At 47.4% G+C, this 70,919-nt stretch overlaps 2 protein-coding genes across 3 annotated transcripts; both read left to right on the top strand.

Annotated features, from left to right (window-relative positions):
• Positions 1–40,525: 40,525 nt before the first annotated feature.
• LOC120366879 (ras-related protein Rab-9A-like) lies at positions 40,526–41,053 on the top strand. Its single transcript, XM_039476736.2, has one exon. The coding sequence runs from the start codon at positions 40,526–40,528 to the stop codon at positions 41,051–41,053; it is 528 nt and encodes a 175-aa protein (XP_039332670.2).
• Positions 41,054–46,778: 5,725 nt separating this feature from the next.
• Positions 46,779–69,542, top strand: SLC13A2 (solute carrier family 13 member 2). Of its 2 annotated transcripts, none has more exons than XM_010342037.3 (12): positions 46,779–46,947; positions 60,678–60,806; positions 61,896–62,032; positions 62,140–62,345; positions 63,041–63,221; positions 63,333–63,455; positions 65,164–65,382; positions 65,596–65,684; positions 65,970–66,091; positions 67,256–67,417; positions 68,048–68,185; positions 68,813–69,542. In XM_010342037.3, exons 1-12 carry the CDS (start codon positions 46,846–46,848, stop codon positions 68,984–68,986), a joined length of 1,782 nt encoding a protein of 593 aa, XP_010340339.1. In that variant the 5' UTR covers positions 46,779–46,845; the 3' UTR covers positions 68,987–69,542. The 2 variants fall into 2 exon arrangements, with proteins under 2 accessions (XP_010340339.1, XP_039332839.1); XM_039476905.2 differs by lacking the exon at positions 46,779–46,947 and adding an exon at positions 49,509–54,977.
• The last annotated feature ends 1,377 nt before the right edge of the window (positions 69,543–70,919 follow it).

Here is a 70,919-nt window from a genome sequence, read left to right as displayed (position 1 = left end):
TACTGCTGGTGAGAGCTAGAACACAGATGAGTGAACACCAATACAGGATTCTTCCAGGAGCCCTAATTCTCCACTTTGTTTGCAGTGGTAGTTTGCTGCTGCCAGTGCCTGGTCTTCCTTTCCCAGCCTTGTACCTTGTCCCTCTCCCTCCAAGTCTCTCTCTCTCTCTCTCTCTTTTTCTGTTTTCATTTTTTGAGATGGAGTCTTGCTCTGTCACCCAGGCTGGAGTTCAATCTTGGCTCACTGTAAACTCTGCCTCCCGGGTTCAAGCCATTCTCCTACCTCAGCCTCCCAAGTAGCTGGAATTACAGGCACCCGCCACCAAGCCTGGCTAACTTTTGTATTTTTAGTAGAGACAGGGTTTCACCATATTGGCCAGGCTGGTCTCAAACTCCTGACCTTGTGAACTGCCCGCACCTGCCTCCCAAAGTGCTGGGATTATAGCCGTGAGCCACCAAGCCCGCCCAACCCCCAGAGTCTCTTACAGTGCCCTTTCTTTCTTTCCTTCTTTCTTTCTTTCTTTTTTTTGAAGATAATAACTTTTTTTTTTTTTTTTGAGACGGAGTTTCGCTCTTGTTACCCAGGCTGGAGTGCAATGGCACGATCTCAGCTCACCGCAACCTCCGCCTCCTGGGTTCAGGTAATTCTCCTGCCTCAGCCTCCTGAGTAGCTGGGATTACAGGCACACGCCACCATGCCCAGCTACTTTTTTGTATTTTTAGTAGAGACGGGGTTTCACCATATTGACCAAGATGGTCTCGATCTCTTGACCTCGTGATCCACCCGCCTCGGCCTCCCAAAGTGCTGGGATTACAGGTTTGAGCCACCGTGCGCGGCCGATAATTACTTTTTTTGAAGAGATCTGTCACCCAGGCTGGAATACAGTGGCGCCATCTTGACTTACCGCAACCTCTGCCTTCCAGGTTCAAACGATTCTCCTGCCTCAGCCTCCCAGGTAGCTGGGATTACAGGCACCAGCCACTACACTCTGCTAATTTTTTTATTTTTAGTAGAGACGGGGATTTACCAGGTTGGCCAGGCTAGTCTCAAACTCCTGACATCAAGTGATCTGCCTGCCTCGGCCTCCCAAAGTGCTGGGATTACAGGTGTGAGCCACCGCGCCCAGCCTTCAGAGATGGGTTTTCACCATGTTGGCCAGGCTGGTCTCAAACTCCTGACCTCAAGTGATCTGCCTGCCTCGGCCTCCCAAAGTGCTGGGATTACAGGTGTGAGCCACCATGCCCAGCCTTCAGAGATGGGTTTTCACCATGTTGGACAGGCTGGTCTCAAACTCCTGACCTCAAGTGATCTGCCCACCTCAGCCTCCCAAAGTGCTGGGATTACATGTGTGAGCCACCATGCCTGGCCAAAAAACTTTTTTTAAGTCAGTATCAGCAAGTTCTTGTTCCCAACCTAAAAACAAATTTCTTCTATCTCCTAAGTAAGGTGAGAAAATGAAAACTGAATGATAAGAAACTACCCTAGAAACTTAAACTTTTATTGTTGCTACTGTTTACTCCATCTTTAACTTTTATTTTATTTTGTTTTGTTTTGTGACAGAGTCTCACTCTGTCGCCCAGGCTGAAGTGCAGTGGTATGATCTCTGCTCACTGCAACCTTCGCCGCCTGGGTTCAAGCGATTCTCCTGCCTCAGCCTCCTGGGTAGCTGGGACTACAGGTACACGCCACCATGCCTGGCTAATTTTTGTATTTTTAATAGAGACAGGGTTTTACCATGTTGGCCAGGCTGGTCTCAAACTCTTGACCTCAAGTGATCCGCTCACGTCAACCTCCCAAAGTGCTGGGATTACAGGCATGAACCACCATGCCTGGCCTCACTTTCATGATTATGAAAAATTTCAGGCCAGGCTTAGTGGCTCAAACCTGTAATTCCAGCACTTTGGGAGGCTGAGGCAGGCAGATCATTTGAGGTCAGGAGTTTGAGACCAGCCTGAGCAATATGGCAAAACCTTGTCTCTACAAAAAAAATTAGCTAGGCGTGGGGGCACAGGCCTGTAATCTCAGCTACTTGGGAGCCTAAGGTGGGAGGATCGTTTCGAGCCTAGGAGTTCTAGGTTGCAGTGAGCTATGATTGTGCCACTGCACTCCAGCCTGAGCAACAGATCTAGACTCTGTCTCAAAAAAAACAAAAAACAAAAAACCACCATTCAAACATACACAAAATAAAGCCAGGCAATGAGCCGTCATATACTCATCACTCATGTTGAACAGTTATCGAAATATTGCTACAGATTAATCTATTTTTCCCTTTGCTCAAGTATTTTAAGACAAATTCCAAATTCATGATATAGTGTCATTTCACTGCCACATACTTTAGCATGCATCTCTAAAATATTAATATGTAGACGTTTTCTTACATAAACACAGTGCTGTTATCACTCCTTAACATTTAACAATTCTTTGACACGATCTGATACTAGGTACTCAATAACTGTTTCAACAAAACATCTCTTTATGACTGCTGTGTTTGACTTAGACTTCAAACAAGCCCATGCATTGCACTCGAACAGCACATTAAGGCTCTTTAATCTCAATCTCTCTGTTTTTTGTTTTTTCTTTTTGAGACGGAGTTTCGCTCTGTTGCCCAGGCTGGAGTGAAGTGGTGCAATTTTGGCTCACTGCAATCTTTGCCTCGAGGGCTCAAACAACTCTCTTGCCTCAGCCTCCCAAGTAGCTAAGATTACAGGCACCCATTACAATGCCCAGCTTATTTGTTTATTTATTTATTTTTCCCCAAGATGGAGTCTTGGTCTGTAGCCCAGGCTGGGGGTCAATGGTGTGATCTCAGCTCACTGCAACCTCCGCCTTCCAGGTTCAAGTAATTGTCTTGCCTTAGCCTCCCGAGTAGCTGGGACTACAGGCATGTGCAGCCATGCCCTGCCCTTTTTTCTTTTTCTTTTCTTTCTTTTTTTTTTTTTTGAATCAGAGTCTCACTCCGTCACCCAGGCTGGAGTGCAAGTGGTGGATCTCAGTTCCTACAACCTCTGCCTTCTAGATTCAAGCAATTCTCCTGCCTCAACCTCCTGAGTAGCGGTGATTACAGGCATGTGCCACCATGCCTAGCTAATTTTTTTTTATTTTCAGCAGAGATGGGGTTTGGCTATGTTGGCCTGGCTAGTCTCCAACTCCTGGCCTCAAGTGACCCGCCTGCCTCCGCCTCCCAAAGTGCTGGGATTACAGGCGTGAGCCACTGCGTCCGGCCCTATTTGCTTTTTTAAATACCATTGGCTTGTTGCAGAAATAATCTGAAGATTTACCAAAAAATCATGTGTACCACCGACTAATACTTAATGTAAAAAATACTCATGAACATTTACATTAATAGAGATTTTTATAGCATTATTGAGTTCTAAGAGTGGATGCCATCATATGATATGTAAATCTATTGCCCAACTTTTATATCCTTGACTTCCACAGTATGTAAAAATAAAAGTACAGCCCAAGGTAGAAAAATGTATCAACCAGAGTGGCCCGAAATAGGAGACATCTGGGAAATGGAGATCAAAGAGAAAGAGGGAACTTGGTAGTTTATCCATTCCAGAGTAAATTGCCTGGAATGAAATTTACCATTCCGGGTGATTTACATGCAGTCAGCCAGACAGCAGCTTTCACTTCACAGGCACCACAGATACATCAGTGGGCAAGACAGTCCTTGTCAGCAAGTTGCTCAAAGTCTTCATAAATAACTTTACAGATCCCCACCCACCCATGTGCACGTCTTCATTTTCCTTCTCCCTTGGTGACCTCTGATGACCCTCTGGCTTCCAGGGCACTTGATGGACTGGCACATGTGTGCAGGTCCCCGGGAAGATCTATTCCGGCTTTTTAAAGTTTGATTACCTACTGGGAGTTAACACGTTGGTGTTTGGACCTGTCGGGCAGTCCTTTATAAGTCTGATTACTGTGTCTCGGCCTCTGAAAACCAAACACAGTCTGGCTGTCCTGACAAACTAGCATTTGGGGGCCAGGCCTGGGTATCCAAGGTTCTGCTGCCATGGACAGAATGGCCTTTTTTTTTTTTTTTACAAGACTAGCCACTCCCTCCACCCCACAAACTTCACTTAAACATCCTAACCTGGTGAATGAAGCCTTCTGTGGCCTCTTCTCTGCCTCCCCTCACCCTTATTCTACTGCCTCAATAGCTTTGTCATCATCCTCATCCCTGTCCCCACTGTCACTTCACCATCCCAGGCCCTCCTTGGACTATTCCAATGAACTCCTAACTTGTCTTATATATTTTATTTTATTTTTTTTAACAGAGTCTTGCTCTGTTGCCCAGGCGTGCACTGGCGTGATCTTGGTGTGCCCAGGCTGCACTGGCATGATGTGCAGTGGCAAGATCTTGGCTCCCTGCAACCTCTGGTTTAAGTGATTCTTGGGCCTCAGCCTCCAGAGTAGCTGGGATTACAAGCATGTACTGCCATGCCCAGCTAATTTTTTTTGTATTTTTAATTGGCCAGGCTGGTCTCAGACTCCTGACGGCAAGTGATCCACTCACCTCCGTCTCCCAAAATGCTGAGATTACAGACATGAGCCACGGTGCCTGGCTTTGTCTCATATATTCTAGAATTGCTCTGCTTCCAAATCTTTCTCCACGGTAATCTTTTAAAATGCATCTCATTTGGTTCCCCCTCTACTTAAAAATCTTCGATCGTTCCCTTGGTGTGACATCTGAGGCTCGTCCCAGTCGGGTGCCAGCTCCCTCACATTCTGCCCCCACTCCATGCCAGACACTATGCCCATTACCCATATAGTCCCAGCACCTGTTATTGCCCCCCCCCCCAGAAGGCCCCACGTCCCTGCCACCTGCCTGTTTGTTGGAGAAACTCCTTCCCACTCAACCTTCTAGACTTGCCTTGGATGCCCTCTGCTCCAGGAAACCCATTCCCCCTCCGGAGACGGTACTGAAGCAGAGCCCTATACTCCCCCCATGGAAGTGTCAGAGCCTGCTCCAGAGAGGGAATGGGCTTCCTGGAACATCCAAGGCAAGTCTAGAAGGTGGAGTAGGAAGGAGTTTCTCCATCAAACAGGCAGGTGGTGCGGGCATGGGGACCTTCCAGGCGGGGGCAGTAGCAGGCCCTGAGAAGACGTGAGGAGTGAGCAGTGCTCAGAGCTGACCTCACCTGGGGACAGGCTAGGACTGATGGAGTGTACGTGGGTTCAGTGCTCGCCACCCGACAGATAACGCCAGGGACCAGGCTTCAGCAGCAAGAGGAATTCCAACCTCCTCAGCCTGGGAGCCTTCCCCGCTTTTTGCTGACTGGGAGCCCCAGCTGCCTCCCTTTTCCTTCTGTCCTGGGTCCTCATGGACTTCCTCCAGACCTGCCCCAAGCTGCTCTCGTTTCCCTCCTGGTGGCCACGCCTGGTACTACAGTGCTCTCCGACGCAGGGGAAAAGTCCCCAGCCTGCAGCTAGGGACCCAGCTATACGTCTGGAAAATGAACCAGTGGATTAAGTAGGCATATTTTCCAAAGACTTGTCATGGCAGAGATTTGGGTTTTGGTGGATTGGATTGACTTATGTAATGATGAGTCCTGTAAACTCGAGTCCTGTGAATGAGCAGTTACATCCAGCAAGTCACGTTCCAAGTCACCTACGTAGAAGTATAGGAACTAGGACTGTCCCAGGATGTTGCAAGGATCGAATTGTGCTAGTGGTGTCCCTCCAAGGGGCCATACCCCCAGCCCCGTGGGGCTTTACGCTAGGATGCAAGGTACACACTATTAGAGTGTTAGCTTGTCACATTTCACATGCCCTCCCACCAGAAACTTCCTTCCCAGCACACACCCTTCTGCTGGGGTTTCTCTGATCACTCAGGACCTCCCACCCGCTCCGGACTTGACTGCCTGCACTTCTTCCCTAGACCCCCATCAGCCAGCCAGCCACCACATATTGGGTGTCCCCAGAAGATAGGCTGTACCTTATTCTCCAGGAAAAAAAAAAATAGGAAAGCAAGTTGCAGGGGCTCATCCCAGCACTTTAAAAAAATTAGCTAGGCCAGGCATGATGGCTCATACCTATAATCCCAGCACTTTGGGAGGTTGAGGTGGGTGAATCACCTGAGGTCAGGAGTTTGAGACCAGCCTGGCCAACATGATGAAACACCATCTCTATTAAAACTACAAAAATTGGCTGGGCACGGTGGCTTAAGCCTGTAATCCCAGCACTTTGGGAGGCCGAGGCGGGTGGATCACGAAGTCAAGAGATCGAGACCATCCTGGTAAACATGGTGAAACCCCGCCTCTACTAAAAATACAAAAAAAATTAGCTGGGCATGGTGGCACATGCCTGTAATCCCAGCTACTCAGGAGGCTGAGGCAGGAGAATTGCCTGAACCCAGGAGGCGGAGGTTGTGGTGAGCTGAGATCGCGCCATTGCACTCCAGCCTGGGTAACAAGAGCGAAACTCCGTCTCAAAAAAAAAAAAAAAAAGAAAACTACAAAACTTAGCTGGTGTGGTGGCAAACGTCTGTAATCCCAGCTACTCAGGAGGCTGAGGCAGGAGCATCACTTGAACCTGGGACACAGAGTTTGCACTGAACCAAGATCACGCCACTGCACTCCATCCTGGGCAACCTAGAGATACTCTGTCTCAAAAAAAAAAAAAAAAAAAGGAACAATACAGGAGAACTGCAGGAGATTACTTTTTACTGCAATATGCAATTTACTGCATGCTAAATTGATCTTATCTTTTAAAAAATTCCCTTAGTCATATACTCTCTTCCACCCCATTCTCTCCTACTTGTCTCAAATAAAAAGATGATAGATAAATTTGGTTTTGTTGTGTTTTGCTTTTTTTTTTTATTTTTTATTTTTAAGAAGAGCAACTGTCACAATTCCCATTTCGTTACAGGTACTTAGGCGTGATTGGAGGCAGGAGAGGGCTCTCCCCCACCAGAAATGTTTTGTGTTTTTTTTTAAATTTATTTATTTATTTTACAAGAAAAAGAATAAAGAAGAGGAAGAAAAAGAAAGAGGAAGAGGGAGAGAGGATGGGGGTATTGCCTTATTGCCCAGGCTAGAATGCAATCTAAATATGGGTATGCCTATAATTGTCCTTAATAATGGAGACATAAAAGAAAATGAGGGAAGAGAATAACAAACAAGGAGCCAACCAACATTTCGTTTAAACTTCTAAGTTGATATGATGTGGTACTGATAAGAGTGTATATTTTGTATATTTAAAGTGGAGAGTTCTATAAATGTTAATTACATTTACTTGTTCCAGATCTGAGTTCAAGTCCCGGATATCGTTGTTAATTTTCTGTTTCACTGATTTGTCTAATATTAATGTTGAAGTCTCCCACTATTATTGTGTGGGAGTCTAAGTCTCTTTATAAGTCTTGTATGTCTGCGTATTCCTGTATTGGGTGCGTATATATTTAGGATCTTTAGCTCTTCTTGTTGTTGCATTGATCCTTTTATCATTATATAATGTCCTTCTTTGCTTCTTTTGATCTTTGTTGCTTAATTGTAACTTCTGCTTTTTATTTATTTATTTTAGCTCTCTGGTTGGTTGGTAAATCCTTCTCCATCCCTTGTTTGGAGTCTTTGTGTATCCTTGAATGTGAGATGGGTCTGGATGCAGCATACTGATGGGTTTTAGTTTTTTATTCAAATTGCCTGTCTGTCTTTGGATTGGGGGATTTAGTCAATTTAAATTTAGAATTAATAATGATATATGTGAGTTTAATACTGCCATTTAATATTAGCTGGCTATTTTGTCCATTAGTTGATGTAAATTCTTCGTTATATTGATGCTCTTTTTGATAATTTTTTTAGAAAGGCTGATACTGTTTGTTCCTTTCTATGTGCAGTGGTTCTTTCAGAAGCTCTTGTAAAGCAGGCCTGGTGGTGATGAAATCTCTGAGTGCTTGCTTATTCACAAAAAACTTTATTTTTCCTTCACTTGTGAAGCTTAGTTTGGCTGGATGTGAAATTCTGGGTTGAAAGTTCTTTTCTTTAAGGATGTTGAATATTGGTCCCCACTCTCTTCTAGCTTGTAGGGTTTCTGCTGAGAGATCTGCTGTGAGTCTAATAGGCTTCCCTTTGTGGGTAACCTGACCTTTCTCTCTGGCTGCCCTTAGTATTTTCTCCTTCATTTCAACCCTGGTGAATCTGACGATTATGTGCCTTGGAGTTGCTCCTCTTGAGGAATCTCTCTGCGGTGTTCTCTGTATTACCTGGAGTTGAATATTATCCTGCCTTACTAGGCTGGGAAAATTTTCCTGAATAATATCCTGAAGCATATTTTCCAGCTTGGATTCATTCTCTTCGTCACATTCAGGTACACCTATCAAGCGTAGATTAGGTCTTTTCACATAGTCCTATATTTCTTGGAGACTTTGCTCGTTCCTTTTTATCCTTTTTTCTCTAATCTTGTCTTCTTGTTTTATTTCATCGAGTTGGTCTTCGACCTCTGATATCCTTTCTTCTGCTTGATCAATTCGGCTGTTAAAACTCGTGCATACTTCACGTAGTTCTCCTATTGTGTTTTTCGGCTCCATCAATTCACTTATATTCCTCTCTAAATTGTGTATTCTTGTTAACATTTCGTCAAATCTTTTTTCAAAGTTCTTAGTTTCTTTAGATTGGTTTAAAACAAGTTCTTTTAATTCACAGAAGTTTCTCATTATCCACATTTTGAAGCCTGCTTCTGTAATTGGAACACACTCGTTCTCCATCAGACCTTGTTCCGTTGCTGATGAGGAACTGGGATCCCCTGCTGAGGGAGAGGCGTTCTGATCTTGGGTATTCTCAGCCTTTTTTGGCTGTTTTCTTCCCTTCGTTATAAATTTATCCATCTGTGGTCTTTGTATTTACCGTCTTTGTAATTGGTTTTCTGAGTGGACGTCCAACTTATTGATTCTCAGCATAGAAATCTGAGCAACCCACTGCACCGACTAAATCAGCGGCGTTAAGATTGATGGTGCTTTTCTGACTCTGCACCAAGAACCGATGCTCTGAGGCGCCGGCAAAACCGCCTCGCCGGTCACAAGAGTCGCGCTGGCGACCCGTGGGGCTCCTCCGCTGGGAATCTCCTGGTGCGTGAGCAACAAGAATTCATGTGAAGGTGTGGCGTCCTCTCGTTCTTTGCGCTTTCCCTGGGAGTTACAATCCCAAGCTGCTAGTGATCAGCCATCTTGGATCTCTCCGTGTTTTGCTTTTTTATAAAAGTAAACCAAATTCAGTGGAGGGGCTAAACATCATCTGTGTTGACTGGACACAGTTAAAGAGTGAATTAGTGAAATGAAAAACTGAAGACAGAGCTGAAGAAATACCCAGAATTCAGAAGAGAGGCAAGTAAAATAGAGGTTTGAAAACCTGGAGGATAGAATAAAGTGTGAAGTATATTAACATAGGTCTACTCCGAATTCTAGGAGGGAGTCTAGAGAGAATAGAAATAGACCTTTTAAAAAAATGTTTAGAGACAGAGTGTTGCTATGTTGCCCATGCTCAGCTCTTTTCAGAGGTACTGGCTGAGGCATTTCCAGAATTCATGAAAAGCACAAATCATTCAATTCATAAGTCCTTTGTAGGATAATGAGTGATCCTGGAAATGGGATGAAAGAAGGAGTTGTGTGCCAATAAATCGGTAAGCAAGTAGGTAAATCAAACATTAACTGCACAAAAAATATAGTCATAATATTTAACTTGAGAGAACTATAAAAAATAACTAAATAGAAATAAGATAATGGACTATATAAGACAGAAGGGGATGATTGGTATGAGAAGAATGGTAGAAAACTTGAATAATTTTAGATTTTTTTTTTTTTTTTTGAGACGGAGTTACGCTCTTGTTGCCCAAGCTGGAGCACAATAACGCGATCTCAGCTCACTGCGACCTCCACTTCCTGGGTTCAAGCAATTCTCCTGCCTCAGCCTTCCAAGTAGCTGGGATTAAAGGCACATGCCACCATGCCCGGCTAATTTTTTGTGTTTTTAGTAGAAATGGGGTTTCATCAGGTTGGCCAGGCCGGTCTCGAACTTCTGACCTCAAGTAATCCGCCCACCTTGGCCTCCCAAAGTGCTGGAATTACAGGCATGAGTCACTGCGCCTGGCCAATAATTTTAGATTTTATATAAAGTATGCATGGCAAATGATTAATATTCTAAAAGAGAGAAGATAGAGTTTATAACCTCCAAACCAAAGAGGGAGAGGAAGAATTAAATTTGAAAAGTAAGATACTTCCAAGTTAAGATGCAGGATCAACTAGTCTTCCAAGTTAAGACACAGGATCAACTAGTCTTCCTAGTTAAGATGCATACAAAGCTAATTTATCTCATTTCCAACCAAAAGCCCCCAATTAAAAGTTATGTATTATATATATATATATATATATATATATATATATATATATATGGAGAGAGAGAGAGAGAGAGAGGGAGAGGAGAAAGGAAAGGAGAGAGAGAGAGAGAGAGAGACTGAGTCTCGCTCTATCACCCAGACTGGAGTGCAGTGGCACAATCTTAGCTCACTGCAACCTCCACCACCTGGGTTCAAGTGATTCTCCTACCTCAGCCTACCAAGTATCTGGGACTACAAGTGCCCACCAACACACCTGGCTAATTTTTAAATTTTTAGTAGAGATGGAGTTTCTCCATGTTAGCCAGGCTGGACTCGAACTCCTAACCTCAAATGATCTGCCCACCTTAGCCTCCCAAAGTGCTGGGATTACAGGCATGAGCCACTATGCCTGGCTTCAATATATATTTTTTAAAAATTAATGGAGGGGGGCTGGGCATGGTAGCTCACGCTGGTAATCCAAGCACTTTGGAGGCCAAGGTGGGCAGATCGCCTGAGGTCGGGAGTTCAAGACCAGTCTGACCAACATGGTGAAACCCCATCTTATTAAAAAAAAAAAACAAAAAGCAAGGAAAAAAAATTCATGGAGGGGAGAAGAGTTGGGGAAGGGAAGACAACAGCAGCAACATTTTGGAAGATATGAGCACATGGGCCAAATGACTTAACACAACAGAGAAGCAGAATTCTGAGACGGCAGTGGGGCACCAACCACATTCTCACCAGAGGATCCTCAAAATACTTAGTCATTGGAAACTACAAGCATCTCTAAAATTGGAGCTGGTATGGGAGTGGAATTTAAAATAAGGAGGATTAGATAAAAGCTGAGAAGCAGTTGGGTGCCAAATGCCCTCCAGTATTCTACACCATGGCATTTCTGCTTCTCCTACACCCTAGCAGATGATTGGGGGATTCTCCTTGAAAAAAGGAATGACAGAACGCCTTTGCCTGGAGGGAAGCTGATTAGCACAGCGGAAGACTACCCTGGAAGGTGGGATTATGTGACTGTAGATGTACTGAAAGCTAAGACCTTCCTCAACCCTTTTCTCCCGCTCGGCTCCCAGAATGCTAGAAGTAAAACCTATATCCTCTACTTGGAAGATTAGAAGAGTCTTTTCTGAGGAACATAAACAGCCTCAGAGAAAAGACCCGAAGATACAGAAACTTGGATTTCCAGACCAATGACCAATCCAGGTCACCAAATGAAACTCATTGTGACTTCACTGACTCAGAGTATCTCATTCGTTTTTCGCTCTCCCACTCTTAATCATAACAAAATGACATGGATTATGAGATAAGCCTGGATCTGAGTTAAGCCTTTAACATTGTAGGGAGGAACTAAAGCCAACAGGAAAAGCTCTCAGAAGAACAGAAACTATACAAGGGGAAAAACCTACAAATTTCCAAACAACCCTATTATTAGGCTCAGTGGTGCACACCTGTGGTTCCAGCTACTCAGAACTGAAGTGAGAGGCCCAGGAGTTCAAGACCAGCCTGGGCGATATAGCAAGATCCTGTCTCAACAAAACAAAACAAAAAACCTATTGTTAAGTCATTAGAGAGAGAAGAGAAAATGTTATATCTACAAAACAAGAATGGATGCTATTTAAGATAAGAGCATTAAGAGAACAAAAAAAGCAGTAGTAGAAATGAAAAACTTGAGGAAAAAGTTGAGGAAATCCCTAAGATACTAAAGCAAAAAGAAAAGACAAGAAAGAGAGAGAGACAGCCCAGGAAGCCAAGAATCCAAATAATGCCAAAAGAGAGAACAGGGAAATTAAAGGGAAGAATCTATCAATGAAACTATTCAAGAAAATGTCCCAGAATTGGAGGATGTGAGCTTGTACATTGACAGAAGCCACAGAATGTTCAGCATAATTGTTAAAATAGACCCACTCCAGTGCACATTATGGTCACATTGTAGGGTCTTCAAGACAAAGAGATAAACTTCAAGTTTCCAAAAAGAAAAAAAAAAAGCTTTCATAAGAAGATCAGGAACCAGAATGACTTTAGAATTCCCAACAGAGATACTCGAAACAGAAAGACAGTGAAGCAATAACTTAACATTCTAAAGAAAAATTATTTCCAACCTCAATTTTTTTTTTTTTTTTTTTTTTTTAGATGGAGCTTTGCTCTTGTTGCCCAGGCTGGAATGCAATGGCGTGATCTCAGCTCACTGCAATCTCCACCTCCCAGGTTCAAGGGATTCTCCTGCCTCAGCCTCCCAAATAGCTGGGATTACAGGCACCCACCATCATGCCTGGCTAATTTGTGTGTGTGTGTGTGTGTGTGTGTGTGTGTACTTTTGTAGAGATGGGGTTTTACCATGTTGGCCCGGCTGGTCTAGAACTCCTGACCTCAGGTGATCCACCCGCTTTGGCCTCCCAAAGTGCTAGGATTACAGGCATGAGCCATGGCGCCCGGCCTCCAACCTCAAATTCTTCAACCAGACAAGCTATTGCTTTAGTTTGAAAGTAGAATCACAGTTTCAGATATGCAACGTCTCAGAAGTTACCTCATACACCCTTCTCAACAAGCTATTAGAAATTGTCCTCTACCAAAATGAGAGCATAAATTAGGAAACAGAAAGTAGATGCATGAAATAGGAGATCCAAGACAGAAGGGAAGGTATGGGAATTTCCAGAATGATGACAAAGGCAGATCCTAAGATGATCCTTGTGTTCCAGGTAGAGAGGACAGCCTGTTCACGTGAGTGTGACTCATGAGGCAAGTGGATGTAATTGAGCCTTATAATAATCATGCCCTCTGCTCGTGCATGTGATCCACCAAAAGAAGGAATTAAATCAAGGAGGAAGGCACGGAACTCAACTCAGGACAAAGGGAAAGAGTATTACAAGGAGACATCAAAGGAAGACCCAGCCGTGCAGCAGCAGGTCCAGGGAACAACTAGACTAGATTGAAGAGGTTCGGAGGCCTCCAGGATGGAGGAAAATAAAGCTCTCTAAGAAATGTATGGAAGTGATGGGTCACCTGGTGTGACTAAACTTGTGGAAAATTGTACCAAGAGGCTTTTAAAAAAAGTTTTATTTGTTCATTTTTATTTTAGAGACAGGGTTTCACTTTGTTACCCAGGGTAGTCTCAAACTCCTGAGCTCAAGCAATCCTCCCGCCTCAGCTTCCTGAGTAGCTGAGATTACAGGTGCAAGCTGCCTGGCCTGGCGTCAAGAGGCCTTTAGATGGTGTGAGAAGGGTTAGTGATATGTACAAAGAAACCAAGTTAATGAAAACACTAGGCAATTATTAACTTTAGGAAAAAGCCAAAACTAAGAAAGGAATCATAATCACCATATATATTATCCAACTATGAGTATTTGCATGAACATTCTAATGTAAACACGGAATCTTGATTTAATTTAAAATTACAATATAATATAATCTTATTTGATTTGAGAGCTAAATATTTCTAGCATAGTTATATTACACTTAAATTATACTCTAATAGGAAGTTGATAGCTAAAGTCCAAAATTGATGAATAAAATATAAATGTGGCCTGGCGCCGTGGCTCACACCTATAATCCCAGCACTTGGGGAGGCCAAGGTGGGTGGATCACCTGATGTCAGGAGTTCTAGACCAGCCTGGCCAACATGGTGAAATCCTATCTCTACTAAAAATACAAAAATTAGCCGGGCCTGGTGGAATGTGCCTCTAATCCCAGCTACCCAGGAGGCTGAGTCAGGAGAATCCCTGGAACCTGGGAGGTGGAAGTTGCAGTGAGCCGGAATCATCCATCAAAATGCAGCCTGGGCAACAAGAGTGAAACGCTGTCTCGAAAATATATATATATATATATTTTTTTTCTTAAGATAATATATAAATATATATTTTAGATTACATATAAAATATGTAATTTTTTATATGCAGATGGCACCACTGCATTCCAGCCTGAGTGACAGAGTGAGACTCCATCTCAAAAATATATATATATGGCCGGGCGTGGTGGCTCAAGCCTGTAATCCCAGCACTTTGGGAGGCCGAGGCGGGTAGATCACGAGGTCAAGAGATCGAGACCATCCTGGTGAACATGGTGAAACCCCGTCTCTACTAAAAATACAAAAAATTAGCTGGGCATGGTGGCGCGTGCCTGTAATCCCAGCTACTCGGGAGGCTGAGGCAGGAGAATTGCTTGAACCCAGGAGGCGGAGGTTGCGGTGAGCCCAGATCGCACCATTGCACTCCAGCCTGGGTAACAAGAGCGAAACTCCTTCTCAAAAAAAAAAAAAAAAAAAAAAAATTATATATATATATATATATATATATGTATGAAAAGAGTTGGAAATGGCTGATGTTGAGGAAGTGGGGAGTGAAGAGGGATGGACAGAAAACTGCTGCTTTTTTTTAACTTTTCAGAATATTTGGGTATTTAAATGTCTACTACCATGTAAAGACACCTTTAAGCTTGAACTTGAAAGACAGAAAAATATATAACAAGCAAGTACAACTACAAGGACAAACGGACAAGCAAGGATACTTGACAGAGATTAATTTCCATCATTATAGGAGAACTTCAGCGCACATTTCTCAGTAAGTTATGGATCAAGCAAATAAAAATTCACAAAAAAGTGAAAAATGTGAGCAACTTAAATTTAATTTAATATACATTATATCTAGAACACTATAAAAAATTCAAGAGTACATATTTTTCTTTTTTTCTTTTTTTTTTTTTTTGAGACGGAGTTTCGCTCTTGTTACCCAGGCTGGAGTGCAATGGCGCGATCTCGGCTCACCGCAACCTCCGCCTCCTGGGTTCAGGCAATTCTCCTGCCTCAGCCTCCTGAGTAGCTGGGATTACACGCACGCGCTACCATGCCCAGCTAATTTTTTGTATTTTTTTTTAGTAGAGACGGGGTTTCACCATGTTGACCAGGATGGTCTCGATCTCTTGACCTCATGATCCACCCGCATCGGCCTCTCAAAGTGCTAGGTTTACAGGCTTGAGCCACCGCACCCGGCCCATATTTTTCTTAAGTATATGTGGATAATTTCTGACGATTGGCTGTGTAGGAGGCTACAAAATTTACTTCAACAATCAAAAAAATCAATAGCATACCAACATTATCTGACTATAATACAATTAGGTCAGAAGTTAAAAACAGAAAACTTTCGAAACTTCCAACGTAGAAACTCTATAGAAGGGGTTAGCAAACATTTTTTATAAAGAGCCAGTTATTAACTGGAGCTATTATTAAAAATTAAGCCAGGCTCGGTGGCTCATACCTATAATCCCAGCACATTGAGAGGCCAAGACAGGTGGATCGCCTGAGGTCGAGAGTTTGAGACCAGCCTGACCAGCATAGTGAAACCCTGTCTCTACTAAAAATACAAAAATTCGCTGGGCGTGGTGGTGTGAACCTGTAATCCCAGCTACTCAGGAGGCTGAGACAGGAGAATCGTTGGAACCCAGGAGGCGAAGGTTGCAGTGAGCCGAGATGGCACCACTGCATTCCAGCCTGAGCAACAGAGCGAGACTCCTTCTCAAAAAAAAAAAAAAAAAAATTAAATTATACACATTTTAAAATAATAAATAATATTAAAAACAGGGCCAGGCGCGGTGGCTTGCGCCTGTAATCTCAGCACTTTGAGAGGCCAAGGCAGGCAGATCACAAGGTCAAGAAATGAGACCATCTTGGCCAACATAGTGAAACCCTGTCTCTATTAAAAATACAAAAGTTAACTAGGGTGGTGGCACACACCTGTAATCCCAGTTACTCAGGAGGCTGAGGCAGGAGAATTGCTTCAACCTGGGAGGCAGAGGTTGCCTCAGCCTCCTGAGTAGCTGGAATTACAGGCACACGCCACCATGCCCAGCTAATTTTTTTTTGTTTTTGTTTTTGTTTTGTATTTTTAGTAGAGACGGGGTTTCACCATGTTGACCAGGATTGTCTCGATTTCTTGACCTTGTGATCCACCCGCCTCGGCCTCCCAAAGTGCTGGGATTACAGGCGTGAGCCACCACGCCCGGCCCCAACTAATTTTAAAGTATTTTTTTGTAGAGACGAGGTCTGACTATGCTCCCCAGACTGGTGTCCAGCTCCTAGATTCAAGTGATCCTCCTGCTTCAGTCTCCAAAAGTACTGCTGGGATTACAAGTGTGAGCCACTGCCCCCATCCTAACCTGTGCTTTTGAGGTTATTTACATCTATCAATTGTATCCGTATTGTGAGAATACTATTGCTATGGTATACTATTTTATTTCAATTTTTACTGTAGTAAATTATGCATAAGATAAAAAATTTGCCATCTTAAGCATGTTTAAGTGTACAGTTCAGTGGTATTGTATACATTCATAATGTTGTGCAACTATCACCACTATCCGTCTTTGTAATTCTTCTCAATTTGCAAAACTCAAACTCTATATGCATTAAACAATAACTTTCCATTCTCCTCTCACACAGCTCCTGGCAACCGCTGTTCTACTTTTTGTCTCTATGATTTTGACTAGTCTAAGTACCCAAGTTCCTAAGTGGGATATACAGTATTTGTCCTTTTGTAATTGGCTTATTTCACTCTGCATAATATCATCAAGATTCATCATTGTTGTAGCATATTTCAGAATTTCCTTCCTTTTTAAGGCTAATATTGCATTGTATGGATAGATCTTATTTTGTGTATCCATTTCTCTATCTGCGGGCACTTGGGTCTTCCATATTTTAGTTAGTGTGAATAATGCTGCTACGAACATGGGTATACAAATATCTCTTTGAAATTCTGCTTTCAATTATTCTGGGTATATGCCCAGAAGTGAAATGGCTAAATAATATGGTAATTCTATTTTTTTTCCTTTTTTCTTCCTACTATATAAAGTACATCTGAGCAGGGCAATTTTATTTATTTATTTATTTTTTATTTTATTTATTTTTTTTTTTGAGACGGAGTTTCGCTCTTGTTACCCAGGCTGGAGTGCAATGGCGCGATCTCGGCTCACCACAACCTCCGCCTCCTGGGTTCAGGCAATTCTCCTGCCTCAGCCTCCCGAGTAGCTGGGATTACAGGCACGAACCACTATGCCCAGCTAATTTTTGTATTTTTAGTAGAGTTGGGGTTTCACCATGTTGACCAGGATGGTCTCGATCTCTTGACCTCGTGATCCACCCGCCTCGGCCTCCCAAAGTGCTGGGATTACAGGCTTGAGCCACCGCGCCCGGCAGCAATTTTATTTTTAAACTTTTTCTTTTTTGAGATGGGGCCTTGCTCTGTGGCTTAGGCTGGTACACAGTGGCACAATCATAGTTGACTGCAGCCTCGAACTCCTGGCCTCAAGTGATCCTCTTGCCTCAACCTCCTGAGTACATTTTTAATTTTTTGAGGAGCCACCGTACTGTTTTCCACAGCAGCTGCACCGTTTATGTTCCCACCAGCAGTGCAGAAGGGTTCTGATTTCTCCACATCCTTGCAAACACTTGTTCTTTTCTTTTTCTTTTCTCTCTCGCTCTGTCAACCAGGCTAGAGTGCAGTGGCACCATCTCAGCTCACTGCAACCTCCACCTCCCATGTTCAGGTGATTCTCTGATTCTCCTGCCTCAGCCTCCCGAGTAGCTGGGATTACAGGCACCCACCCCCACACTCGGCTGATTTTTGTATTTTTAGTAGAAATGGGGTTTCATCACATTGGCCAGTCTGGTCTCGAATTCCTGGCCTCAAGTGATCCGCCCAACTCAGCCTCCCAAAGTGCTGGGATTACAGGTGTGAACTACCATGCCCGGCCTATTTTCTGTTTTTTAAATAGTAGTAATCTTAATGGGTGTGAGATGGTGTGAGACAAAGTGGCAAATGTTTGCCTCTTATCAGCCCCTGCCTTAAGAAGCCATGATTTCTCCTTCTGCTTTTCAGCCTAACTTCACAATCCCCTCGACTGAGCACGGCCCTCTGGAAGACCGCCTTGAAGACCATGAGCAGGACAGAGCACAGCCTCTCACATCTCTTCCCTGAATCACAGCATTGTTCGAAAAAGTAAGTTCAAAGATCCTAGCCCTTGCCTTTTCCTGTACGTAAGATAATGTCAAACAGGATTAATTATTATGTCAAACTTTGATGAGATTTTGCTCTAACATAACTTCTGAGCACATTTGATGTAACTTCTGAACACAGGCAGAGTCTGGCCACCTGATATATAAGCAGTGGGCTGAAATGCTGCTTTGGAGCAGTCTAACAAAAACTCCTGGCTGGGCTCTGTGGCTAACGCTGGTAGTCCCAGCACTTTGGAAGGCCGAGGAGGGCAGATCACAAGGTCAAGAGATCAAGACCATCCTGGCCAAGATGGTGAAACCTCGTCTCTACTAAAAGTACTAAAATTAGCTAGGCGAGGTGGTGTGCACCTGCAGTTCCAGCTACTCGGGAGGCTGAGGCAGGAGAATCACTTGAACCCAGGAGACGGAGGTTGTGGTAAGCCAAGATCGCACCACCGCACTCTAGCCTGGCAACAGCCAGACTCCGTCTAAAAACAAAACAAAACAAAATAAAACAAAAAAACTCTCTCTCTTGAGTTGCAATCCTCAGTAAGACTGAATTAAACTAACTTTTTAAGCCTGATTTTTTTATTTGACAGTAATATCTCGTAGTTTTGATTTGTATTTCTCTAATAGCTAGTAATGTTGAGCATATTTTCGTGTGCTTATTGGCTGTTTGCATAACTTCTTTAGAGAAATATGTACTTAAATCCTTTGCCCATTTTTAAATCAGGTTGTTTGACTTTTTGTTGTTGTGTTTCAGGAGTTCTTTATATATTCTAGATATTATTATTATTATTATTATTATTTTGAAACAGGGTGATACTCCCGACCTCAGGTGATCCGCCCACCTTGGCCTCCAAAGTGCTTGGATTACAGCCACCACGCCCAGTCTATTTTTTTCTTTTCTTAATCTCTTTTTAATGTAATAAAATTCAGTCATCCATAAAAGCAGTAATTTAATCTGAAAGTAAAACACAAGAAGCAATATTAGAGTTTGTTTAGTAGATTATGTTTTAGCTTTGAAAGCTGTAGAAATCAATTATCCCAGTTTTCTTCCTATAAAATACCATATTTTTCAAAGCCTTATATGAAAAAAATTTTAATTTGAATATGACAGATGATATTTCATAATATTTAAAATGTAAAGTGAGATCAACGACTCAAAAAAGTTATCACTGCAATGAGTTTGAGGGGAAATTTCATAATTTAGATTATAACAGATATAAAATATAATAGTACAACTTTTTAGTGCTTGATAGGAAGGAATAATGATAAAAAGGTCAATATGAAACCCTTTAATTACAGTAGCAATATCTACCATTTGAAATGCATCCATGCTCTTTGGTATGCTCAGAGTCAAGTATATTTATTTTCACATGTGTTATAACTGCTATTGCAAAGGAAAAATATTGTCTTATTTTCCGAGAGATACACACAGGGCATTTTTTTCTCCATGGAACTTGTGCAAAGCAATATGAGATCTAAATTCTTCACATAATATATAAAACAAGAAGCTTCCTCAGACCGATGTTTTGAAGTCTGGAATGCTGGCACCTTCCAAGCAGGGAAAAGTTCTTCATTCTTGTAATCTGGCTCAGAGCTGCTGTTGACTATGGACCTGGAGCAGCAAACATGATTCCTTTTTAGGTTTCTTCTTTTCCACTGGTGTTTTTCTGTTTATCTGTCTGACCTGACCAGGTCATAAAATAACTCATTAAAGTTTAACTTTGAGCTGGGCGTGGTAGCTCACGTCTCTAATCCCAGCACTTTGGGAGGCTGAGGCAGGCAGATCACTTGAGGCCAGCAGTTCCAGACCAGCCTGGCCAACGTCATGAAACCTTCTCTTTACTAAAAGTACAAAAATTAGCCAGGCGTGGTGGCCTGTAATCCCAGCTACTCAGGAAGCTGAGGCACGAGAATTGTTTGAGCATCACTTGAGCCTGGAAGGCAGAGGTTGCAGTGACCAGAGATGGTGGCACTGGACTCCAGCCTGGGCGACAGAGCGAGACTCTGTATCCAACAACAACAACAACAACAACAACAACAACAAAAAGTTTAACCTTGACCTTGCAAAAGATTCTAAAAAGGCATAATTATACCACTGTCTGCCTGTTCTTTGTCAACTACTCACTCATCTCCAGGTCATCTTTATTGTCAACCAAACTCATTGGAACATCTTCTGTGTCCTTAACCTATAAAATCTGTTCCTTCAGGTCCTGTAAGCCATTAAACATGGACTGAGCTATTACAGAATATACTAGTGCAGGCCAGGCATGGTGGCTCACACCTGTAATCCTAACACTTTAGGAGGTCAAGGCAGGAGGATCACTTGAGTCCAAGAGTGTGAGACCAGCCTAGGCAATATAGTGAGAACCCATCTCTACAAAAAATAAAGAACTAGCCGGGTGTGGTGGTGCACACCTGTAGTCCCAGCTGTTTGAGAGGCTGAGGTGGGAGGATTGTGTGAGGCAGGGAGGTGGATACTACAGTGAGCTGTTCTCACACCATTGTACTCCAGCCTGGGCAACAAAGTGAGACCTGTCTCAAAAAAAAAAAAAAAAAAAAAAAAAAAAAAATATATATATATATATATATATATATATATATAGTAGTGCAAACCCTTGGCCATTCTTCATACAAAAATCCCTAATTGTTCTAAGTTGCTCTGTTCCTGCTATATCCAAGATTTTGAAGCCGGGCGCGGTGGCTCAAGCCTGTAATCCCAGCACTTTGGGAGGCCGAGGCGGGTGGATCATGAGGTCAAGAGATCGAGACCATCCCGGTCAACATAGTGAAACCCTGTCTCAACTAAAAAAAAATACAAAAAATTAGCTGGGCATGGTGGCGCGTGCCTGTAATACCAGCTACTCAGGAGGCTGAGGCAGGAGAATTGCCTGAACCCAGGAGGCGGAGGTTGCGGTGAGCCGAGATCAAGCCATTGCACTCCAGCCTGGGTAACAAGAGCAAAAACTCCGTCTCAAAAAAAAAAAAAAAAAAAAAAAAAAAAAAAAAAAAAGATTTTGAGCGTGTACTGTTGGCAATCTAATTTACTTTCTGTAGGAATATTCTATCATTGGGTCATATTTTTCAACAAAAATTCCCTGAATAAACTAAACTGTCAGAACAGACTTCCCAACACCTCCTGAACCAGGGACCACTAGCTTGTACTCACGCATGATAGGGTCTGTTTAAATACTGACAATCTACTCAATGCCACTGAAGGTGCAGTTAGACACAAAGGCATTATTTATTTATTTATTTATTTTTAGACACGATCTCCCTCTGTTGCCCAGGCTGGAGTGGCACAATCACAGTTCACTACAGCCTCAAACTCCTGAGCTCAAGGGATCCTCCCACCTCAGCCTCCCAAGTGCTAGGATTACAGGCTAGAGCCATCTCTCCCAGCCCTCACACTCATACACAGCGCTGGCCCTGTGGGAATCTATTCCTATCTCCCCTCCCCTCCTCCTTCCACCTCTCAGCCGTGGCTTCTGCTGATGCACACTCTATGTGGCGAGAGCCTCTGTTTATAAAGTGTAACTATTTTTTTTTTAATAACAGCTTTATATAGCTATAATTCACATACCTTATAATTTTCCTATTGAGGTGTACAATTAAATGGTTTTTGATATGTTCACAGAGTTGTGCAACCATCACCACAATCAATTTTTGAACATTTTCATTACCCATTACTATGAACTAAATGTGTCGCCCCTGAAATTTGCATTTTGAAGCCCTAACCCTTGGTGTAACGATACAGTAGTTTCCTCTTACCCAGTTTTACTTTCTGCAATTAGAGTTACCTGCAGTTAATCATGGCTGAAAAGATGACATGGAGAATTCCAGACATAAACAATTCATAAGGTGGTTGTTGTTGTTGTTGTTGTTGTTGTTGTTGTTGTTGTTGTTTTTGAAACAGGATCTCACTCTGCCCCCAGGCTGGAGTAGAGTGGCATGATAATGGCCCACTGCAGCCTCAATCTCCTGGGCTCAGGTGATCCTCCCATCTCAGCCTCCCAGGTAACTGTAACTACAGGCACGTGCCACCATGCCCAGATAATTTTTTTGTATTATTTGTAGAGACAGGGTTATGCCATGTTGCCCAGGCTAGTCTCAAAGAACTCATAAGTTTTAAATTGTGTGCCATTCTGAGTAGCATGGTGAAATCTCACGCTGTCCTGCTCCATCCCACCTGGGACGTGAGTCATTCCTTTGTCCAGCATGTGTGTATGCTACCTACCCGTTAGCCACTTAGCCATCTCGGTTATCAGATCGGCTGTTGTAGAATCACAGTGCTTGTGTTCAAGTAACCCTTATTTTACTTAATAACGGCTCCACAAAGTGTGGAAGTAGTGATGCTGGCATATTGTTATATGTTTTATTTTATTATTAATTTCTATTAATATCTTACTGTGCCTAATTTATAAATTAAGCATTACCATAGTTATAAGAAAAACATAGTATACATTTGGTTTGGTACTATCTGTGGTTTCAATCATGCCATGGGGGTCTGCAGATAAGTGGGGACTACCGTACATGGAGATGGAGCTTTTGACAGGTAATAGGTTTAGACGAGCTCATCGGGTAGAACCATCAGGATAGGATTAGTGCCTTATAAGATGAGACACAAGAGAGCTTGTTCTCGCTGTTTTTCTACCATGTGAGGGAGAACACAGCATGAAAGTGGCCATGGGGTACATGTTCTCAGGACCTTCTAGAGTTGTGTCATGGAGGGAAAAAAACGGAAGGAAAGAAAGAAAGAAAGAAAACGGCCATCTTCAAGCCAGGGAAAGAGCCCTCACCAGAACTCAATCATGCTGCCATGCTGATCTTGATCTTTCAGTCACCAAAACTGAGAAAAGAAATTTCTGTTATTTAAGCCACTCAGTCTATGGTGTTTTGTTATGGCAGCCGAGCTAACTAAGATACCCACCAAAACAAACAAACAAACAAAAGCAAAACCTGTACTTTCTGGTAGTCAACTTCTCTTTCCCCAACATCTCCTCCACAGCTCTAGGCAACCACTAATCTATTTTCTATCACTATAGATTTTCCTGTTCTGTACATCTCATAAAAATGGAATCATACAACTTGTGATCTTTTGTGACTCACTTAATTTGTCTAGCATAATGTTAAACAAAAAAATAACATTGTACTGTGGGGTTTATAATGTATATATAAATAAAATATATGATGATACTGTTACAGAAGAAAGAGAAGTAAACAGAATTATATTATTGTTAATTCTACATAGGCTATTTATTTTAATAACTAGAACAACCACTAAAAATAAAAACAAAGAGGCCATAACTAAAAAGCCAATACAGACTAAAAGTCAATAAATAAAATAGAATACTAAAAATATAATCAGTTAACCTAAAAGAAAGAAAGGAAGAGAATTGATATACAAATAGATGGGATGAATAAAAAACAAATAGCAAGATGGTAATGTAACTATAACCATATCAATAATTATATTAAGTATAATTGGACTAAGTCATTCAACTAAAAGGCAAGAGATTTACAGACTAGGGGAAAAAAAGACCCAACTATTTGTTGTCTGTAAGAGATGTACTTTAAATGTAAAGACACAGATCAGTTGAAAGTAAAAGGATGGAAAAAAGATATAACATGCTAACTGTACACATAAGAAAGCTAGTGTAACTATTTTAATATCAGGTAAGGCAGACTTCAAGACAAGGAGTATTGGCCAGACACAGTTGTTCAAACCTGTAATCCCAACACTTTGGAAGGCTGAGGCAGGAGGACTGCTTGAGGCCAAGATTTTAAGACCAGCCTGGGCAACAGAATGAGACCCTGTCTCTACAATATATATATTTTAAAATTAATAAATTAATAAATAAAATAATTGAGACAGGGTCTTGCTATGTTGCCCAGGCTGGTCTTGAACCCCTGGACTTCAGTCATCCTCTCACCTTAGCCTCCCAAAGTGATGGGATTACAGGCATGAGCCACCATACCTGACTTCAATTATTTAAAAAAATAAAAGACAAAGAGTATTACCAGAAATAAAAAGGGAAATGACCATAATGACAAAACAGTCAATCCTTTAGAAAGCTGTACCAATGTTAAACATGTTTGCACCTGTAACAGAGATATGAAAAGGCTGGGCACAGTGGCTCACACCTGTAATCTCAGCAGTTCAGGAGGCTGAGGCAGGCCAACCACTTTAGATCAGGTGTTCAAGACCAGCCTGGCCAACATGGTGAAACTCTGTCTCTACTAAAAATATAAAAATTAGCCAAGTGTGGGAGTGTGTGCCTGTAGTTCCAGCTACTCAGGAGGCCGAGGCAGGAGACTAGCTTGAACTCAGGAGGCAGAGGTTGCAGTGAGCCGAGATTGTGCCACTGTATTCCAGCCTAGGTAACAAGCGAAACTCCATCTCAAAAAAAAAAAAAAAAAAAGTCAATAGAAAACAACCTCATAAGGGTACCAAGAGCCCAGATCCTTTAGAAATAAAGGTTTGGGTCACAGCACGAGATGGAGAACTGCTGGGCTGAGATGCTGGTTGTGAGCTAAGAGAGCATGCAATGAGTGGTGGAAGGAGGAAATTACAAATGTCATTTCCTAGTGACCTAGTGACCAGTTGCGTAAATGAAGACTATAGTATGCACCCATATTTTCTTCTTTGCTGTGTTGACATTTTTTATGACTTTTCCCCATTTTATAAAAAAATATTTATTTTTTGTTGATTAACTCTACAATCTATTGGCAGAATGCTAAGGCAGGACTATGACAGAATTGAAAGAAAAGGGGACATTACCCAGAGATCCTAGTCTTGGAGCTGGATGCAGGAAGTCATGGGGCTTTCCAATGCCCTCCGTTGCAGGAAAGAGTAAGTTCATTTTCATTTGTACACAGGATAAATGAATTGTGAGTAAGAAGAGTTTGTTATTGTTTTGGGAATTTCAGTATGAAAGCAGAGGTTGGGCAGCCATGGGGAGGAGTGCAGTGGGCATGCATCATGGTTTGTATGCCTTTGGAATAGCTTTCCTATTTGGGGGGAATTTCTTACATTAGGCAGTTCTGTCTTACCAACAGAGGAGTTAGAATTTGTTTTCCCTTGCTGCTAGAACTCAGGCATGTGACAGAGGCGCTACACTATTTTTAAAAAACTTTTATTTAGGTTTAGTGGTACATGCGCAACTTGGTTATACAGGTAAACTCATGTCACGGGGGGTTTGTTGTACAGATTATTTTGTCACCCAGGTGCTAAGCCTAGTACCCAATAATTATTTTTTCTGATCCCCTCCCTTCCCGCACCCTCCACCGTCAAGAAGGCCTCAGTGTCTGTTGTTCCCTGTTTGTGTCCATAAGTTCTCATCATTTTGCTCCCACTTGTAAGTGCAAACGTGTGTATTTGGTTTTCTGTTCCTGCGTTAGGTTGCTAAGGAGAATGGCCTCCAGCTCCATTCGTGATCCCACAAAAGACATGATCTCGTTCTTTTTATGGCTACATAGTATTCCATGGTATATATACACCACATTTTCTTTATCCAATCTGTCATTGATGGGCATTTAGGTTGATTCCACGTCTTTGCTATTGTGAACAGTGCTGCAACAGACACAAGTGCATGTGTCTTTACGGCAGAATGATTTATATTCCTCTGGGAATATAAATGGGATTTATATTATATTATAAATGGGAATATAATGGGATTACTGGGTTGAATGGTAATTCTGTTTTTGGCACTTTGAGGAATCACCACACTGCTTTCCATAATGGTTGAACTAATTTACACTCCCACCAAGAGTGTGTAAGTGTTCCCTTTTCTCCCCAACCTCACCAGCATCTGTCATTTTTTGACTTTTTTATTAATAGCCATTCTGACTGGTGTGAGATGCTATCTCATTGTGGTTTTGATTTGCATTCTCGAATGATCAGTGATATTGAGCTTTTCTTCATACGCTTGTTGGCTGCATGTATGTCTTCTTTTGAAAAATGTCTGCTCGTGTCCTTTGCTCACTTTTTAATGGAGTTGTTTGGTTTTTTTTCTTGTAAATTTGTTTTAAGTTCTTCATAGATGCTGGATATTAGACCTTCGTCACATGCATAGTTTGTAAATATTTTATCCCATTCTGTGGGTTGTTTGTTTACTCTGTTGATTGTTTCTTTTGCTGTGCAGAGCTCTTATGTTCAATTAGATTCCATCTGTCAATTTTTGCTCTTATTGCGGTTGCTTTTGGTGTTTTTGTCATGAAATCTTTGCCTGTTCCTATGTCCAGATTGGTATTGTCTTCCAGAGTTTTTAGAGTTTTGGGTGTTACATTTAAGTCTTTAATTCATCTTGAGTTGATTTTTGCTTATGGTTTAAGGAAGGGGTCCAGATTCGATATTTTGCATATGCTTAGCCAGTTCCACATATCCAAGGACCATTAACTGATAGGGATTTCTTTCCCCATTGCTTGTTTTTGTCAGTTTTGTTGAAGATCAGTTGGTTGTAGGTGTGCAGCTTTATTTCTGGGTTATCTGTTCTGCTCCGTTGGTCGATGTATTTGTTTTTGTACCTGTCCCATGCCGTTTTGGTTACTGTGGCCCTGTAGTCCAGTTGGAAGTCAGGTAACGTGATGCCTCTAGCTTTTTTCTTTTCACTTAGGATTGCTTTGGCTATCGGGCTCTTTTTTTGGTTCCATATGAATTTTAAGATTTTTTTTCTGGTTCTGTGGAGAATGTCATTGGTAGTTTGATAGGAATAGCATTGAATCTGTAATTGCTTTCGTCAGTATGCCTGTTTTAATGATATCAATTCTCCCTATGCATGAGCATGAAATGCTTTTCTGACCGGGCATGGTGGCTCACGCCTGTAATCCCAGCACTTTGGGAGGCTGAGGCGGGTGGATCACCTGAGGTCGGGAGTTCGAGACCAGCCTGACCAACATGGAGAAATCCCATCTCTACTAAAAAAATAATAATAATACAAAAATTAGCCAGGCATGGTGACGCATGCCTGTAATTCCAGTTACCTGGGAGGCTGAGGCCAGGGAATTGCTTGAACCTGGGAGGCAGAGGTTGCAGTGAGCCGAGGTTGCACCACTGCACTCCAGCCTGGGAGACAGAGTAAGATTCCATCCAAATTTTTAAAAAAGGCAAAGAAGCATATTTTCACATAAAATATTTTGATTTTCGTCTGTTTCTGCTATGCGATGATGTTATGCCACAGTCGAGCTGGAAAATCTGTTACATTATATAGGGTTAAATAAAACCCATCTGATGAGATTTTATGGTTTGTAGAGCATAACTCCTCAGATCCCTTAGATAAGAATTTGGGCAAGAGAGGAAAAAGGTCAGCGTTTAGCCCTCACCTTCCTGGTTCTCCAGCTTACAAATGACAGATGGTGGGACTTCTCAGCATCCATAGTTGCATGACCCGATTCCCATAACACATCTCTTTATACAAGTATACACCTGTACCTATAGACATGTATATGTGTGTGTATGTGTGCATTTAAAGTCTGTTTCTCTGGAGAACACTGACTAATACAGCTTCTCAGGAGTAACCATAAAGACCTGGCACCTAATGCTCAGCACTGTTGGTGTAGACAATCGTAGCAGTGGAGTCTCTGCTAGAGAAGCCTTGTGGTCCAGCTTGAGTGTTGTTAATGGTAGCAGAGTCTCTAAGCCCGAACTCTGGCTGTCCCGGGGATTTTTCAAAAGACTTAATGAATTATTTTCTGCTAAAACTAGCTACAGTGAAATCTTTTATTTGCTATTAAGAGCACTAACTGGCCAGGCATGGTGGCTCACACCTGTAATCCCAGCGCTTTGGGAGGCCGCGGCAGGTGGATCATCTGAGGTCAGGAGTTCGAGACCAGCCTGACCAACAGGGAGAAATCCCATCTTACTAAAAATACAAAATTAGCCAGGTGTGGTGGCTTATGCCTGTAATCCCAGGTACTTGTAAGGCTGAGGAAGAATTGCTTGAACTTGGGAGGCAGAGATTGTGGTGAGCCAAGATCGCGCCATTGCACTCCAGCCTGGGCAACAACAGCAAAACTCGGTCTCAAAAATAAAAAATAAAATTATCCGAGTGTGATGGCACACGTGTAATCCCAGTTACTTGGGAGGCTGAGGCACAAGAATTGCTTGAACCTAGGAGGTGGAGGTTGCGGTGAGCCGAGATCACGCCACTGCACTCCAGCCTGGGTGACAGAACAAGACTCTGTCTCAAAAATAAATAAATAAATAAATATTGAAAAAATTAGCCAGGCATGGTGATGTGTGCCTGTAATCCCAGCTACTTAGGCAGTTGAGGCAGGAGGATCGCTTAAGCCCAGGAGTTTGAGGTTTCCATGAGCCATGATCATGCCACTGCACGCCAGCCTGGGTGAGAGAGGAAGAACTTGTCTCTAAAAAAAAATAATAATCATTCTGCTACATTCAATTAATAGTATATTGCGGGCTGGGTGCGGTGGCTCAAGCCTGTAATCCCAGCACTTTGGGAGGCCGAGGCGGGTGGATCACAAGGTTGAGAGATCGAGACCATCCTGGTCAACATGGTGAAACCCCGTCTCTACTAAAAATACAAAAAATTAACTGGGCATGGTGGCATGTGCCTGTAATCCCAGCTACTCAGGAGGCTGAGGCAGGAGAATTGCCTGAACCCAGGAGGCGGTGGTTGCGGTGAGCCGAGATCGCGCCATTGCACTCCAGCCTGGGTAACAAGAGCGAAACTCTGTCTCAAAAAAAAAAAGAAAAAAAAAGTATATTGCGAAGATTCTTCCATGTCCATTCATATAGGCCATTATTTTTTAATAACTGCATAATATTTCATTGTACAGATGCTTCATAGTTTATTATAAATTATTCTTAACTACTAAAAATAAAGTTTCAATGAATATTCTTTTTTTTTTTTTTTTTTTTTTTTTGAGACGGAGTTTCACTCTTGTTACCCAGGCTGGAGTGCAATGGCACGATCTCGGCTCACTGCAACCCCCACCTCTTGGATTCAGGCAATTCTCCTGCCTCAACCTCCTGAGTAGCTGGGATTACAGGCACGCACCACCATGCCCAGCTAATGTTTTGTATTTTTAGTAGAGACGGGGTTTCACCATGTTGACCAGGATGGTCTCAATCTCTTGACCTTGTGATCCACCCGCCTTGGCCTCCCAAAGTGCTGGGATTACAGGCTTGAGCCACTGCGCCCGGCTTTCAATGAATATTCTTGTACAAAAAAAATGTTTGGACATTTGAGTAAGTCTGCAGGATTGATTTCCTAGAAGGAAGATTCCTGAATCAAAGGGATTTGCATTTAAGATTGGGATAATGGCCAGGCTCAGTGGTTCAGGCCTGTAATCTCAGCACTTTGGGAGGCCAAGGCGGTTGGATCACTTGAAGTCAGGAGTTCATGACCAGCCTGGCCAACATGGTGAAACCCTGTCTCTACTAAAAATACCAAAAAAAAAAAAAAGAAAAAATTGCTGGGCGTGGTGGCACACACCTGTAATCCCAGCTACTTAGGAGGCTGAGACAGGAGAATGGCTTAAACCTGGGAGGCAGAGGTTGTAGTGAGCCAGAATTGCGCCACTGCACTCCAGCTTGGGTGACAGAGTGAAACTCTGTTTCCAAAAATAAAAATAAAATAAAATAAAATAAAATTGAGATAGTTACTGTTTCATTTTTGATTTTTGTTTCATTTTTTATTTTTTTGAGATAGTTACTGTTAAATTGCTTCCAGAAAAGTACAAATTTATAGTCCCACTAAAAAGTTAGCCCACTTCCCCCTGCTCTCACCAATTCTCTAAAATTTTTTTCTAGTCTGATAGGCAAATAATGCTTTATTTGACTATTGCTGACATTCAGTAGTTTTTTCATGTTTATTGGTCACTTAGTGCCTCTGCAGATTGCTTGTTCAAATCCTTTTTTCTTTCTTTTTTTTTTTCTGAGCAGATCAAATCTTTTTTTCTTGTAGGAGTTTTTAATGTTTTTTTTTTTTTTTTTTTTTTTTTTGAGACGGAATTTTGCTCTTGTTACCCAGGCTGGAATGCAATGGCGCGATCTTGGCTCACCGCAACCTCCGCCTCCTGGGTTCAGGCAATTCTCCTGCCTCAGCCTCCTGAGTAGCTGGGATTACAGGCACATGCCACCATGCCCAGCTAATTTTTTGTATTTTTAGTAGAGACGGGGTTTCACCATGTTGACCAGGATGGTCTCGATCTCTTGACCTCGTGATCCACCCTCCTCGGCCTCCCAAAGTGCTGGGATTACAGGCTTGAGCCACTGCGCCCGGCCGTTTTTAATATTTTATATATGCCTTGTTTCGGATGTTCCACATATTTTTCTTCCCACCAAGTCATTGTCCAAACTTTTTTTAAGAGTCTTTACTCTTAGAGAAATCTAAACTATTTGTTATTGGCGCACTTTGAGTCTTGCATTTCAGTTTGTTTATTTCTTCGTTTCAAAAAGGACTTGCCAGGCCTATGAGGCTACACAAAATGAAGAGTAAGTTCAGGCAAGGACAGACTAAAGGTGGAATATAAAGATAAGGCCCCAAGATAACTTAAAAGCCACAAACGCCTCCAGTCCGGGAGGCACAAGTTCATGCTTGGTTAGGAGAGCTGACGCCTTTGTTCAGGGTGCTCTGGTTGGGGCTGGCATCGTAGCAGTGGCTTGAAGGTAAGGCTCACCTGTGAGGTGGGGCAGCTGCCTAGCTGGGCTGCCCAGTCCCACCCATCCCTGGCCACACCCCCACCCCACCTGCAAGCTGGGCCTGGGCAGGGAATCCTGCGGTGGCCCAGGCCTCCTGCATGTGGCTCTGGGAAATGACATTGCATTCCAGGCAAGTTTGTCCCAGGGCCTGTATCTTTTTTGGTGATTTTTGTTTCTGTTTTTCTGAGACGGAGTTTCCCTCTTGTTGCCCACACTGGAGTGCAATGGAGCAATCTCAGCTCACTGCAACCTCCGTCTCCTGGGTTCAAGCGATTTTCCTGACTCAGCCTCCCAAGTATCTGGGACTACAAGCATGCGCCACCATGCCCAGCCAATTTTTGTATTTTTTGTAGAAATGGGGTTTTATCATGTTGGCCAGGATGGTCTTGATCTCTTGACCTTGTGTTCTGCCCACCTCGGCCTCCCAAAGTGCTGGGATTACAGGCATGAGCCACCACGCCCAGCCCATTTAACTAATTATTAAATTGAATTTTTTAATTTTGAAATTCAGTTTTTAGTTTTGGTGACACCATAAGTTTCTTTTCAGCTTTCAAGAGTTTTCATAGATGATTCAAAGTTCCTAGACCCTAAACTCTCCCACCCAGCAGGGCTTACGCTGTTCCCAATTTGGCTTACCTTACCAAAGACCCACATTCCCAATCTCTAGCTGCAGTTAGGACCTTCAACGTCTCCTGGGATGGGAGTTATGACCTGGGGATCCAGTGAATTTTTTATTTTATTTTTTATTTTTTTGAGGCGGAGTCTCTCATTGTCCAGCCTGGAGTGCAATGGCTCAATCTCAGCTCACTGCAACCTCTGCCTCCTGGATTCAAGAGATTATCCTGCCTCAGCCTCCAGAGTAGCTGGGATTACAGTCACCCACCATCATGCCCCGCTACTTTTTAAATTTTTTGTATTTTTAGTAGAGACGGGGTTTCATCATGTTGGTCAGGCTGGTCTCAAACTCCTGACCTCAGGTGATCCACGGGCTTCAGCCTCCCAAAGTGCTGGGATTACAGGCGTGAGCACCTCACCCAGCCCAATGAACTCATTTAAAGGAAGAAATCTTTTTTTTTTTTTTTTTTTTTTTCTTTTTTTTTTTTGAGACGGGGTTTCGCTCTTGTTACCCAGGCTGGAGTGCAATGGCGCGATCTCGGCTCACCGCAACCTCCGCCTCCTGGGTTCAAGCAATTCTCCTGCCTCAGCCTCCCTAGTAGCTGGGACTACAGGCGTGCGCTACCATGCCCAGCTAATTTTTGTATTTTTAGTAGAGATGGGGTTTCACCATGTTGACCGGGATGGTCTCGATCTCTTGACCTCGTGATCCACCCACCTCGGCCTCCCAAAGTGCTGGGATTACAGGCTTGAGACACCGCGCCCGGCCACCAGGAAGAAATCTTAAAGGAGAAATAGAGAACTTCTGCCTCTCTGTGCCTCAAACTCCAAATAGGTCTTTGGCTGCAGGTAGAATTTTAACAACCCAAGAGGTCTTTGGAAGGCTGGCTTGTAGGGAATTGGAAGAATCCAGACTTTTTTGGGGGGAGGGGGAGGAATCCAGATTTGAATGAGGTATTTCTTTGATCAGTGGGGCTGTGTTAGGTGTTGTTAACTATCCCATGACCCACTAAATGTGGATCCCAACACTTAGTGTGGTCTTTAATTGTGTATTTAGTTTTGTCCTTATTTAATAGTCTGCCTCCCTCACCAACTGTAAACCAGTGCCCAGCATAGTGCCTGATACCCTGACACACAGTAAGTGCTCAGTAGTGTGTTTTGTTTGTTTGTTTTGGGGGGGTTATTTTTGAGACAGAGTCTCGTTCTGTTGCCCAGGCTGGAGCGAAGTGGCACAATCTCAGCTCACTGCAACCTCCGCCTCCCGGATTCAAGCAATTCTCCTGTCCCAGCCTCCCGAGTAGCTGGGACTACCGGTGTGCATCAGCGCGCCCGGCTAATTTCTGTATTTGTAGTAGAGATGGGGTTTCAGCATGTTGGCCGGGCTAGTCTCAAACTCCTAATCTCAAGTGATCCACCTTCCTCAGTCTCCCAAAGTGCTGGGGTTACCAAGTGAGAGCCACTGCTTCCGGCCACTCAGAAAGCGTAAGTGTTTGTTTAACAAATGGTGGTTGAATTGATACATTCTGCTCACTAGAGATTTTGATAGACTCTCACCCCATGATAAAGCCCAGTAACTAAATAGCACCAGGAGTACACCTGTAATTGAACAAAGTTAGGTTTCTTAACTTGCTGCAGTGAAGGAGCACACACCATCAGGGACCGTGGGACGTCTTAGTAAGAGGCAGTGAGGATGGGCTTGTTTGGAACTGTGCTTGGTGATTTTGGAGAGTATTTAATCAAGCAAGTGTTTGTTCTGGGTTGAGCATTGTCAGGAAGCAAGGGCAATTTGATGATTGGGAATCTTAATAATTTTTATTTAGGAGGTTGGAGGGTGCTAGTAGGGCTAGAGTTTCATTGTTTAAAAAAAAAAAGCAATGGGCCAGGCGCAGTGGCTCACACCTGTAATCCCAGCACTCTGGGAGTCCGGATTACAGATGGATCATGTAACATTCTCAAGGCAGGCGGATCATGAGGTCAGGAGTTCGAGACCATCCTGGCCAATATGGTGAAAACCCGTCTCTACTAAAAATACAAAAATTTGCTGGGCATGGTGGCGTGCACCTGTAATCCTAGCTACTCAGGAGGCTGAAGCAGGAGAATCGCTTGAACTCGGGAAGTGAAGGTTGTAGTAAGCTGAGATCACACCACTGCACTCCAGCCTGGGTGACAGAGTGACACTTTGTCTCAAAAAAAAAAAAAAAAATGCCAGGCACGGCAGCTCACGCCTGTAATCCCAGCACTTTGGGAGGCTGAGATGGGTGGATCACGAGGTCAAGAGACAGAGACCATCCTGGCCAACATGGTGAAACCCCATTTCTACTACAGATACAAAAATTATCAGGGCATGGTGGCGCATGCCTGTAGTCCCAGCTACTCAGAAGGCTGAGGCAGGAGCATCGCTTGAACCTGGGAGGCAGAGATTGCACTGAGCCCAGATCATGCCACTGCACTCCAACCTGGCGACAGAGTGAGACTCCATCTCAAAAAAAAAAAAAAAAAAAAGCAGTAGTCACTCATGTTAGCCAAGGGAGAGGGATGCTCGGTCATTTTGAGTGGTATAATGTCCTTGATCTTGCTTTGTTCTATCATGGTGGCAGAGCAACCTCGTTTGAGGTCGATGTTCTGTGATATTCTGCCATGTTCAGCAAGGAACATGACAGCCTAGCTGTTGGTTGCCAGGCCAGTAGGGTGACCATCACAGTTTATCTGGGACCAAGGGCTTACCCAAGATGTAGGACTTTCAGCACTGAAACTGGGAGAGTCCTGGGAAACCCGGGACAGTTGGCTACCCTATGGGCCAGTTGCAAGCTGTCAGGATATTTTTCTTTCTCATTAGGTACAGTGGTAGCACTAGTACTACTTCACTGAGTACTTGTCAAATCCCCCCACCCCAGTCGCTGAAATGTATAGTATATGTGTAGACTGAAGCATTTTTTTGTTTGTTTGTTTGTTTTTGTTTTTGTTTTGAGACAGAGTCTTGTTCTGTTACCCAGGCTGGAATGCAGTGGCACGACCTGAACTCACTGCAACCTCCACCTCCCAGGTTCAAGCAATTCCCCTGCTTCAGCCTCCCGAGTAACTGGGATTACGTACATACACCACCATGCCCAGCTAATTTTTGTAATTTTAGTAGAGAGAGTGTTTCACCGTGTTGCCCAGGCTGGTCATAAACTGAAGAATGCTAACATGCACATGTGTGAGTCCACCATACACACTAACATTCATCAATCCATTCACATGAACTCACATATTACAAGCAAATACATATGCACCATACCTATGTACATATATATCACAAACTCTACATACATATACATACATGTACCTAAACACTCATACGCGTGGATACACACCCCAAAATAAGTATACAGATAGGGTAGACTACCCCAGGTAGTAAACCCAGAGGGGACCAGTAAGTGGGACTGTTTGATATTGGGATTAGAAAGGGAAGTTGAGGCTGGGCGCGGTGGCTCAAGCCTGTAATCCCAGCACTTTGGGAGGCCAAGGCGGGTGGATCACGAGGTCGAGAGATCGAGACCATCCTGGTCAACATGGTGAAACCCCGTCTCTACTAAAAATACAAAAAATTAGCTGGGCATGGTGGCGCTTGCCTGTAATCCCAGCTACTCAGGAGGCTGAGGCAGGAGAATTGCTTGAACCCACGAGGCGGAGGTTGCGGTGAGCCGAGATCGCTCCATTGCACTCCAGCCTGGGTAACAAGAGCAAAACTCCGTCTCAAAAAAAAAAAAAAGAAAGAAAGAAAGGGAAGTTGAGGCAGATTATGGAGGAAGGACTTTCAATTGCAAACATAGAGGTGTTGTGATGTCATGGAAACAGCCCTAGAATCGGAGTTGAGTGATCCTGATATTACATCACGGCTCTGCCACTTACTAGCTGTGTGACCTAGGGCAGTTGGCTTAACCTCTCTGTGCTTCAGTTTTCCTATCCATAAAACAGGATGTTGCAAGGATGTAACTAAGTACTAGAATGTTGTAGGTGCTTAATCACAGGCCACAACTGTTGTTATTGTGAAGCATATGTGGAGGCTAAAGGTATTTTAATGGAGCCTTCACCTTTCTAAAGTGGTATGAGAAAGAAATGCCTTTTTTTTTCAGTCAGAGTCTCACTATTGCCCAGGCCGTAGTGCAGGGGGCACAACCTCGGCTCATTGCAACCTCCACCTCCTGGGTTCAAGTGATTCTCCTGCCTCAGCCTCCCGAATAGCTGAGATGATAGGCATGTGCCACCATGCATGGCTAATTTTTTCGTATTTTTAGCAGAGATGGGGTTTCATCATGTTGGCCAGGCTGGTCTCAAACTCCTGGCCTCAAATGAGCTGCCCATTTCGGCCTCCCAAAGTGCTAGGATTATAGGCATGAGCCACCATACCCGGCCTAAAAAATGTCTTTAGGCATCATCATCCCATTTGAGGCCAAGAGACCAAAGCCCAAAGTGGGTAAAAGTACTGGCCCTAGGATTGGGTATGGAAGCTGCTGGCATTGCAAGGGATGTCCCACAGGAGATGTCAGCCTGGCCAGGGCTAGAAAGCCTCGCTCAGCAGAGATTCTGCCTACCCTGAGCCAGGGAGCTGTTGTGTAGAATTCCTGAGGAATATGAGACCTTATTCACATGCTATGCAAAACAGGGCCACATTCTGCCAGAAAGCCACTGGGATTATAGGCCATCAGGGCCCTTGCCATCATCTGTGACACCCAGCTTCTCAATGGGCCTTAACCCTGACCCCTTCCTCTCAGCGGGGAGTGGGTGTCAGCTCCCTCAGCAACCTTTTGGTATAGCCAAGGAGGAGCTCAAGGTTGCCAGAAAGAATGCTAAACTGGCAGTTGAAGGATCTGGGTTCAAGTCTACACTTGGCCACTTACTAGACACGAGCCTTGGGCCAGTCATTTCCCTCTTCTGAGGGCTGAGTTTCCCCTTTGTTCAATGATAATAGTATCAGTTTCAAACAACATGATGTGAATTCAATGCAAGAATGAGTGTGAAAATCTTAGCTGGGGCTTGGTCCACAGTGGGGACTCACTGATGTTGATTAACTTGCTAAAGTAAAATTAATAGAGGGAGACCCCTGAGTTCTAGGTCCAGGATGTGCCAAATGTGTGTGACCTTCAAAAGTCTTCTGGCCAGACACAGTGGCTCACGCCTGTAATCACAGCACTTTGGGAGGCTGAGGTGAACGGATCATGAGGTCAGGAGATCAAGACCATCCTGACTAGCATGGTGAAAGCCTGTCTCTACTAAAAATACAAAAAATTAGCCAGATGTGGTGGCACATGCCTGTAATCCCAGCTACTCAGGAGGCTGACGCAGGAGAATCGCTTGAACCAGGGAGGCAGAGGTTGCAATGAGCTGAGATCGTGCCACGCACTCTAGCCTGGGCAACAAAGTGAGACTGTCTCAAAAAAAAAAAAAGTCTCCCCAATTCTCCAAGCCTCAGTTTCCTCAGCATGAAAAGAGCAAATTGTCCTGAATCATCTCTAGCCTCTTTTCCAGCTCTACACCCCAGCACTCTGGGATGGGAACGGTCAGGGTACCCGCCTTAGGGCGCACACGCAGTGTTAAGTGTGTCAAGGTTGGGAACAGACACAGAGCATAGATGCCTTTCTGCCCTAGGGACCTGTAGGCTTTGCAGATTAAATGGTGAGAGGCTTTATGACATCTTGGTGAAGGAAGGAGGTCAGTATGGAGTGCGGGGTGGATGGAGTACTGGATGCTTGATAAGGGGACCAGTGGGTCCATCTGTCAGTCATCTGTGGTCGATCTGTCAGCCACCACCATCATTCAGACCCCTGTCCAAGAAGAGAGCTGGGCCCAAGCAGTGCTTCATGCATGGGTGTCCGCGTTGAGCTACCCACCCAAGATGGGTGATTCAGATCCCAGCTCTGCTCTCCAGACTCCTGGCCCAGTTGGGGACATGCCCGGGACAAATGCTTACCGCCAAAAGTAAGTGCGATCTGTGCCAAAAACCAGAGCAGCCAGTATGTCCTCAAAGGGGCTCTGGGAACAGTGTCCTCAAGACAGGCTACAATATTAAGCAAGGGTGGCAGGTGGGAGCCGCTCCTGAGGGATGAGAGAATTCTCCTGGAGGGAAAAGGAAGGGGGTGACACAAGCCGGAAGTCAAGGGTCTGTGCAGCCAGGGAGGGGAGAGCGTGGAAGCCCCAAGGATGCTGAGCCAGGGGGATGCACACCTGCACCTGCAGAAGTTGGAGAGTGGAGTTGCAAGCAGAGGCCGAGGAGGAAAGGGAGGAGAAGGAAACCAGCCTTTGCTCAGGGCCAACCACGTGCCAGGCACTTTTTGTGAATCTTCTCACACAAACTGCTCTCCTTCCGGGTGTTTTTCTTATGCTCATTCTGCAGGTGAGGCAGCTGAGACTCAGAAAGACCAGGAGCAGGTGGCACCAGCAGTGGGAGCAGATCCAGGATTAGAAGTGAGGTCCAGAATCCCTCCCCACATCGTCCGCTTTGAAGCTGCTCCTGGGCTTCCAGGAGAGGAGGATTCTTTGGCAGGAGGGGAAGGATCAATGCAACGTCACTCCGCTTGGAGGCAGCCTTCCAGTTGCCCTCCTAGTCGGAGAGCTCCACGGTTCAAACAAACACTGCACAGCAGCTAGCTCATCTTAATGCCACCTGACCCAGGACAACATGATTAAACCCTGCTCTTTTTGGTGAAAGGTCTTTCATAAAAACGCTGCTCATCACAAACTTGGGCTCCCTTGGTTCCCTGCCAGGCACAGCGTCTTCCCTGCCTCCTTGGCTTTAGGGTCAGAACATAAGACGGGAGGGAGACTTTGTCACTGTCCCTGTCACTGTGGGGAGAGGCTTGGTCAGAGTCCTGCTTTGATTTGTCAACAGCACTTGATCTCTTGGGAAAATAAACTGAAGCTGACCTCTCAGAAAGCATTGGTTTCTTGACCCTGAGATTTAAGGGACCCTGGAGAAGGGCTGCATCTGCCCACTGCTGGCCATTGAGAAATGACAATCACTACTGTTTATGGAGTGTCTACCCACCACAGGCCCAGCAGGCTGCTGGAGGAGCATCAGATCTTCTCTTTTGACTACTTGTCCAGTTTTTCCCTGATCTATTTCATTCCAAAACTCTGTGTTTGCTGAATGAATGAATACACAGGTAGATAAGGAATGAATGGAATCAAGTTCAGGGACCCAAAGACTGGAAGCCAGCATTAATCTTACCACCTCCTCCTATCTCTAGAGCCTCCTCACAATATTGAGCTAGCTGAAATCAGCTGAACATAAATATCAAACGAAAGTTTAAATAGAAAACAGAGGGAGGAAGAGTCCTCAAAAGAGCTGGGCCTATGTCATCTAAGGACACAATCAACAGAATAAAAAGGCAACCTAAAGAATGGGAGAACATATTTGTAAACCATACATCTGAGAGGGGGTTAATATCCAGACTATATAAAGAACTCTTACAATCCAACAACAAAAGACAAATAACCCAATTTAAAAATTGGCAGACAATTTCAATAGGCCTTTCTCCAAAGATATACAAATGGAAACGTATATGAGAAGTTGCTCAACACCACTAATCACTAAGTAAATGCAAATCTAAACCACAAGGAAATATCTTCCCTGCATCATTTCAATTTTAATGTGCGTGCTGCCAAAGCAAGCACAAAACCACAGTGAAATACCACACACCCACTAGGATGGCTGCTATTTTTAAAAGACAAAACAAAAATAATAGGTATGGGTGAGGCTGTGGGGAAATCGGGACCCTTGTGCATTGTTGGTGGGAATGTAAGATGCTGCAGCCGCTTTGGCAAACAGCATGGCATTTCCTTAAAAAAAAAAAAAAAAAACTAAACATGCCCGGCGCGGTGGCTCACGCCTGTAATCCCAGCACTTTGGGAGGCCAAGGCAGGTAGATCATAAGGTCAGGAGATCGAGACCATCCTGGCCAATTTGGTGAAACCTCGTCTTTACTAAAATACAAAAAATTAGCTGGATGTGGTGGCAGACACCTGTAGTCTCAGCCCCTCGGGAGGCTGAGGCAGGGGAACCACTTGAACCAGGGAAGCGGAGGCTGCAGTGAGCCGAGATCATACCACTGCACTCCAGCCTGGTGACAGAGCAAGACCCCGTTTCAAAAAAACAAAACAAAACAAAACAAAACCGCTAAACTAAACATAGAGTTACCAGATGATCCAGCAATACTGCTTCTTGGTGTATATCCAACAGAATAGAAAGGAGGGTCTCAAGGAGATATTTGTACACCCACGTTCATAACAGGAGTCTTCACAACAGCCACAAGGTGAAAGCAACCCAGATGCCTATTGACAGATGAACGGATAGACAAAATGTGGTCTATGCATAGAATGGGTTGTTATTCAGCCGTAAAAATGCTGACAAATACCACAAACTACATGAATCTTCAGGACATTAGGCTAGGTGAAATACGCCTTTCACAAAAGACAAATAACCGTCTGATTTCATTTCTATGAGGCATTGAGACTAGTCAAACTCAAGGAAACACAAAGTAGAAAGGTAGTTGCCAGGGACGTGGGGAAGGAGGAAATGAGTTGTTTAAAGAGTGTAGAGTTTCAGTTTTGAAAGATGGCAAGTTCTGAAGTTGGTTGCACAACAGTGTGTGTATACTTAGCAGCACTGAGCTGTACATTTAAAAATGGTTAAGAGGGACCATGTTGTTCCCTCCGCACTGGACGGCAGCAGCTGGAGCTGGAGCCTGGCTGCGTTACTGCCTCCGCCTCCTGCTCTGCAGGTCCCGACTCCCTCTGTCCTCACAGCACCCAGACGGGCCAGCCCAGAGCTCCCCAGCCATCTGCCGTGTGGCCGCAAGACACTCTTGCACTCCTGTCATGAGCCTGGCACTGTGATGAAACGCTTTCCCCCGTAGCTTGAGTGCATCTTCTCAACAACCCCAGGAGGGTTCTTGAAGCTCTTGAGATTAACAATGGCAGGAAAACCATCACTTTTGAAAGTAATTCTCCTTGGAGACGGTGGAGTTGGGAAGAGTTCTCTTATGAACAGATATGTAACTAATAAGTTTGATAACCAGTTCTTCCATACAATAGGTGTGGAGTTTTTAAATAAAGATTTGGAAGTGGATGGACATTTTGTTACCATGCAGATTTGGGACACGGCAGGTCAGGAGCGATTCTGGAGCCTGAGGATGGCATTTTACAGAGGCATATATTCTGCAGATGTGAAAGAGCCTGAGAGCTTTCCTTTTGTGATTCTGGGTAACAAGATTGATATAAGCAAACAGCAGGTGTCTACAGAAGAAGCCCAAGCTTGGTGCAGAGACAACAGCGACTATTGTTACTTCGAAACAAGTGCAAAAGATGTCACAAATGTGGCAGCAGCCTTTGAGGAAGCGGCTCGAAGAGTTCTTGCTGCCGAGGATAGGTCAGATCACTTGATTCAGACAGACACAGTCAACCTTCACCGAAAGCCCGAACCTAGCTCATCTTGCTGTTGATTGCTAGACTGTTGATGCGTTCTAACCAACTCACACATGTACACAAAATCAACACAGGGATGGAGACCAGAATTAGAATTTGCGGCAGTGTATCATCTACTAATAAAATTAAAGTATATTGCTGCTTCATTGTTGGTGGGAGAAGAGACACATCCACTCATGGAGGAATATATTTACTCAATAATGGCACCTTCAGTTTATAAATTGTAACGGTTGTCTAATGTTTCCTTAATTTAAATATGTAAGTTGCAGAGCTAATACATGAGATGACCAAGACTTTAATGATAATTAAAATAAGAAGCTTGACTATTTAAAAGTTACACTGGGATTTTTTTCCTGGGAAAATGGAGAACTACTTTTACATGTGTATGTTTTTATGTGATTAGCATTGTATTTTGGTTCAGGGAAATAATTTCCTAAAGCAATAATGTTAGATATTAAAGATTAAAATCTAATATATTTGTGAGAAAAAAAAATGGTTAAGAGGGGCCTGGTGTGGTGGCTCACACCTGTAAGCCCAGCACTTTGGGAGGTCGAGGCAGGCAGATCATGAGGTCAGGAGTTCAAGACCAGCTTGGGTAACATGGTGCAACTCCATCTCTACTAAAACACAAAAAATTAACTGGGCATGGTGGTGAATGCCTGTAATCCCAGCTACTTGGGAGGCTGAGGTGGAAGTATTGCTTGAACCCAGGAGACAGAGGTTGCAGCGAGCCGAGATTGTGCCACTGCAGTCCAACCTGGGTGACAGAGCAAGACTCCATCTCCAAAAAAAAAAAAATTGGTTAAGATGGTCTGGGCACAGTGGCTCACTCCTGTAATCCCAGCATTTTGGTAGGCCAAGGAGGGAGGATCAAGAGATCAAGGGCTTTTAGTGAAAGCCCGTCTCCACTAAAAATTCAAAAAAATTAGCCAGACATGGTGGCACGTGCCTGTAATCCCAGCGACTCAGGGCAGGAGAATCGCTTGAACCGGGAGGCGGAGGTTGCAGTGAGCTGAGATCGCACCACTGCACTCCAGCCTGGCAACAGAGCAAGACTCCGTCTCAAAAAAAAAAAAAAAAAAAAAGGTTAAGATGGTCATTTTACGCTATGTGTACACAATTTTTAAAGAGAGCTGGGCCTGGAGACTTAGAAGGAAAGAATGGGCCTTGCTACTTGGTGATGCAAGAAGGGGGTTCTTGGACTGATTGTGTATAAATGAGCCTCGGATCCCTTTTAGGATCAGAATACTCCCTGGGTCCCTGCCCAGCCACCAGCAGCCATAGCCGATCGACAGGGCCAGCTCTGGAAGGGTTACTCCCTATCTCCTCATCACCGTCTTGGTGGTGATGAAAACCCATTCACTTCTTTGCCCAGTTGTCTAACCAATGGCCCCTATATGTCCTGCCTGAAGCTCCAGGGACTAGCTCCAGAACATGCTGGAAGGAGGGCTTGGCTCTCTGCCATCAGCCTTATAAATTGTCTTATGGGCATCTCATCCACCCATCTACCCATCGAGCCAGCCATCTATTCTTTCAACACATACTTGTTGAGTACCAACTCTGTGCCAGGTCCATACAGACAATCTCTGCCCTGAGGGAGCCTGAAGTCTTGTGGGGACAGAGATGGGTTATCAGGAGAATGCAATGCAGCATGACATGTGCTGTGATATCTAGGGCACTTTGCAGGGGACCTGATCTTGTCTGTGATGAGAGTTCACAAAGAAAGTTCAGTCTTACGGCTTGAAAGGTAAACAAGACTGAACCAGTAGCGTGAGGAGGAGGAGTCAGGGAGAATATGCCTAGGAGAAGCAAGAGCGTGGGGGCTGCCTGGAGATTTTAGAAACTGCAGGGCCCACCTGAGGACCTGAAAACAATTGAGTCTGGCTTATTGCTGACTGCGAAGTAGGAGAGGTGACGGCTGAGGCAGAAGAGGAAAGGGAGAACTGGATTTTGTAGGGACATTTAGGCACCTTTTGGCATTTGACATCTTGTAGGGACATTAGGTACCTCTCAAGGTGCACAGGGGGCCAGATTTGAACATGTATGAAACAAATTTTGTGGACCCGGTTGGAGAGGCGATGGAAGATGGGGGAGCAGTCAGAGCACGTGGAGTCGGATTTGGGGTCTGAGATTCTCAGAGCTGTAAGCAAGATGTCTAACCCCCGAGTCCACCCTTCCCTACTGACTCAGGGCACGCCAGCCACCCAGAAGGGGTACTTTTCTTCGAGGGAGGCTGGTCATCTTGAAAACAGCCCCAGGTGCCTCCCTAGCCCGCTATCTTGTGGTCCTCTCTGTCCTTGAGAGCATTCTTTCTTCCTCAATCAAGGATTTGATGACTGTCCCGCCCTCACCCTGTCTTCTCGCCTCTAGGCTGGGCAGTCTCAGATCTTACAAATAATTCCTGGTGTTCCCTGATATGTCCAGCCATCCTGCCTTTCTAGGACCCCTGGGGTTGTGCCCCCGTGGACCCCAGGCCCAGGCTGAACAACATTGGGTCGCCTCAAAGACCGCTGTCTTAAGGCCTGCCTGGCATGTTCAGATATAAACTTCCTAAAAGCCTCCTTTGTGACCCTTTGGGAGCCAGCCCTATCTCCAGCTTATCAGCCACCTGCTTCTGAGGACAAGCCAGAGACCATTTCCTCTCCCCCGAGGACTTTCAGCCAATCTCTGATGGCCCTGTCCAGGAGGGGCAATGAACAAAGGGCAGGGTACATGTTTCCTGGTAGTGACTCTTTGCTGAGCTAGTACAGAGACTTGTCACAGGGAAGGCCCCAACAAAGACCGAAGAAGGCCAGCCACACACCTGCCACATGTTACTCACAGTTCATTAGGAGCCATGGGAAAAAGCAGAGTTATCTGCAGCATTAATTAAAGGGGAAGGGTGGGGTAAACCAAACTGTTGAATAAGACCTGGCAGAGGCCGGGCGCGGTGGCTCAAGCCTGTAATCCCAGCACTTTGGGAGGCAGAGGCGGGTGGATCACAAGGTTGAGAGATCGAGACCATCCTGGTCAACATGGTGAAACCCCGTCTCTACTAAAAGTGCAAAAAAATTAGCTGGGCATGGTGGCACGTGCCTGTAATCCCAGCTACTCAGGAGGCTGAGGCAGGAGAATTGCTTGAACCCACGAGGCGGAGGTTGCGGTGAGCCGAGATCGCGCCATTGCACTCCAGCCTGGGTAACAAGGGCGAAACTCCGTCTCAAAAAAAAAAAAAAAAAAAAAAAAAAAAAAAAAAAAAAAAAGACCTGGCAGAGTGGGGCCATGGCTATGACAGCCAGGCAAAGGGGAAGCTGTTGTAACAAATATGACAGCTGGAGGCTTCCTGCTGACATTGGGACACCGCTTTGAGATGAATTCATCAATGATGGAGCCTGGCCGGGGGTGATGCAATAGCCCCCCAACACTGGGCCTCAAAAAAGAATCAACGAAGGTCCCGAAAACCTATGTCTTGGAAGAGGGCTGCAGGGGAAGCCAGAGGGCCTCAGTGAAATAGTAGCCATCCCACTTGGAAACACTGAGTTTTGTCCCAGTTCCATCAAAGGAGCCCAGAGAATGGAGGGCTGAGCCAAGGGCACAGCATTCCTGAAAACAAATCTGCATTCTCTCTGTTACTCGCCAGGCATGTGACTCTAGACAAGCAGCCTCACTACCCTGAGCCTAGTCACAGGGTTGATGTGGAGAGTTAGGTAAACTGGAATGCAGGTTTTACACGTGGTGAATGTTGTTCCTGGGGGTGAAGCTGGGCCTGATTTTTCCTTTGGGTCCTTAAGAGCCTCAGGCCATGAGAGATGCTTCCACCAAAGTGAGATAGAATGGGGGCATTGTCCGGAGTGTCTGAAACCCTTTGTGTCTCTCTGTCCTTCCTGGCTCTTGCTTACTTTGCCCTGGGCAGGTGGCAGGGCACCGAGTGGGAGTGAAGGAGCCATGCCTGAATGGGGGCTGGGGTGGCTAGCCTGGCCTGTGTTACTGAAGCATCCCACCCAGCCTGCCCTCGCTCCAGGAGCCCTCAACCTGGGTCCCTCCGACCTCTAGGACCACCCTGCAGAAAACACCAGGGGTTGTCTTCATAAAAGCTCCGCTGGCTCCAGGAGTGTCTCAGTGGCACAACAGCCCAGGCCATGCTATGGTACACCCAGAACTGCAGTTATCAGCTCTTAATCCTGTCCCCCGCAAACTCACAGTCCAACCACGCAGAACCTTCTGTTCTCTTAACGTCCCCACGCTTCTGCGTCTCTTCCCAGGCTGTTCACTGCCTGAAACGTTGTGATACCCTGGCTCCTTATCCCGGCACACACAGATCATCACACACGAATAACCTCAGGAACATGCATTGATCTTCAGCGGCGTGCAGGCAGGGTGAGGAGGGGTGGGGGTGCCAAGAGACAGAGGGTCTGGCCAGAGATAAGACCCACAATTTCTTCCAAACCACAACCTGCCCTCTTCAACACGCGCACACACACACACACACACACACACACGCACACACGCCACCCTCCAGGCCTTCATTCACTCTTCCCTCTCCTTGTGTTCCTTCTCCTATCACCTCGTGGCCAAAGAAGACTGAGCTCTCAAGCCTTCGCTCTGATGCCATCTCTTCCAGGAGCCCTTGCCTGGTGCCCTTCACCCAGAGCTTCTGCACTGGCTTGGACCTCCCTTAAGGCACGCATAATGCGTGTGTGAATTCTGGCTGGCTCCATGTCCTTTGGCCTCAGTTTCCCCATCTGTTAAATGGATTAGTAACACCTAACCCACGGTATAGTTACCGAGTTGATGAAGTACACTAACTGACTTGTACTAAGTGCTGAGCAAATGTCAGCTTTTACCACCACCAGCAGCAGCAGCAGCATTTTAATCCCTGTATCCTTAGCACTGAGCACAGGGCTGAATACATAATTGGTGCTAAATACTTGCTTGGTGGAGAGAGGGAGGGATAAATGGATGGATGGATAAACGGATGGATGGATGATGGATAAATGAGAGATCTAGTATGTTTCCAAAACAAGAGACAATATTTTCTGGGGGATAAAAGGGGCTAGGAAGAGCCCGAAAGAGACTAATCTTTATTGTACACCTGCCATGCCTCAAAGCTCAACATACATAAGTCGTCTACTTTGAGCTTTGCCATAGCAAGATATTACTGCAGAACGAGGAAGTGACCATTCTGAGAGGTTAAGTCAGTGGATCAGTGTCACACAAGACATAGTCAGGACCAGGAACTCTGATGGTCCTCGATACCTGGAAGGAGGAGGAGGAGGACATGCTCCAGGCCTTGGCTGCCAACAGTCTTAGACTGGAAATTCCTAGGGCATCTCTGTGGGCAGGGCAGGGCCACCCCACCCAGGCTCTCACATAAAGTGCTCAGCTGAGAACCTGGCTTGGGAAGAACAAAAGGAGAAAGGAAATGGGGGGCAGGTGCAGGGGATTTGGGGAGCTGCCTGTGGAGGGTGGCTGGGGGACCCTCCTTCCTTCTCCAGCTCCTCCAGCGCCACCCTCAGCAGCCTCCAAGGACAGAAAGAGTTAACGCTGGGCTTAACTTCTTGAAGGAACCTGCAGCTTGTTATTCCTTGGTCTTTCCTCCCTCCCTCTCCCACTCCCTTCCTGATCTTTACTCCGCCTGTGGGTCCCTCCTCCTTACCGTCACCTCCCTGACTCCAAAAACACTCTGATTGCCAGAGTGGGTCAATGGTTAACGCTCAAGTGGCTTTATATAAGCCTACCCCAGCCACCTGCCCGCTCGGCCGCGTCTTTGGTCCTTCTGTTTCCCAGCTCCTGGAGGCAGTGGCTGTGGCAGCCCTCGCTGGTCCACACCATGGCCACCTGCTGGCAGGCCCTGTGGGCCTATCGCTCCTACCTGATCGTGTTCCTCCTGCCCGTTCTCCTGCTGCCTCTGCCCATCCTCATCCCCAGTAAGGTAAGGACTTGGTGTTATGGGCACAGATAACTCCAGGGGGCAGGGGAGGGACTGTCTGGACCAGGGTTGAGCATCCTTAGGATCCAGCATAACCTCCTCACTGCCCCTGCTCTGGAAGTGAGGCTACCGCCCCCTGGTCCTCCTGAAGACTGAGGGCTAAGAGGTCAAAAGAGGCTTTTGCCTGGCATCCAGCCATAGGAGCCCAGTGTTAATTGCTTAGGTGCATTTGCAGCCCACTGTCCTAGGAAACAGGAAACCAGTTCCATCAAGGAGATGCAGGAGGGGCAGATGGAGCTGGTCTGCCTACTACGTGCCCACCTAGCCCTGGACTGGGCTCCTTGGGGGCTGAGACAGGCTGGCTGTGGGGAGGGAAAGGCTGGTGAGCAGTGGCACAGTGTGAAGAGGGATGGCAGGAGAGTAGGAGAAAGCGGGATGCAGGCGGTCTCCTTCTTTAAGAGCATAAACAGGAAGAGAAAGAGTTCACCTGTGACTTCAAGGGCTAAGTCTGCGGAGGAGGCAGGGTGGGAGTTGGAAGACGGGACCCCTGCAGGTGGACAGCACAAAAACTGTTCCCCTGATGGAGGCGGAGCTGGACACAACCAGACATCACTGCCTCCCCCTCCACCCCCAGCAGAAGTCCTAACTTCATCTCTCATCAAATTGAGCCCCCACTGCCTGCCCTGCCCTCGGCACCCAGTAACCCTTTCCACCATCTTAAGAGGTCAGGCCTGACCGTCCCATTTGACAGACGGGGAAAGTAAGGTTAAGTCCCTTAGTCAAAGTCCCGGGGCAGATCCGAGTTTCACAGAGCTTGGATATTATACACCTTTGGGCCCGCCTCTGTAAGAAAAAGTACACAAAAGTATGAATCTGAAATTAGCTCGGGGCTTTGGGAAGGGTCCAGGAGGAAAGCTTTGAAGCTCAGTCTTCACAGTCAGTAGGCCTCTGGCAAATCACACAGCTGGGAGGTTCAGAGCCGGGGGTGTGATCTGGTGCCAAAGCCTGTGCTGTCCTCCATACAGCCTGCTGCCTTCTGCCCCGCCCCCCCACACTCCAACACGGCCCATCGAGACATTTGCTTCCTCTTGTCACAGATAGGGAAATTGAGGCAAGTTTTTTTGCTCATGGTATCCTAAAGGGGCATGGTGGTGGCACAGCCCCCAGGCCCCTGACTCCAGGTGAGTGGCAAGGCGCAGCTGACCTTTGAGATGACCTTCATCTCAGGCCAAAGCTAGTGGCATCTCAGTGCTGGGGACCCATCAGATGGGTTTTTCCAGCAGGCTGGGGCAAGCGTGTTGACCCCAGGAGGGAAGCCAGACAGGCACTACGATTTCTTCCCACTCACCCTCGCCCTGGGGTAGTGCAGCCCAGAAAGATCAGTCACTTGCCCAGATCACCCAGGAAATCCTGAACCGGTGCTGGAAAACCAGGCCTCTTCGTGGGGCTGAGATGTGTTAGGAGCCTTGTCTTCCCACCACCATATCCGGCCCTGCTACCTGCCTCTGGCTCACAGATGCTGCCGGCCCCATCCTGACTGGTTCCATCTAGGAGAGGCCAGCCCCCTTCAAGGACTTTGCTCCTGCAATTGTCCCCTACAAGATAATTATTTCCCTTTCTGCCTGATCTCCCCATCCGCATATAGACGTGCTGTAATATCGCTCATTTTAAACAAACGACAGCTCTCACTCCTTCCAGATATTGCCTTCTTTCTCGTTCTCTCTCATAACAGAAAGCCTCAAGACATTGTCTACATCGTAAGGGCGCTTTCTCTTTCGTCAGCTCCCAGCTCCAAGACTCAGATCCCATCAACTTCCATGTGACCAAACCCTGGGCCATTCTAACATTCCTCAACCCCTCAGCAGCGTTGGTCACAGCTGTCACCCATCTTTGCCGTGCTGTCTTCTCTTGGCTTTGGTGACACCTTCTCCATCTGACTCTGAGGTTCTCCAGGGTCCCCACTGCCCATAGCTGATCTTAGCCATCTCTTGCTTTACAAAGCGACTCCATGCCCATGAGTCCTCAATCTGTAACCCCAGCCCTAACTCTAAACTTGCGTTATCCAATCAACACCAGCCACCTCCCGATCGAATATTTCCTTTGTAAGCAGCATATGCTTGTTCACGTCCAAATCAAAACCCTTCCTGCCCTTCTCCAGTTGGCTTATGCATCAAGAAATGCTTCAACCATCTCCCTTGCTGCAACAGCCAGACACTCAAGGTCATTCTTGATTCTTCTTCCCTCCCTTCCACGTGCAACAGAAGGTCCTGCTCACTTGATACCCCAAAATACTCTGAATGGAGCCACTCCCCTACCCCACTGTCTCCCCGGTCATTTCCCATGTGTCCCACCCTGCTTAAAACCCTACATTGGCCAGGCACAGTGGCTCACATCTATAAGCCCGGCACTTTGTGAGACGGAGGTGGGAGGATTGCTTGAGTCCAGAAGTTCGAGACCAGCCTGGGCAACATAGAGAGACACCCACCCGCCCCCCCAACTTTAATTTGGAAAAAAACAAAAAACAAAAAGAAACCTCTACACTGGCTTCCTGTCAAACTTAGGATAAAACCCCTTCGAGTAGCCAGGGGTCACCAAGGCTCAGCCCTGGACTCCCCAGGCTCCCTCCCCTGTGCCCCGCCTGCTCCTCACATTGGACTATTCCCCCAGATGCCTCCTTCTCATTCCTTAGAGTTCAGCTTACATCCGTCTCCTCAGAAAAGCCTTCTCTGAACAACCGCAGTCATTCTTGGGGAAGAGCCCTGTTCTTTTATTCACAGGGTGTTCACGCTCTGAAATTATCTATTTGTTTATTTGTTACTTCTTCTCTGGCTTCCTGCACTAGAATGTCAGCTCCAGGAGGGCAGGGACTTTGTCTTGTCCCATGCAGAATCCCCAGTGCCTGGCACTAAGTAGATGTTCAAAAAATACTTGTTAAACCAGGCACAGTGGCTCACGCCCGTAATCCCAGCACTTTGTGAGGCCAAGGCAGGTGGATCATTTGAGGTCAGGAGTTCGAGACCAGCCTGGCCAACATGATGAAACCCCATCTCTACAAAAGCACAAAAATTAGTCGATCGTAGTGACGCATGCCTGTAGTCCCAGCTACTCGGGAGGCTGAGGCAGGAGAATTGCTTGAACCCAGGAGGCAGAGGTTGCAGTGAGCTGAGATCACGCCATTACACTCCAGCCTGGGTGACAGACCAAGACTCCATCTCAAAAAACAAACAAAAAACTCCCCAACTTTTTGAATGAAGAAAGGAAGGAATTCGGGCAACGTGGATCAGCCCTGCATCCGTGTTGAACCTCTGCTCTCTGTAATAAGTCAGCAAGCTTAGCCCCATGGCCCTGGCCTCCAAAGGGAGAAGAAGGAGCCCCAGCCTAGGTTCAAATTTGTGTCCATAATAATAATATTGATGTTTGCTGAGCACATTTTATGTGCTCAGCATTGTGCCGTGCACTTCAAAGCATTGTTAGATCATTTATTTCTTTCAAAAGCCTGTTTGTTGGGCAGGCACGGTGGCTCATGACTGCAATCCCAGCACTTTGGGAGGCCAAGGCAGTTCGGATCACTTGAGGTCAGGAGTTCGAGATCAGCCTGGCCAACAAGGTAAAAGCTACCAAAAATACAAAAATTAGCCAAGTATGGTGGCAGGCACCTGTAATCCCAGCTACTCAAGAGGCTGAGGCAGGAGAATCACTTGAACCTGGGAGGTAAAGGTTGCAGTGAGCTGAGATCACAAGACTGTACTCAAGCCTGGATGACAGAGCGACACTCATCTCAAAAAATAATTTATAATTAAGTCAGAACAAGTCCTTATCTAAAAAAATAATAATCTGTGTAATTAAAATACCCTTAATGCAAGCTGTTTCTGAACCTCAAAGGCAGAAGAGGACTCAAATGATTCACTTCTGGCATAAAACCTATACAAGGAATTTGGACCTCTGTCTTTTGAGACTTCTTGGCTCTCAGCTGAGATAGCAGAGTCCAGTGAACAAAACATGGCTTTTGGAGCCAAACAGGTGGGGGTTCAAATTCACTCGGCAGCATGTACAGCCATGTGACCTGACCAAGCCTCTTCAAACCCTGTCATCTCTAAGGGACTGTTGTGAAGATGAGATGAGATAGCGCAGTTGTCATATACAGAGTGCCTGGCACCAAGGACCCAGGAAACACGTGCTCCCTTCACCCTTTGCCTCTCGTCTGAATTCCCCGGAAAACACAGACTGGTCTGGAGCACATGTAGATGCTTCACTTCTTCTCCATCGCTCTGTTCAAATGGGCTGTCATGCTCAGGAGGGCCTCAGATGTTCCCACCTAGACAACAGGTGGCATGTCTGGTCACCCACCAGAGTGGTGAGCTGTGTCCCTAGGAATAGCCATGCCTGTGGCTGAGTAGAGATAGGTTTTCTAGCTTCCGGGATACCTGGAAGTAGGATCAGAAGAAGGAGCCAGCCTCAAAGGCCAGGGGGACCCCTGGGGTAGAGGCCCCAACTTGGGCTTTGTCCCCATATTACTAAATCATGTCCCTGCTTATTGCCACCTGCCAGGTGAGGGCCAGGAATGGGAAAGTAACTCACCCTCCTCAACAGTCAAGTTTCCTGGATATGATCCAGCAGCAAGGCTCAGGGCTGTTGTGAGGATCAGATTCATAGGGGAGCGTGGGAATCCCACGTTCGTCATGGTGCCGGCTTGCGTTTTGTTCTTCAGTGCATACAGGCAGGGCTGGCCCTGGCCCAGACTGTGATGTCAGGACTCTTCCCCCAACTTTGGTTTTCTCCAGCACTCAGAAATTCATTGTTCCCTTTGGCTTCTTAACACAGAAGCCGATGCAAAAAAGTCATTCACATCAAGGTATGCAAATCAGTGAAGAACACCTAAATGAGAACAAGTGAAGGACAGGAAGAGTCACCGCCGTCACGTGCAGCCTCAGTGCAGGTGTGGGATGGGAAAGCTTTAGAATGGTCAGAAGGGAAGGCTCCAGTGCAGGCTGTTGACGCAGGGAAGCCGTGGGCAGCTACAAGTAGCACCCCAGGTGACTGGTTAGGGGGGCATATTTGGCTTTCTTAGGTTGGTCCTGAGTTGGAAGTAAGAGTAAAGAGTTTGTGGCAAAAATTGGGGGAAGTGGCAGTCCCTGAGCAAATCCTGATCGTTTAGGGCCCACTGCTGCAGAGGTCCTGGTTGGGCATCTCTGCTAGTTATTACGGAAGTTGTGAAACATATTTTTACGTATGAACTGGCCATTGTCCCCTTTGTATATTCAGTCCTCAAAGGTATTAGGAATCTGGCATCTGCCTATTCTTCCTGGGAAAGACTTCATCTCCCAACAGTCTTTCATGTTTTTGTTGGTTTGTGAGATGGAGTATCACTGTGTTGCCCAGGCTGGCCTCAAATTCCTGGGCTCAAGCAATCCTCCTGCCTCAGCCTTCCAAGTAGGCACACACCATTGCACCCAGCACTTTTTCGTATTTTAATAGCTGTATTTATTTGTTTGTTTAGTTTTTTAAAAAATTAATTTATTATTATTATCATTAGTATTATTTGAGATAGGATCTCACTCTGTCACCCAGGCTGGAGTGCAGTGGTGCAATCTCAGCTCACCACAACCTCTGCCTCCCAGGTTCTGGTGATTCCCCCAATTCAGCCTCCCAAGTAGCTGCGATTACAGGTACATGCCAACATGCCCAGCTAAGTTTTTGGTTTCTTGGGTTTTTTTTTTGGTTTTTTTTTTTTTTTTTTTTTTTTTAGTATTTTTAGTAGAGATGGGGTTTTGCCTGTTGCCTAAGCTGGTCTTGAACTCCTGGGCTCAAGCAATCCCCCCGCCTCAGCCTCCCAAAGTGCTGAGATTACAGGTGTGAGCCACTGCACCCGGCCTAATAGCTGTATTTCAGTAAAATTGGTTTCCTTTTTAGGTATTTTATTTAGTGCATTTAAAAACATTATTTTAAGACACTGGAATGCTTCATCAGGCTGCCAAGGGGATTCTAGTACCAAAAAAATGTACGAACCCCTACAACAGAAATTTCCCTAAGTGTATACAAATACTTGCACGTGACTTTTTTAAACTGCATATGGTAGTATCTGTGTAATCTTTTATTAAACCACCAGTCTGACTATGCCACTCTCTCTCTGCTTAAAACTCTTTGAGGCCTTCAGGTCCCTGTTCGGGCGCCAAAGAAAAAAAAAAAAAAAAAAAAAAAACTCTTTGAGGCCTTCTCCCTTCTTCTCCGCTGTCTTCCAGACAAAGTTCTAGATTCCGCTCAGGGCAGACAAGGCTCTTTCCAAGAATGCATCTTGATCTTTTATGTCTCATTCCGTTCTACATTTACTCCCTCACCCCAAGCCCCTTTGTCCACTAACTGAACTCCTACTCACCCCTCAATACCTGCTCAAGTTTCCCCCTCTGGAAGCCTTCCTCAGCCCAGACAAAAGGAGGCTCAGGGATGGGGCCCCTTCCCCTCTGAGCTGCATTCTGGTCTCTGCTTTACAGGTGCTTGGCAGGCTGCCATCCAGTGCCTCGCCTTGCTCCTGAGACCCGGGACTGCTCACTGCCAGCAGCACGCCCACTTGCTAGGGGCAGAGGGGCAGTGGGAGTGTCTCCCATGTGCCAGCCCGTCCCCACCCTTGGGTTAAACTTCAATCACCAGGGGGAATAAGGTGTGACACCTCTGAGACGGTGGGCACATCTGCTGCTGCCTGACAGTCATAAGCTGTACCGTGCCAGTGACAGAGGCCAGGATGTCCACAGGTCCCACGCCTGCCACACACCCTGGGTCCAGAGTCTGCCCTGGACTCCTTGGCACCTTCACTTCCATCTGTGCCTCATGTATCCTCTCTGATTTCCCTGGAAGCCCAGGGGCACATTTCTCTCCCAGCACCAACCCTGCTGCATGCTCCCAGGCTGCGATGCTTTAAAACTAATTCCTGACCAGGTGCAGTGGCTCACACCTATAATCCCAGTGTTCTGGAAGGCTGCGATGAGAGGATTCCTTGAGCCCAGGAGTTCAAGACCAGCCTGGGCAATATAGTGAGACCCTCATCTCTAAAAAAAAAAAAAAAATTTTTTTTTTGTTTTAGTTATCTGGGTGTGGTGGCACCTGCCTGTACTACCAGATACTCAGGAAGCTGAGGCAGGAGGATCACTTGAGCCCAGGAAGTCGAGGCTGTAGTGAGCTGTGATCACACCACTGCACTCCAGCCTGGGTAACAGAGTGAGACTCTGTCTTAAAAAAAAAAAAAAAGTTAATCAATTAATTTTTTAAAACCCTTATTCCTACATTTGTTTGTTCTCTTAATCCTTATAGTAACCCTGCTGGGTGGGTGTTTCTCTTATCCCCATTTGCATAGTGGAGATAAATGTGTTTACAACTGCAAGTGCCTGATGTTTCTTACCAGAAAAGCTGAGAGAAATTAACTTGCCCAAGGACACACAGCAGTAAAGCAGGGGCTCAGCACTCAGCACCCCATGCCCTGGACATGTGCTTTTTCACCACAGAAGAAACAAGCTGCCAGGTTTAAGGTTTAGAAGCCCCTCTGGGGGTTTCTGTCTTCTGTTCACCCCTATCTTTGCAAGCAGCTCTGCCTTCAGGCCAGTCACACAGGCACTCAGACTCCCCGAGAGCCAGTGCTGGGCCTGACTCATGCCTGTATCCCTAGGACCTACGTTCATTCACCCATTCATCCAGAGTGTCACCTCTGCTATGGAAATGCCAGGCACCCCGCTGGGGTGAGTGGAAACAGACTTGCACCCTGCTCGCTGGAGGGGAAGGTCTGACAACAAAGATTGATACTCATCATTTAGTCCCTAAAACTAAATGTTTAATTGCAGACTATGATGAGCGCTGTGCAGAAGAGGTCCAGGGAGTTAGTGTGAAAAATGGGAACGCTATCCCAACCTGGAAGCCAGCCTGAAAAATGAAGATTTGAGCTGAGATCTCAAGAACCAGTAGATATCAACTAGGCAAAGTCGAGAGGGAAGAGAGGTCCAGAAAGAGGAGGTCGTGTGCAGAGGCCCTGTGGACAGAAGTAGGACACGGTATGTGAGGTATCCACAGAGGGATGGGATGGCCAGAACAGAGAGAGTAAGGGGGAGAGTGTCAAGACATGAGGCGCAGACCAACCCTAAACTTAGGCTCCTGAAAGCACCAGGAAGCCACTGAAGGGATGTGAGCTGCGTTGAGGTGAGTGGGTGTATGCTGGGGAGGGGGATGGAAATTAAACAGAAGTGCCTCGAGATCACTCTGGCTACAGCAAGTAGAGAGGATTTCAGGGGCAAGAGAGGAAGCTGGGAGATGAATAAGGAGGCTTCTGCAGAGGTCTTGCTGAGATTTGGACTAGGCTAGTGGTCCAGGGCTACAGAGAAATAAATGGGAGCACCCAGCAGAACTGGGTGCCTGGCCCAGAGAGGGTATTTGTGGAATGAGTGGCTGATGAACAACCAGGAGGCCCAGGGCCTGCCCTCTGTGCGCTTCCAATCACAGAGACTGCCTGTTGTATGGAGAAGAGTGAGGATCTGAATGGGGTGACTTCCTTGGGTGTGGGGGTGACACTAGTGGGAAAGGAGTCTTTGCAGACCAGGCCAGCACCTGCAAAAGAGCGACAGGCTGGAGTCACAGAGGTGAAAGGCTCAGCTCCTGTCCTCAGGAGCCCATAAACAGATCCTAAGAGGAGAGTAGCTGCTACAGTCAAAGGACAGAGCTGGGGAACAACTACCCTGCTGGCCTGGGGAAGAAGGAGGCAGGGATAGAGGCAGAAAGAGCATTCGCCACCAGGAGAAAACTCTTCCCTACCAGTTTCTGAGGTCCAGGGAGGGGCCACCAGGGACTGTGGTGCAGGCTGTGCCCTGAACAACTCCATATGAGAATGGTGCCCTGGACTTGTGCAAGGCAGCAGCCCTGGGAGCTGCCAGTGGTCAGCCAGCGTGTAAACCAGCGGAGTCCCATGCCATAGGCTGTCCATTGGGCTGGGCTGGCCTAGGTTCCATAGAGCTGGGCTGCAAGGCAGAGAGCACTAGAGTGACCTGGAAGGATAGGGCTGATCCCCAAATCCCCACTTCTAGAACTGGGATACTGACCTTGTAATTGGACATACTGTGTGCCTAAGAAGAAAAGACCCCTAGGGCTCTACCCTGAGGGAGTGCTAAGAGGCTGGGACCTGACCCAGGGGGCCTCTGAGAACCCTGAAAGCTCCTCAGTCTCAAACCCAAACCACCTAAGCGTCAGCAACTGTCAACAAGGCAATGCCAGACCTCCCAGAGTCTTGGTTCTGCCCTGTTCAGAAAATTACTTTGAAATGCACAGGCCAGGCACAGTGGCTCACATCTGTAATCCCAGCACTTTGGGAGGCTGAAGTGGGAGGATCACTTGAAGCCAATAGTTAAAGACCAGCCTGGGCAACAAAGCAAGATCCATCTCTACAAAAAAAAAAAAAAGAGAGAGAGAGAGAGAAAGAGAAAGAGAGATGGGCATTGTGGCACATGCCTGTAGTCACAGCTATTTGGGAGGCTGAGGTGGAAGAATTGCCTGTGCCCAGCAGTTGGAGGCTGCATTGAGCGATGATCACACCATCCACTTCAGTCTGGGAAACAGAGCAAGACCCTGTCTCTAAAAAAAATATATAGTCTGGGTGTGGTGGCTCATGCCTGTAATCCTAGCACTTTGGGAGGCCAACGCAGGTGGATTATCTGAGGTCAGGAGTTCAAGACCAAGCTGGCCAACATGGTGAAACCCCGTCTCTACTCAAGATACAAAAAATTGGCTGGGCGTGGTGGTGTGCACCTGTAATCCCAGCTACTCTGGAGGCTGATGCAGAAGAATCACTTGAATCTGGGAGGTGGAAGTTGCAGTGAGCGGAAATTGCACCGTTGCACTCCAGCCTGGGCGACAGGATGAGACTCCATCTCAAAAAAAAATTTTTTTTAATTAAAAAAATAAGAAATGAAATGTACAAAAGAAAATGCATGGGATTGGACAGGCACGGTGGCTCATGTCTATAATCCCAGCGCTTTGGGAGGCCGAGATGGATGGATCACAAGGTCAAGAGATCGAGACCTTCCTGGTCAACTTGGTGAAACCCCGTCTCTACTAAAAATACAAAAATTAGCTAGGGATGGTGGCACGAGCCTGTAGTCCCACCTACTCAGGAGGCTGAGGTAGGAGAATTGCCTGAACCCAGGAGGCAGAGGTTGCAGTGAGCCGAGATCGCGCCATTGCACTCCAGCCTGGGTAACAAGAGTGAAACTCCGTCTCAAAAAAAAAAAAAAAGCATGGGATGACAAATAAACATTATTTTGAATACAGGTATCGAAAGATGGAAAAATAAATTCCAGCTCAGAAATAGATGTGCTTCCTTACTGGTGCATTAGATAAGATCTAATGCATAATAACTACCAAAATTTCAAAATAATGATGGAGGTAAACAGAATGTCAAGACATATTCTGAGGTAACTGCAACAACTGGATTGGAATCTAACAGCTGATAGCCACCGTCAGGTATCTGTGAGGAAGTCAGCAACAACATCACTAATAGCACTATGATTCTGTTCCCCATGTTCATAACCTTAGTTCGATGTTAGTGAATAGGTGATAGTTTTCCCCATTTAACTTCGTGGATCCTCGGAATTCCATGCCCCAGTTAAGAATCTCATGATGCAGGAAGAACAAGTCAGCGAGTTGTGCTCCAGCTTGACAGGCTGCCCAGGAGGTGGGACGGGGACACAGTGCCAAAGCCACTAAGGTTAATGAAGGCTTCTGGATGGAACTTTGGAACAGGTCTTGGGTTTTGATCCATAGATAGAGGGAGATCCATCAGAAACATAGAGGGGAAAGGAGCCATGTATTAAACACACCGGTGAGTCTGACCTTTTTTTTTTTTTTTTTTTTTTTTTTTTTTTTTTTTATACAGAGTCTCACTCCAGTTGCCCAGATTGCGGTAGTGCAGTGGTGTGATCTCAGGTCTCTGCAGCCTCAACCTTCTGGCTCAGATGGTTTTGCCACCTCAGCCTCCTAAGTAGCTGGGACTCCAGGTGCCCACCACCACACCCAGCTAATTTTTTGTATTTTCACTAGAGACTGGGTTTTGCCGTGTTGCCGAGGCTGGTCTCGATCTCCTTTACTCAAGTGATCTGCCCGCCTTAGCCTCCCAAAGTGTTGGAATTACAGGCGTGAGCCACCATGCCCAGTCTGTTGCTCCCTTGGAGTATGGAAATGGGGTCTCAAAGTGACGTGACTTAACAGAGCCCAGCCACAGGAAGTGGCAGGCCCTGGGAAGATAGCTCTGGATTCAGAGTCCCAGCTCATTTTCCCTACACCCCACCAGTCACAGGGAGCCCGAAGCTGAGGACACCCACAAATGCAAGTGATCATGCTCAGGATAACAGGTGAAAGCTGGAGCTGGGGAACCAGGTGGCCTGGTTTCTCCACTTACTATGTGTGTGACTTTGAGGCATTTTTGAAATGTATTTACTCCTTTCTTTTTTCAACTGTGAAATGGGAACAATAGTTATTACCTCTGAGAGCAACTAAATGCAATTTTTAAAAGCATTTGAGGCCGGGCGCGGTGGCTCAAGCCTGTAATCCCAGCACTTTGGGAGGCCGAGGCGGGTGGATCACGAGGTCGAAAGATCGAGACCATCCTGGTCAACATGGTGAAACCCCGTCTCTACTAAAAATACAAAAAAACTAGCTGGGTGTGGTGGTGCATGCCTGTAATCCCAGCTACTCAGGAGGCTGAGGCAGGAGAATTGCCTGAGCCCAGGAGGCGGAGGTTGCGGTGAGCCGAGATCGCGCCATTGCACTCCAGCCTGGGTAACAAGAGCGAAACTCCGTCTCAAAAAAATAAAAATAAAAAAATAAAAAAAAATAAAAGCATTTGAAGCACATAGAACATGATACCTGGCACAGAGTCATCCTCTGATACTTCTACAGAAATTTCTTCTCGAATCAGCAGAGTGAGCACCACCCCAACCCCCTTCCTTGTCTCTGACCAGAGAGTTCTAGGTGGACAGGGTAGAGGACACCAGGGTCCAGGAGGGTTGGCCTGTCCTTTGTTAAGGGGAGGGTAACTGGCCATTCAATCATTGCGGGTAAGGAGACACCAGCATCAGCAGAATCCTGCTGGGGGAAAGAGGGGGACTGGGTTTCTCTGGTCGAGGGTCAAATGACCCCACTCCTGGAGCTGATGAGTTTATGTCTGGGATGACAAGAAGTAGTAGAGGTTTGGTGGAAAGAGAGCTTGGCTTCAGACAGACTTGGTGGGGCTGGTGTGCGGCTGGGCAGCTGTGTAGGCTACACACTTAACAATTATTGGGAAACTATTCACAAAGACTACAAGGGGAATGCTCTTAGGTCGTGCTTGAAAGTTACACAATCCCAATGCCTTATCTGAGTTCCTTCCTGGCTCTGCCACTTACTGTAATAGTTCTGTGACCTTGAGCAGCCATTTACCCTCTGACCTTGTCTATAAGGTGAGACCACCACACCCATCTTAATGCCTGGTAGGTTTTCACGAAACCACAAAAATGACAATACTAAATTCCTAAGAATTGATCAATAAACGGCAGCTGGCTCTTTCCCCAGGCCACCTCCTACTCCCACCCCAGGGACCCTTCCCAAGCTTTAGGGTACTAAGGGTGTGAGGTTCCAATGGGTGAGCTCAGCCTGTACCAGGTGGAGAAAAAATGAGAGGGCGATAGGGTTGGTTAAGGGAGGAGGGGCTCCCTAGCCGCATTGTCCAACAAACCCCAGCATGGGGGCCCTTCCCTTGGCAAACAAAGAGTGGGAAGGTGCCCAGCCCCTGAAGAGGGGATACGGGTGCCCTCTCCTGGCTAATGATTCTCCAGCCGGGAAGCCTCCTGGCTAATGATTCCCCAGCGCTGGGAGAGGCTCTATCAAGGAGAGTGAGCCTCCATTCCTGCCCCAGCTCCCTTTCGAGGCCTGAGGTCAGGCTTCTCTAGTCTTGGGGGCTTCATGTAGGAAAGGGGGACCTCTGGTACCCAAAGGCTCACAAGACTATGACTCAGCGTTGCCCCACAATTCCCTGCACAGCACAAGCATCTTGGGGGAAACTTCACAGAGCCTATAAATGTAAATTGCGCCTCTGGAGTTGTGTCATGCGGCAGCCACACCAGGATTGCTAGAAAGGAGATCCCCCACCATTCCCAAAACTCTCCAATGAATCATTCATTCAGACAAGATCTGCTCCAAAGCCTGCTGAGTCCTGAGCTCCAAGGATCCAGATGCCACAAGACCGACTCTGCCTGATGGAGAGCTCACTCCTAGCAGAGGGAACAAAGACTAAATATCCAACAAATAAACATATCTTGCAAGTTGTGATAAGAGCCGGGAAAGGCCAGGGTGCCAGGCAAAGGTTCACGTGGCCCAGCTCCCGCTCCTTCTTCTGGCAGCCCCTATCTCATCTTGGGACCCTCAACTGGGCCCCCTGCAATCCCCTTGTGCTGGAAGGGGACTGGTAACAAACTCCAGACTCTCCCATGTGGCTGGCCTATCACGTCCGGGCTCCCCAAGGCCAAAGACAAGGTGATACTGGTGCCTTGCTTTGTTTTTTATTTGCATTTTGAAAAGAGACCTTGGGCTTGGGAATCAATGACTGTGGGTGTCACAGGCTCTCCCCAGGCAGTTACGAATGGCCTGGTTTGTCTGAGGGACAGGAGGTGGCATGGCTCTGGGACACAGGCCAGCCCCCTCTAACAGCTCTGCCACTTCCCTCCCCCCTGCAGGAGGCCTACTGCGCGTACACCATCATCCTCATGGCGCTCTTCTGGTGCACTGAGGCCCTGCCCCTGGCTGTCACCGCCCTCTTCCCCCTTGTCCTGTTCCCTATGATGGGCATTGTGGATGCCTCTGAGGTGAGCCCCCATCCATAGGAGAAAGCATTCTGGGCAATGCAGGCGGCTGGTGGGGGGTTGGGTTCCCTCAGATCTTGTTGACTAAGAAAGCCTCATCATAGGCAGGGCACATGGATGAGGGGTTCCTGCCTCTGCATGAGGAAGAAGTCAGCTAGAACGCTGCGGGCTGGGGTGGGGAGGGGTGCGGAGAATTCGTTCAGAGTGAGAGTGATTAACCAGCCTTAGGTGAAAGGTGGAAGGCATAGCGAACTGAAGGCCAGCTAACACACTCGTATGCTTCTAGTTCAGTGGCTCTGGAACTTGAATAGCAGCGGAGTCACCCGGAGGGCTGGTGAAAACACAAACGGCTAGGTCCAGAGTTTCCGATTCGGTAGATCTGGAGTGGGGCCTAAGCATTTTATTTCTAACAAGTTCCAGGTGACGGTGATGATGCTGGCCCAGGGACCACAGTTTGAGAACTGCTGTCTAGTTTTTAGAAACAGCACTAAATTATCTATCTCACAGTCCATGGCTTGAAACTCGAATCACAGTAGATTATCTCCCAATTAATTGTTCCTAAAGGGAGATAAAGCGAGTTTGGCAAAAAGAGGGGAATCTGGTTGATACTAAATGGCAGATAATCCAGGCCGGGCATGGTGGCTCATGCCTGTAATTCCAGCACTTTGGGATGTCAAGGTGAGCAGATCACTTGAGCTTAGGAGTTCGAGACCAGCCTGCCCAACAAGGTGAAACCTTGTCTCTACAAAAAGTACAAAAATTAGCCAGCGTGGTGGTGCATGCTTGTAGTCCCAGCTACTTGGGAGGCTGAGGTGAGAGAGGATGGCTTGAGCCGAGGAGGCGGAGGTTGCAGTGAGCTGTGATTGTGCCACTGCACTCCAGCCTGGGCAACAGAGCCAGACCCTGTCTCCAAAACATGGAATTCAATTTTTTTTTAAATGGCAGATCATTCAAAGACCATTTCCATCTAGTTTTGAGAGACCAGGGAAATGCCAGTCTGTGGGAATGTCGGTGACCGCATCCCATAAGCTCGGGGGCACCGTGGGAGACTCCAGGGTCTTCCCATTGCTCAGCCATGTGTCCACCTGCCAGGTCTCCATCGAGTACCTGAAGGACTCCAACATCCTGTTCCTCGGGGGGCTGCTGGTGGCCATCGCGGTGGAACACTGGAACCTGCACAAGCGTATCGCCCTCCGTGTGCTCCTCATCGTTGGGGTGCGGCCAGCCCTGTGAGTTCCTTCACACCAGCTCGGGAGAACCTGCTGGGGAGATGTTCTATGCACCCGATCCCTGAAGGGAAGCTGGAACAGCAGTGTGTCTGTCTGCCCGTCCCTAGGCTAATCCTGGGCTTCATGCTGGTCACGGCATTCCTGTCCATGTGGATCAGCAACACGGCCACCTCGGCCATGATGGTGCCCATTGCACACGCCGTTCTGGACCAGCTTCACAGCATGCAAGCCAGCGGGGATGTCGACGAGGGCAGCAACAACCCCACCTTTGAGCTCCAGGAGCCAAGTCCCCAGAAGGAGGTGACCAAGCTTGGTGAGAAAGAGGAGTCTAGACCCTGCCCCAACCCCTTTGTTATTGGAGAGAGTCTGAGGGTCTGTCCGTTTCAAGGGATGGTCATCTTAGAGCTTTGAGGAGAGAAGAAAGACAGTAACCAATTTGTTTTTCCTTTTCTTAAAATGTCAAGTCCCCACCAGGCACAGTGGCTCAAGCTTGTAATCCCAGCATTTTGGGAGGCCGAGGCGGGAGGGTCACCTGAGGTTAGCAGTTCAAGACCAACCTGGCCAACGTGGGAAACCCCATCTCTTTTTATTTAAAAAAAATTTTTTTTTAACTTTTTATTAAAAAACATTTTTTTTAATGTCAAGTCCCCTGTGTTAGAAACCCCTCATCCCTGGGCAAACCAAGATGCTTGGTCACCGTAGCAATAAGACAGCTGGAGTGTAGGTGGACAGTCCAAGGCCTAGGCGCCATTCTTCCTGTGTGGTTCGGATCATCCTCCTTTCTTCTCTCAAGAGAGAGGTCAGACCAGATGGTGGCCGAGAGCACTCCCAGCCCGAGACTCTGGGGAATGCTGGGCCCCTCAGGCCTGGAGACAGCCTCTGTCCTCCTCCCAGCCCCGGTCTGCGCTGTTCACAGATAAGGTGCCCCAGAGGCCCTTGCAGCCCAGGCCATGTTCCCCCCGAGCTGGCCCTGTACCCGCCCCCACCTGGGCTCTCCCTTGTTTCCAGATAATGGGCAGGCCCTCCCTGTCGCGTCTGCTCCTCCAAAGGGAAGGACACATCACAGCCAGGAGCATCTCCGCATCAGCCAGTGCATGAGCCTGTGCGTGTGCTACTCTGCCAGCATCGGGGGCATCGCCACGCTGACCGGCACCACGCCCAACCTGGTGCTGCAAGGCCAGGTCAACTCGTGAGTGACAAGGGGTGGGGCATCTTGGGGGATCGACACACTCCCTGGCAGGTGAATGGGGCTGGACAGTTCTGGGGCAATGTCACACGGCAGCCCACATCCCTCCTGCAGGCTCTTCCCCGAAAACGGCAACGTGGTGAACTTCGCCTCCTGGTTCAGCTTCGCCTTCCCCACCATGATCATCTTGCTGCTGCTGGCCTGGCTGTGGCTGCAGATTCTCTTTCTGGGATTCAAGTAAGTGGCAAAGTCCCTGCCCTTAGCCCTGGGAGCTTCCAGTTATGTCCAGATGTGGAAAATGATATCATTACCATCCCAGTGAGAAGCCTTCTCCCTTCCAAGGCCCCTCTGTGCACGTGGATCTCCATTTGAGCAAATTACTGGGTACAGAGTATTACCCCATTTCACAGATGAGCAATCTGAGGCTTCAGAAGTGGTTCAACTAGATTTGTCAGTGCTGGGACTGCAAACCAGGTCACTTGATGCCCCTTCCCATAATGCTCCACCGTCCTTTAGGAGCACACTCTGAGCATGGTTAATTACAGAAGCACCTGCTGTGTTCCTACTGTATCCCAGGTGGTGAGTAAGGCACTGAATACTAGAAGGAACTAGGCACAGCCCTGTCCTTGTAGCCCATCAGGTGGATGATGATATGGTGGGGGCCATGACAGAGGGAAGCCCAGATGCACTGGGAGCACAGAGAACAGAGTGCCTAGTTCAGCCCAGGTGAGTGAAGATTTCAGAACACCCTGGAGGAGAGCGTGCCTGGCTGAATCTTGCAGGACTAGAAGTCAGCCAGGGAGAAAACGGGTGAAGACATTCCAGGCAGCAGGAGCAGTTTACACAAAGCACAGAGACAAGAAAGGACATGATGTGTTCAGGAGAACTCTAGTTCTCGAGGCTAAAACACAAACAGCAAAAAGGAGCATCAGGTCATGAAGCTAGAGAAGTAGGCAGGGGATTGTTCTGGAAGCTCTGTGTGCCACCTAAGCATCTGGACCTTGTCCTTGAAGCCAAGAGTAATAAGTAGATTCCATTCCTACTTCCAACCCGGGATTCCTGGCAGTCACTATCTGGAGCTCTAAGTTGGAAAATCGTGGGAGAACCTGCTAAGGCTCAGTTAGTATCAAGTCTGTGATTGATTAGTGATGTCTGCCATGCGTATGGAGTATGCGTGGTATGAGTGTTACTGTGATATGAATTATAATTTGCCCTTCCTGCCCAGGCAGTGGTGAGCCCTTGAAAGTTTTTAAGCATTGCTGCTGCACTTTGGAAAAATCACTTGGGAAATGTAAGGAAGCTGGATGAAAGTTGGGGGCTAGCAGAAGGCAAGGTGGTAGTGGAAGAGAGATCAGCACAGTGCCAGGCACCATGGGGGAGTCAAAAATGGGTGAAGCATGAAGGAACTCACAGTCCAGCAGGAAGCTTGAGATTGACCCAAGTGGAAAGTTAAATGTCAACACGAATGAAGTCAGCAGCAGAAGGAAGTGGGCTGCAGCCCATTGTGCCTCTGAGACAATGCAGGTGGGGCTCAGGCTGGCAGGGGATGCCCAGAGCAGGCGGAGGAGGAAAGGAAGACTTCCCAAAGGCTGTTGGAGGAAGAGAGCTGTAAGCCAGGGCCGGAAGAGGTCCCGAGGTCTGAGCTGCTATGTCCTCCTCATCCTGGGCAAGGGAGGATTCAGCACCATAGAACCCCTGGAGGAAAAGGGGCTCAATGGAGCAGGGCCAAGCATGGCGAAACCCAGCTCCCCCTGCTAAGCACAAATTATGACCCCTAAAAGTCTTCTACTCTTCCTCCAGAACTTCAGGTGGAGCCGGGGCCTGAGGGTCATGGCCCTGAGACGCCCTCTTGTGAGCGTCAGCCTTTAGGTCTTAGGCACTCTGAGCCCCTTGCTCCCTGCCTGGTGCAGGCCCCCCACGAGCTGCCCCGCCCCTCTGCCTACAGCTTCCGGAAGAACTTTGGCTTTGGGGAAAACATGCAGGAACGACAGCAGGCAGCCTACGGCGTCATCCAGATGGAGCACAGGCTGCTGGGCCCCATGACCTTCGCAGAAAAGGCGGTCAGCATCCTGTTTGTCATCCTGGTGCTGCTCTGGTTCACCCGGGAGCCGGGCTTTTTTCTTGGCTGGGGCAACGTGGCTTTTCCCAATGCCAAAGGGGAGAGGTGAGAGTTGCAGGGAATGGGAGGAGGACACGTCTGGGGCTCACATGCTGGGGAGGAGGGAAGGGTGTAGGTCTCCAGTGCAGAACAGGAGGTAACGCCTGGTGGGGGATGAGGGTTCCCCAGGCTTGTCTTCGGGAGGGCTCTACCACCCTCAACCCCACAGCCCTGAGCAGCCCCAAGCCGCTAAGCCAGCCCTCCCTGCACCCTCTACAGCATGTTGTCCGATGGGACAGTGGCCATCTTCATCGGCATAATTATGTTCATCATACCTTCCAAGTTCCCAGGGCTGACCCAGGACCCAGGTAAGCACCTGGACTGGGGCAGGGAAGGGTCTCTGGGCAGCCCCTGCCTTCAAGTATGTAAGGTACCTTCCACCACATTTGACAGGAGTAGGCAAAGCCCAGAAAGGCTGGAGCGACTTGCCAAGGGCGCAGGGACTTGGGGACAAAGTTGAGATGTTGCAGAACTCAGGGTCCCCTCCTGCATGCGTTAAGCTCCAAAAGGGACCCACACAGGGAGCCCCCAAGTGGAGAGCCGAAAGGCCTGTGTGTTCTTTGGTGACCCATCCTTCTCTGCCTGGGGAGTAGAAAACCCAGGAAAGCTGAAGGCCCCTCCTGCCCTCCTCAATTGGAAGACAGTGAACCAGAAGATGCCCTGGAATATCGTGCTCTTGCTGGGTGGTGGCTATGCCCTGGCCAAGGGCAGTGAGGTGAGAGGCCCCCGGCCCCCTCCTCGCTCCTGTGTCTTTCTTTTCCCCAACGTGAAGGAGACTCTGCGGCAGGGAGAGAGGGGGTCTTGCTTCTGTCCCACAGAGGGGAGACCTGGTCGCCCTGTAGGAGTCCCCACGGGTGGGCAGAGCCTTTGCAGCAGCTGGGGACTTAGGTTAGAGCCCCCAGGAGGGAGGAAGAAGCACAAGCCCTAGAGACCTCTCCTTAGTTCAGCTCTCAAAGTCCAAGGGAAGGTGGAAGTCCCTGGTGGGCGGGGCCAGTTCCCAGAGACAAATGCCATCCCACCCCAGGCCCTCGCCCCCTGCCAGAAAGAGCAAGCCGTAACGTCCCCACTGAAGTAGTTGGGGTTGTGTTGACACGGTCTGCCCGCCGCAGCCACCAGGGGGCACCATGATCACACCCACTCAAGCTCTGGGGACCAGAACATCTTTTCCCAGAGCCTCCGTCCAAAAGAGGGAAATCCCTGACAAGGCATCCCCGGTCCTCCATGTTCTGGCTCAAACAGGAGGCAGCTGCTCAGGTCAGGGATGGATGCAGGGGACTCCCGGGTCTGCGGCATGGTCATCCACTGACTGTGCCCAGTGCTGTGGTAGGTGCTGGCCCCACCAAGCGAGATTAAGTCCCCGCTTCGTGGGCTTGCAGCCTGGCATTCCAGACGCGGCAGGGCAAGACCTCGGAGCTGCTCTGTCCCCATCCTCCCATCACCCTCTTCCAGCCTCTAGCAGGGTCCTCCCCCAGCTTTCCCTCCCTGCCAGGAGCAAGGTCCCCTCTGCTCCGAGCCACTGGACTGGAAGGGGCAGGAAGAGGGCTAAGGTTATCCAGGGACCTCCTGAGAGGGGTCAGGAAGGCAGGAGTAGGTGCGGTCAAAGATTTTTGCTCCCATCAGGCTCCAAGGTTCCCGAGAAGGCCCTTTGGCCCCCTCTCCTAATTCCTCATCTGACCCTTCTTCCCACACCCAACTATTCTTCAAGAGCAGGAAAGGGCATCCCTTGGTCTTAGCTGGGTCCTGTCATCCCTCTAGAGCTGCCTTTGACTCTGAATACCAGGGACGTGTGAGCAGGAGTGGGATCCTCCCAGAGCCTTGGCGGAGGACTCGGGGGCCCAGGCAGCCTTGCCTCTCACACGCCATCCTGCTCTGCCCACAGCGATCGGGCCTGTCAGACTGGCTGGGAAACAAGCTGACCCCACTGAAGAGTGTGCCATCTCCAGCCATCGCCTTCATCCTCTGCCTCATCGTGGCCACCTTCACTGAGTGCACTAGCAACGTGGCCACCACTACGATCTTCCTGCCCATCTTAGCCTCCATGGTGAGCTGGCCCTCAGAAACACCTCCTCCAGGCAGCCCTCCTGCCTGCCCCACCAGAGGTTCTGCCTGCTGGGCAGAGTGACCTGTCTTTGTACCTCCTCTTTCCCTGAAGAGGACCCCTGAGCATCCATCCTTCTCTAGGCTCTTGAGCCACCTTGCACCCCAAGGTGCTCTGGCCCCTGACTCACCCTTTCCCTGGTGATGTCACCCCTGGAGTATCCTGATGGGGATTCTGGTGGCCTCACCTACCTCCCCACCCCAGTTCCTGTTCTGGTCATTCCTGAGGTGACAGGGTGAAATTGCTCCCCGAAGCGTCCCCAGCCCCTTCTTCCCCAGGCGTGTTCCTGCAGCCTTTGATGACACCCCCAGAGCCCCTTTGAGATCCGTTTTATGGGCCCCTCCCCTCACCACACCCCACGAGGCAGGCTGACACACTCATTCCCTCCAGAGAGGTCAAGAGGCCCTTCCCAGGTCACCCAGTGCCTTCTGGGAGAAGTGGTGGGTTCATGACCAGAGAGTGTGTGGGGGTGCAGGGGTTGCCCCCCAGAGAGGGGAAGCAGGAGAACTGGGGGCCATGCCTCCCCTGCAGGATGGCGACCAAGGCTAACTCTGCCCACTGCCTCCCATCCAGGCTCAAGCCATCTGCCTCCATCCTCTCTACGTCATGCTCCCCTGCACTCTGGCCGCCTCCCTGGCCTTCATGCTGCCTGTGGCCACCCCACCCAATGCCATCGTCTTCTCTTTTGGGGGCCTCAGAGTGTTGGATATGGTGAGTGGCAGGGAGGCTTGAATGCCTCATCCCTCCTTCCTGCTCTGACTTTCCATCTTGGTGAACCACAAAGCAGCTTAAAGCCACTGAGAGCCTTAGAGTTGAGTGGGCCCTCATCTGGGGTGAAGGTGCCGTGGGGGAGGTTGGGACATGACCTCTCAGTGGCAGCATCTTCAGGCTGTGCCAGCCCCCCGCTATGTGAGAGGGAGGGAAGTGGGCGGGGAAGATGAGGAAGGCTCCAAGGTGTCAGGCACCCACACTCAGGGAGCTGAGCTCAGAGAGAACAAGCCCAGGGCCCTGGGAGCTCGGCAGGAGCGCCCCTTTTCCCTGATAGCACTGGGAGTAAAGCAAGGGGCAAAGGCTGTGGCTATGCTGCAGATGAGGCCAGCTCCGAGGTCTTGCCCTGCCGCGTCTGGAATGCCAGGCTGCAAGCCCACGAAGCGGGGACTTAATCTCAATTGGTGGGGCCAGCACCTACCACAGCACTGGGCACAGTTAGGCCAAAGGAAGGACTTCCCAGAGAGAATTTTGCTGGTGGAAGGGCTCCTATGCACCCCTGAACACCCAGAGGCTTAGGGGCGGCCCAGCCTGGCCCCTGCTTAGCCAAACTGACTCTCCTCCCTCCAGGCCCAGGCAGGATTCCTGCTCAACATCATTGGGGTCCTGGTCATCACACTGGCCATCAACAGCTGGAGCATGCCTATCTTCGACCTGCACTCCTTCCCCTCCTGGGCACAGTTAACCAACACCACAGCCCGCTGCCTGCCCAGCCTGACCAACACCACCATGCCAAGCCCCTAGACTGGGGCTCACCCTGGCCATGCCCAGGAAGAACCACCCTGTTCCCACTCCTCTGAGCCAAGAGGGGACACCCCAAGTTCCAAGCTCCTAGCCAAAGGCTGAGAGAAAGGCGCGCGTGTACATAATCTCTTGTGTGTCTGTAAGGAAGGTTTATATGTTCAATTTCCTATGTGCTGGAAGAAAAGGTGTGTGTGTGTGTGTGTGTGTGTGTGTGCACCCGCGTGGACGTGAGGGGTGTGTGATGTGAGGCCATCTGAGGGTGCTGTGTGCATGCACATGATCCTAGGTGCATATGCTGGACAGTGCACGTGTGTGTTCACAGACAACACAACACACCCTCTCTGGCACCTCACACCTTGGTCTCCTCAGCTTAGAGACCAGACTTCTTTGCACTGTATTTATTGAAACTCAGGCTTGGAGTGCCCTGGGAGGAGGGCCTGCCAGCGGTTGCCATGGGAACAGCCTCTGGGACTGGCCCAGCACACTGAGGGCTCCCCAGCCCTTCCACTTTGGTGGAAGTTCAAATATTAACCACATTAAAGTCTTTTTCAGTAAAGTCTGGGATGATTTTTCACAGCACTCTCCGGGGCTGGTCCCCAATGTGGTTCAGACCCCAGGTTGGGGGGTCCAGTGGGAAGGGGTCTGGCCTCTGTCCTGTATGCAGCCCCCCAGGCACCCCTCCAACCCAGGGGGGAAGGTCATGGTCCAGCATCCCTGCCAAGGCCCTTCAGAGTGGGCGCAGCCACCTAGGAGAGCCGCACTGACATCACTGGGCCGGCTAATTGGGAGCTGCCAGTCTCTGCGTGTCTTTGGGAAACCGGCCTCCCTGTTCCCAGAGCACTCCCTGGGTATTTACATAAAACCCTCTGCCCCTGCCAATTCCTCATGGACCCTTCCTCCAGCTGGAAAAACCGGTCCCACCAGGCCAGAGGAGGCAGGCTGACCTGTGCTGGGTGCCCAGGGGATGGACCCTCGTCCTGCAGCACGGGAACAGGCTGGGAACTGGCATGGCCTTCAGAGTCCAGGACCAGACACCTGTGAACAATTCCGCCTCCCCCCACAACCTCTACCTGGCCTCCCCGGAACTCTCCCACCCCACACCCTCACGGCCTCCAGAGTTTTCATTTATCTACAAGGTGGAGTGGGGATGGGGAAGAATGATACCACATCCATCATTCCTTCTGCGAGCCAAACAGCCCTTCCCGCCTGGAAATTCATCTTTGTGTTGCTAAGTCCTCCCACCGTGGACAGTGGCGTGTCAGCCTAGAGTTCATCCAGATGGAAGTTTCCCAGAGTCTCGCCCCATCCCCTCCTGCTCCAGTGGGAAAGAGAAGAGACACTTCCCATCCCCTTCATGCCCACAGGAAAAGCGGGGCTGGGCTGTGAAGAGAGAAACCCAGAAAGGATTGCATTCTGGATCCCCCTGGGCCGGGCTTCCACTGGGTCCTCCCGGAGCTGGGGTTGGGAGTGCTGATAGGAGGGGCACTGTGCGGGGGAGTAGGCAGCTGTCCCCAGGGGACAGAGGGTCCTGACAGGACATGCCAGGCATCCCAGAGAGGCAGGAGTGTTGTTCAGGTGGCTCCACCCCAACCCTGGCCCCCCTAGGCTGGCATTCCTCACTCATGAAGCAGAGCCATAAATCACTGTTCCCACTCAGACCCACAGGAGGACCCCCTCCCACCCACCAAAGCCCCAGGCAACAGTCCCCTGCATGGGAAATGGGTGACCCCAGAATGGTGTGGCTCCCCCAGTGGCCTACCCACAATGCAGTGGGTCCCTAAGGAGCAGCCCAACTCCATCTGCAAGGAGGACCCTCTGCTGCTACTTCCTTCTGGACCCCGGCTGGGGAAAAGGAGAGTGTGCTTCTCAGGGTGCACATGCCCTGCTCACTGTTCTCGGCTCCACTTCCCCCTCGGTCCGGCTCAGAGAGGGT

Source organism: Saimiri boliviensis, chromosome 17, assembly GCF_048565385.1.
Source record: "Saimiri boliviensis isolate mSaiBol1 chromosome 17, mSaiBol1.pri, whole genome shotgun sequence".
NCBI classification, from domain to species: domain Eukaryota; kingdom Metazoa; phylum Chordata; class Mammalia; order Primates; family Cebidae; genus Saimiri; species Saimiri boliviensis.
The sequence above is the reverse complement of the archived record's forward strand: the minus strand, read 5'-3'. Positions and strand labels throughout refer to the sequence as shown.

What these genes read in the sequence shown, in the direction of transcription:
- SLC13A2 (XM_010342037.3), top strand. Translation starts at nt 46,846, where the DNA reads ATGGCCACCTGCTGGCAGGCCCTGTGGGCCTATCGCTCCTACCTGATC. An exon ending in CCCAATGCCAAAGGGGAGAG is followed by an intron (nt 65,383 to 65,595) that starts GTGAGAGTTGCA and finishes CACCCTCTACAG; the next exon opens with CATGTTGTCCGATGGGACAG. An exon ending in GCCTCAGAGTGTTGGATATG is followed by an intron (nt 68,186 to 68,812) that starts GTGAGTGGCAGG and finishes TCCTCCCTCCAG; the next exon opens with GCCCAGGCAGGATTCCTGCT.
- LOC120366879 (XM_039476736.2), top strand. Translation starts at nt 40,526, where the DNA reads ATGGCAGGAAAACCATCACTTTTGAAAGTAATTCTCCTTGGAGACGGT.